The 60948-nt window shown below is 49.6% G+C and overlaps 3 protein-coding genes across 11 annotated transcripts in view; all 3 read left to right on the top strand.

Moving 5' to 3' along the window:
- Nucleotides 1-390: 390 nt before the first annotated feature.
- prss16 (serine protease 16) lies at nt 391-21345 on the top strand. Of its 2 annotated transcripts, XM_067975051.1 has the most exons (12): nt 391-544; nt 4540-4727; nt 5536-5635; nt 7269-7398; nt 8094-8217; nt 10342-10419; nt 10916-10963; nt 11675-11944; nt 12427-12568; nt 13442-13621; nt 19024-19169; nt 20573-21345. In XM_067975051.1, the coding sequence occupies exons 1-12, from the start codon at nt 475-477 to the stop codon at nt 20627-20629; spliced, it is 1533 nt and encodes a 510-aa protein (XP_067831152.1). In that variant the 5' UTR covers nt 391-474; the 3' UTR covers nt 20630-21345. The 2 variants fall into 2 exon arrangements, with proteins under 2 accessions (XP_067831152.1, XP_067831153.1); XM_067975052.1 differs by lacking the exon at nt 13442-13621.
- Nucleotides 21346-25678: 4333 nt separating this feature from the next.
- Nucleotides 25679-41389, top strand: dmac2 (distal membrane arm assembly component 2). Its single transcript, XM_067975053.1, has 6 exons — nt 25679-25770; nt 27511-27692; nt 31726-31806; nt 34409-34548; nt 36847-37009; nt 40839-41389. The coding sequence occupies exons 1-6, from the start codon at nt 25723-25725 to the stop codon at nt 41026-41028; spliced, it is 804 nt and encodes a 267-aa protein (XP_067831154.1). The 5' UTR covers nt 25679-25722; the 3' UTR covers nt 41029-41389.
- Nucleotides 41390-60101: 18712 nt separating this feature from the next.
- The window catches only part of LOC137306028 (N-acetyllactosaminide beta-1,3-N-acetylglucosaminyltransferase 2-like), a 28470-nt gene continuing 27623 nt past the window's right edge, over nt 60102-60948 (top strand). For all 8 annotated transcript variants that reach the window (XR_010958809.1, XR_010958811.1, XR_010958806.1 and 5 more), the window contains exon 1: nt 60102-60610. The gene's annotated coding sequence lies outside the window, so the exon portion shown is untranslated. The remainder of the gene's footprint in view (nt 60611-60948) is intronic.

Raw genomic sequence — 60948 nt, 5'->3', positions numbered from 1 at the left:
ATCCATGGCCCAAAACTGTTTAGACAAGAAGTAAAATTCTCCTTTTGATTAATTGACTTCAGCTGCTCAATTCTCCCCATTACAACTTGTTACAAAATGTAACCTTTTAAACATTGTTACACTCTGAACACCAGGGGGAGGGGCGTTTGTGATTGACAGGAGGATTTGGGGAGCGGGGGCGAGAGGGCCCTTTAAACCTCATCCTTCCCACTCCAGCTCCAAAAATATTCCGCTTCCATAATCTGCCTAGCAACAGCCTACCAATCAGAAAAAAGACGCTCTCCTGACGCCGCAATATTGACAGGTGAGGAAGGCCAATGGGAGGAACGTATGGGCGGGGCCCCGGTATTCCCGGGAATCATGTGACGTTGCGTCATGTGGACGAGCTGCCAATCAATCGGGGGCGGAGCTAATGGTAGGGAGTGGGTTCGAGTCTTTCTGGCCCGGCGGAGTGTGTGTTGCTGCCGGCTGAGGATGCTGCTGTCGCCGCCGCTGGCTGTGCTTCTTCTCGGGCTGCAGTCCGCCCTGTGCCTGGGACTCGGCGGTAAGAGGCTGCAGTCAGAGTGTCACCGTAACCATGAGCTACAGTGTCATCAAGTGGGGGCTGAGGATCAAGTAGGGGTGGAGAAGAGAGGGGAAGGGCGGGGGGGGGGGGGGAAGGGCGGGGGGGGGGGAAGGGCGGGGGGGGGGGGGGGAAGGGCGGGGGGGGGGAAGGGCGGGGGGGGGGGGAAGAGTGGGGGCGGGCGAGAGAGGGTGAGAGGGGGGGGGAGGGTGTAAGAGAGGGGGCGAGTGAGGGGGAGAAAGAGAGAGGGGGAGAAAGAGAGGGGGTGAGAGAGGGCGTAAAGGAGGGGGGTGAGAGAGAGGGGTGTAAGAGAGGGGTGTAAGAGAGGGGGAGAGAGAGGGGGAGAGAGAGGGGTGTAAGAGAGGGGTGTAAGAGAGGGGGGTGAGAGAGGGGTGTAAGAGAGGGGGTGAGAGGGGGGTGTAAGAGAGGGGGGTGAGAGAGGGGTGTAAGAGGGGGGTGAGAGAGGGGTGTAAGAGAGGGGGGTGAGAGAGGGGTGTAAGAGAGGGGGGTGAGAGAGGGGTGTAAGCGAGGGGGAGAGAGAGGTGTGTAAGAGAGGGGGAGAGAGAGGTGTGTAAGAGAGGTGTGTAAGGGAGGTGTGTAAGGGAGGGGTGTAAGAGAGGGGGAGAGAGGGAGGGGTGTGAGAGAGGGGTGTGAGAGAGGGGTGTAAGGGAGGGGTGTAAGGGAGGGGTGTAAGGGAGGGGTGTAAGGGAGGGGTGTAAGGGAGGGGTGTAAGGGAGGGGTGTAAGAGAGGGGGAGAGAGGGGTGTAAGGGAGGGGTGTAAGAGAGGGGTGTGAGAGAGAGAGAGGGGGGGGCGAGAGAGGAGGGGCGCGAGAGAGGGGGGGCGCGAGAGAGGAGGGGCGCGAGAGAGGAGGGGCGCGAGAGAGGAGGGGCGCGAGAGAGGAGGGGCGCGAGAGAGAGGGGGGGGGGCGCGAGAGAGAGAAATTGGGGGGGCGAGATGAGAGAGGGGGTTAGTGTGACAGACGAGTGGGAGAGAGATTCAGGTCTCGTGAATCAATCTAGTTCTTTGTTCTGTGTCTCTGTGATTAGGCTGGTGGAGTTTTCAGGACCTGGCCTTGTTTGCCATTGCTGTACTTCTGGGATGTTCAAAGTTTAAATGTGGTCCACTGGAGCAGGCAATCCAGCTCTCCATACTTTTAATCCTTGCTGGCTTCTGCTGTTTAAATTGCATGAGGCTATTGTCTCATTACATAAATCAGAACAGCGAAATCTGTTATCTTGAGCTGTCTGCAGATTAACTGGTAGATGGATTTAATGCTTAACTCGTGAGGTTCTGAGGTAGAGATGCAGCCTGAAACCCTGCTGTACCTGTCAAACCGGTTGGTGTTTCTGAAGTGCTCTGGTTAGAAGTGGCTGGAAAGTTGTGATCCCGAGACTTGAGTTAAATCCAGACTGGCACTCCAGTGCAGTTCTGAGGGAGTGCTGCACTGTCAGAGGTGCCATCTTTCGGATGAGATGTTAAACTGAGTGGGAGGTGCCAGGGGACTGGAGTGGGCTCTCGTGCCATCTGAGCGGCACAGGATGAAGTTTAACTCCCGGAGGCAAGTTGTGGGGGGGTGGGTGATATCGGGGCATGTGCTGCCAGTCAGCTGGAGTCGGTGACAGGACTCAACTTGATCTGGCTTAAGACGCTAACTCTGGCTTGTCCGCCTGCTTGGGCCTGTGTTGCAAAGCGTCTTTGAATCTGGGAGGACACTGCTTTCTCGCTCCCTCCCCTCTTCTCCCACCCACGGCCCTCCCTTCCCTCATCGCCCCCCCCCCCCCCCAATTCGCCTCCTTCCCCCGTCCCCCCCAATTCGCCTCCTTCCCCCGTCCCCCCCAATTCGCCTCCTTCCCCCGTCCCCCCCCAATTCGCCTCCTTCCCCCGTCCCCCCCAATTCGCCTCCTTCCCCCGTCCCCCCCAATTCGCCTCCTTCCCCCGTCCCCCCAATTCGCCTCCTTCCCCCGTCCCCCCAATTCGCCTCCTTGCCCCGTCCCCCCCAATTCGCCTCCTTGCCCCGTCCCCCCAATTCGCCTCCTTGCCCCGTCCCCCCAATTCGCCTCCTTGCCCCGTCCCCCCAATTCGCCTCCTTGCCCCGTCCCCCCAATTCGCCTCCTTGCCCCGTCCCCCCAATTCGCCTCCTTGCCCCGTCCCCCCCAATTCGCCTCCTTGCCCCGTCCCCCCAATTCGCCTCCTTGCCCCGTCCCCCCAATTCGCCTCCTTGCCCCGTCCCCCCAATTCGCCTTCTTGCCCCGTCCCCCCAATTCGCCTCCTTGCCCCGTCCCCCCAATTCGCCTCCTTGCCCCGTCCCCCCAATTCGCCTCCTTGCCCCGTCCCCCCAATTCGCCTCCTTGCCCCGTCCCCCCAATTCGCCTCCTTGCCCCGTCCCCCCAATTCGCCTCCTTGCCCCGTCCCCCCAATTCGCCTCCTTGCCCCGTCCCCCCAATTCGCCTCCTTGCCCCGTCCCCCACCAATTCGCCTCCTTGCCCCGTCCCCCACCAATTCGCCTCCTTGCCCCGTCCCCCACCAATTCGCCTCCTTGCCCCGTCCCCCACCAATTCGCCTCCTTGCCCCGTCCCCCACCAATTCGCCTCCTTGCCCCGTCCCCCACCAATTCGCCTCCTTCCCCCGTCCCCCCAATTCGCCTCCTACCCCCCCCCCCACCACCGAAGGTGGTCACAGTGGTTTGTGGAAGTAAGATATGCAGCATGAAGCAAGGTCCTTGAAGTCAATCTCCAACAGTACCTCATTTCATAGTATCATAGCAGGTACAACACAGGAGGAGACCATTCGGCCCATCATGCCTGAGCTGTCTCTTCGAAAGAGCTATCCGATTAATCCCACAGCCCTGTAAATTTTTTCCCTTCAAGTATTTATCTAATTCCCTCTTGAAAGTTATTATTGAATCTGCTTCCACCGCCCTTTCAGGCAGCGCATTCCAGATCGTCACAGTTCGCTGCGTAAAAAAATGTTCCCTCATGTCGCCTCTGGCTCTTTTGCCGAAGATTGGGAGAGTTTTAGAAACCAGCAAAGGATGACCAAAAAATTGATAAGGGAGAAAATAGAATGAGCGTAAACTAGCAAGAAATATAAAACAGATTGTAAGAGCTTCTACAACATTGTAAAAAGGAAGAGATTAGCGAAAGTAAACATGGGTCCCTTAGAGGCTGAGACAGGAGAAATTATAATGGGGAATAAGGAAATGGCAGAGACGTTAAACAAATCTTTTGTATCTGTCTTCACAGTAGAAGACACAAAAAAATACCAGAAGTAGTGAGAAAACAAGGAGCTTATGAGAGTGAGGAACTTAAAGTAATTAATATTAGTAAAGAAAAAGTTCTACAGAAATTAATAGTTCTAAAAGCCTCATCTCGCCTCTAGCTCTTTTGCTGATCACCTGTGCTGCAATTCTGCTGTTTGATATTGCTTGTACCGCAGCAGTCAGGATGTATCTGGTTTCACCACAGACAGCAGCGATGTGAACGCTGGAGCTGAAGGTACCTCGTGATTACCAGTACAGAGATTGCAGAAATGACTAACTGACGGCACAGTCAGCTGCTGGTTTGCTGAGTGAGCAACACTGGGACAGGACAAGGGAGGAGACACGAGCTCCCTCCACACTGACCCATCAAACACTCCCAGGGCAGGTACAGCACGGGTTAGATACAGAGTAAAGCTCCTTCTACACTGTCCCATCAAACACTCCCAGGGCAGGTACAGCACGGGTTAGATACAGAGTAAAGCTCCCTCTACACCGTCCCATCAAACGCTCCCAGAGCAGGTACACCCCGAGGTGAAAGGTCACCTTGCACCCTCAGTTCCTGCAGTGATTTTTTTTCCTTTACTATTTGCAGTGATATTCCTTACGTGAACCACAAAATTTGAACCAATTGCGGCGGAGCCCAGACTCCCAGCCAATCAGACGGCCCCTGTTTCTGGAACGTTAACTATTAACCCTTGCGTTGCTTCCCGCTTAAAGGACAGAACCTGTGGCTGCTGAAGGACAAGGTGCTGCGATCCCAAGAGCAGAGGGCCCAGAGGTACCTGCTGGAGAGCTGGAAGGCCTTCCCAGCCAGGAGCAAAGGTGGATGGACTGAGCCCAGGGAGGGATTCTTCCCACAGCCACTGGATCACTTCAACAGACGGAACAACGCCACTTACAAGCAGGTGAGTGCAGCCACGGCACCGAGGGGCTGCAATCAGGGAAAAACCCCCTCGGGCAGAATGTAAAATTCAAATTGCTGTAATGTACCTGTAATGAATCTGAAATGGACCAGAAATGAATCTGTAAGCAATAATCCGTGTTGAGTATGATGCAATGAGACACCCTAGAGTGTCATGAACTGTAATTATGTACAATGTGTTCATTGTACTGCACTTAACGTAACCTGCAAATTGTATAATCTGTATTGTGTACGTTTGGAAAGTGATATGACAACTGTATTGTATGTACTGCTGCAAATTTTATGAATAAAGTATATTTTTTGAAAAAAAAAAGTGAGTGCAGCCACGGCATGAGGCCTCTACGTCTCTCTCTGTCGTCTTCCTCCCCTCTCCCTGTGGGTAAATGCACAGTGTAGCTTCGATTATTGGGAGGGAAAGTTACTTAGAATTTAAAGCACAGAAACAGGCCATTCGGCCCAGCTGGTCTATGCTGGTGTATGTGCTCCCCCCAGCTTATTTCATCTTACCCTATCAGCATAACCTTCTATTCCTTTCTCCCTCATGTACCTATCTAGTTTCTTTTTAAATGCGTCTTATTGGATTTATTAGTGACTTTTATATTTATGACCCTTAGTTTTGGACACCCCCACAATCTTCTCTACATCTACCCCTTCATTATTTTAAAGACCTCTCAGGTCAATCCTCAGCCTTCTCTTTTCCAGAGAAAAGGGCCCGAGAGTTGGTCAGTTGAGCACCGGGGCAGTGTGGGGCATATCCTTTAACAAATATCTGTTGTGCGTTTACTCCGCAGAGGTTCTGGGTGAACACTGAACTGTGGGAGCGAGAGCAAGGCCCTGTGTTCCTATACATCGGTGGGGAAGGAGCCCTGACGCCCTACTCTGTATTGGCAGGTATTGTATTACTGCAGGAGCAGGCTGGGCTTGTGAAATGGGAACAAATCACGTCAGCGTTGGATTTTGTCTTATCTTCCTCCTCCTCCCCAAACTATTGACACTCCCAAGGAACCCAAATTGCTGGGGATCCTGGGCATCCAATTTGTGCACAGCAAGATCCCACAAACAGCAATGTGATAATGACCAGATAATCTGTTTTAGTGATGTTGGTTGAGGGATAAATATTGGCCAGGGCACCGGGGAGAACTTCCCTGCTCTTCGAAAGAGTGCCATGAGATATTTTGCATCCTCCTGACTGGGCAGACGGGGCCTCGGTTTAATGTCTCAACCGAAAGACGGCACACCTTCGACAGTGCAGCACTCCCTCAGCGCTGGCGCTGAAGTGTCAGCCTAGATTTTGTGCTTAGGTCTCTGGAGTGGGGACTTGAACCCACAGCCTTCTGACTCTGACGCAAGAGTGCTACCCACTGAACCACGGCTGACACCATGGTTTACGTAAGCACAACCGAACCAAATTGGCCAGTGCTATAGTTTCAGTTCAAAAGTTCAATTGCTTCCAATGATACTTTAATTGAAAGCACAGTGAGAGACTTGGGCGGATATATGTAACAGCTCAACATTATATACTTGTCCAGTTACTAAAATCTCATCTGCTTACAACTGAATCTTGGCAGAGTGAGAGATCAAAGCTGACTAGTCTTTTGTAAAATCTCCCTCTACGTGGCTCTGTCGACAGTTGCAACGCCTGGTACAGTATCAGTGAGGTGCAGGGTTTGATCCCCAGTCTGTGATGAGTTAGGAACAGGAATAGGCTATTCAGCCCTTTGAGCCTGTTCCGCCATTCTGTAAGATCACAATTGATCTGTGCCTCAACTCCATTTACCCACCTTTGCTCCACATCCCTTGATACCCCGTTAGCAGATCTCAGCTGAGTGTGACAATTGGCCTTCTTATCCTCTGGGATTTTAAAAAAAACCCAGCAGCGTCCCTGCTGACCATCCAGTGACCCACACTGGAATGTGTACCTGTGTGGTCGTCTCGTGAGGACAGGATTAGGCTTAGTTGTGATGCCCTCTGCAGCCAAATAGCCCGCTGACACTCGCTGTGGGGTGCGGTACTGGCGCACCCCAGTGTTAGCTCTTGGGGGGAGGATGCAGGGGCATTTGGCGGTGGCCCCTTTTTAATCACCCTAAGATGAAGTAAAGGGCGGTGGAAGTGTGTTGGGATGCAGTGCTCCCTCGCTGGATTATTTAAGGGACAGGCGTCTTCCCCTCCCGTGGAGACTTGCCATTCCCGCCATCCGCTTGCTGAAGGACCTTTGTTGGGGGGGGGGGGGCAGGGTTGTGTTTTGGGTCTTTCCCTCTTGGGGTCTCAAGCTCATTCTGCACCTGCACCCCCACCCCACCCCCTCCCCCAAGTGCCTGAATCGAGCATCATGCCCCCCCACTCCGGTCGCGGCTGTTTCTGCCGGTCCATCGCAGGATGGTTTAACTTTGGACGGGACGTGCCTGTGGGGGGATGGGGGATGTAGGGGGCATGGGTAGCAGAGGGTTGGTGTTCTCTCCCTCGCGTTGGTTGGTGTTTAACGTTATCCCGCTCTGATTTGCCTCTTGCTGTGCCGCTCCTGCAGGCGAGCACGTCGACCTGGCACGGAAATACCGGGCCCTGTTGGTCTCCCTCGAGCACCGCTATTATGGAGCCAGCATTAACCCCGATGGACTGACCGACCAGAAGATCCAGTTTCTGTCCAGTCAGCAAGCGTAAGTGAGGCAAACGAATAATTTGGACACCTGACTGAATCTGTCTGGCCTCCAGTCTGTCCCCCTCCCAATTGTTCCTGACTATCTTATCGCTTTGATGCTGCTCCTCTTCGCTTTCCCCTTCTTCCTTCCAAGCTCCAAATATTCTGTCCTTCCAGCTCCTCCTTGCTTCCTCACTGAAATCAAGGCTCATGTCTTCGACTCTAACTCACTTCCCCAAGGACTCGAAATGGCGGTATTCCTCATCTCTTTTGGTCTTCACTCCCTCCTACAGGCTATTAAAGATCAAACTTGCTGTTATCTAATTGCTTCCTGATTTTGTTCCTTACTCTTTCCAGCCCTACAACCCTCAGATCTCTGCGTTCCTCCAATTCTGGCCTTTTGTGTGTCCCCCACTTCCTTTGCTGCGCCATTGGCGGCCATGCCTTCAGCCGTCTAGACCTCAAGCTCTGGAATTCCCTCCCTAAACCTCTCCGCCCCTCCTCCTTTTAAGATGCTCTTTAAAACCTAGCTCTTTGATCAAGCTTTTGGTCACCTGTGGCTCGGTGTCAAATTTTATCTGATTACGCTCCTGTGAAGCGCCTTGGGACGTTTACATTAAATGCAGTTGTTTCCAAACTTGGTGGTGCCTTGCGTTTTTTGGGCTACTCCCGGTGTTCCAGTTCCTCCCTAATTCCGTGTGCTTCTCCGGACAGGCTAGCCGACCTGGCGACCTTCCACGCGTTCATCAGCCAGCAGTACAACCTCACCAGAAGCAACACCTGGATCTGCTTCGGGGGCTCCTACCCCGGCTCCCTCTCTGCATGGTTTCGGCTGAAGGTAAGGAAGGTCCAGCTTGTAGCCACGAGACGGCAGCGAACTCTCAACCGCCTGACCGAGCCAGTGCTTGGGCGCTCGCCGTTTCTTTATTTCTGGCCTCGTTCGGTATGTCTGCATCAGGGAAAAGTCGAGTGTATCCACACCACTGTGTCAGCCAGTGAGTTGGAGGCGGAGCGGGACTTACGGCAGGACTCTCAGCAGACAGTCTATTTAAACAGTGCACTACAGCAAACAGTCTACAGAGTCTATTTAAAAAGAGTCTCTACGAACTACAACAAACAGAACTCGTGACTGAAACTATAGCAACTTCTCCCGATAAAAGCAGGGTGATTTCTTCAGCAAAATGCAGTGAGTGGAGGATAGTTACATAAAAACGACTACGACTTGCATTTATATAGCGCCTTTAACATAGAAAAACATCCCAAGATGCCTCACAGGAGCTCTATCAAACAAAATTTGACACCGAGCCACATAAGGAGGTATTAAGACAGGTGACCAAAAGCTTGGTCAAAGGTAGGTTTTAAGGAGCATCTTAAAGAAGAGGCAGAGAGTTTCAGGGAGGGAATTCCAGAGCTTAGGGCCTAGCAGCTGAAGGCACGGCCACCAATGGTGGAGTGATTAAAATCGGGGATGCGCAAGAGGCAAGAATTGGAGGAGTGCAGAGATCTCGGAGGGTTGTAGGGCTGGAGGAGGTTACAGAGATAGGGAAGGGCGAGGCCATGGAGGGATTTGAAAACAAGGATGAAAATTTTAAAATCAAGGCGTTCCCGGACTGGGAGCCAATGTAGGTCAGCGAGCACAGGGGTGATGGGAGAATGGGACGTGGTGCAAGTTAGGATACGGACAGCAGAGTTTTGGATGAGCTCAAGTTTATGGAGGGTGGAAGATGGGAGGCCAGCCAGGAGAACATTGGAATAGTCCAGTCTGGAGGTACATTACACAAATTATGTGCACAGAATCAATCCCAGTCACTGACAGCAGTGTGGTCTCCAGGCGTGATTGACTAGGGAATTACCTAATTATCTCCATTCTGGCCGGTAATAGTGGTGTCACTATATGCAGCCGGGAAAGATTATGGTGACACCAAAGCACCTGAGTGTCGTGCAGGACCCTCTCTACGTCATCTCCGATTGCTCCCACCACCAGTGCAACCACCGGTTCTTCACCCCAGCTCATAACGGCAGCTGGAAACGTTTATCAGGTGAAAAAAGATCAGAAAGTTGGGTTTCAAGCAGACGATAAATGGGGACACGAATACCCGTAAATCAATGGTGGACACAAATGGCTGACAGAGAGAAAGAAAAAGAAAGACTTGCATTTATATAGTGTCTTTCACTACCTCAGGACGTCCCAAAGTGCTTCACAGCCAATTAAGTACTTTTTGAAGTCTAGTCATTGTTGTAATGTAGGCAACGTGGCAGCCAATTTTGCGCACAGCAAGCTCCCACAAACAGCAATGTGATAATGACCAGATGATCTGTTTTAGTGATGTTGGTTGAGGGATAAATATTGGCCCAGGACACCGGGGAGAACTCCCTTGCTCTTCAAATAATGCCGTGGGATCTTTTATGTCCACCTGAGGGGGCAGGCGGGACCTCGGTTTAACGTCTCATCTAAAAGATGGCACCTGCGACAGTGCAGCACTCCCTCAGCACTGGCACTGGGAGTGTCTGCATGTATTCTGTCTCTGGAGTAGGGCTTGAACCCACGACCTTCTGACTCAGGCTGACGCCTTGACTGAGTTGAGGGACTTGTACCATCTAGTCCCAAAGCACGCCATAGCCAATGAGATATTTTCGGAGTGAAGTACTGTAGGAAAATGTGACAGCCAATTTGCGCACAGCAAGGTCCCACAAACAGCCATGAGATAAATAACCCAGGTCGTCGGTTTTGGTGTTGGTCAAGGACTATCTAGCCTCGCACGGACAAAGTACTGGACTATATTAGCAGCAACAGGCGGGGGCCTGAGGGATGGAGTCTTGCGAGGGGAGGCTTGTGTGAGTTTAGATGGACAGTGACTTTGACGGTAAGTTTGAGACTGGGCCCAGTTCCGATACCTGTGTTGCGTGCTCGGAGGGTTTGTGTGGTCGCTCTGTGTCTCAGGCTTTTCTTCTTTTCCAATAGTTCCCTCACTTGGTTTATGCCGCTGTTGCCTCGTCTGCCCCTGTCCGAGCTCAACTGGATTTCACTGCCTACAACAAGGTAACACTGACCCGTAGCCGTTGCAGGCTCGGCACCACCTTCCAGAATCGGGGTGTGTGTGTGTCGGGGAGGGAACTGATGGGATCTCCAGCTCACTCTCCAATTCTGTCTCACTCCTAATAAGGGCAGGTATAGCACGGGTTAGATACAGAGTAAAGCTCCCTCTACACTGTCCCATCAAACACTCCCAGGGCAGGTACAGCACGGGTTAGATACAGAGTAAAGCTCCCTCTACACTGTCCCATCAAACACTCCCAGGGCAGGGACAGCACGGGTTAGATACAGAGTAAAGCTCCCTCTACACTGTCCCATCAAACACTCCCAGGGCAGGTACAGCATAGGCAAGAGGTTGGGGAAGGGGACTGTTCCTATGTGGGGGGGCGGGTGTTGCCCTGAACAGTCGGGGGGATGTTGTCCTGCTAGAGTTGGAGCCACCCCTCCTTTCCCTCCCGTATTTGGCGTGTTGATGTGTTTATATATTTTGTCTATTGTACAGGTCGTGTCGCAGAGCCTGTCGAACCCAATAGTCGGGGGATCCTTAAAGGTACGAATGAATCCAGACACATTCGTGTACTCGAAACCCCTCTCCTCGCTTTCTCTCTCCTCCCTCCTCATCTCGTTCTCGCTCCCCTCTCCTCTCTTGCCCTGCCCTCCCCTCCCCTCCCCTCTGCTCTCCCCTCTCTTGCCTGCTCTGTCTCTCCTGATGAGATCTGCTAACTCAGCACAGACTGGGAATTGAACCCAGGACCTGTTGCGAACGGCTCAGGACTGCAGCAGGGCCGTGTCAAAACCAGTCAGTGTGGCCACATATGGGGTGAAGACCCCACTCTCCCACACCCAAAATGTGAGGCCCCTCCTCTCTCTTTTTCCCCCCCGCCCACCCTACCAACTTCCCTAATCATCCTTGAAAACTCAAAAACCCAAGATTCATCCCTAAAGCTCTTGGAGTTGGAAGACTGTTCGAGGCTGCTGCCTGATTGGCCTTCCCTGGTCCTCCAGCAGCTTTAAAAGAGCTGCCGCCGTCACTGGCTTTGCTCCAAGTGGCTTCCGCGGCTCAATCAAAGCTCATAGGCAGTGTCTTGGACCCCGACCCATTGGGGGGAAGAGATGCACCAATGCAGTCTGAGGGAATGCTTTACTGGGTCAGTGCGCGGCTGCGAGAGGGGCCTCCCGTTCAGGCTGCAGTGGGAGGGAGAGCCGATTCTCACCGATTCTTGTGTTTTTCCCCCCCCCCCACCACCACCACCTCTGGCAGTGCCGGGCAGCTGTGGCGCACGTTTTCTCCCGGTTGGACCAGATTCTGAAAGGCGGCAACACCTCCGGGCTGGAGGCCGATTTTGGGTCCTGCCGGAAGCTGAACGGGAGCGACGACTACGGGGAATTCGTCAGCAACCTGGCCGACATCATCATGGGGACCGTGCAGTACAACCAGGAGACGCCGGACAACAGCATCGCCAACCTGTGCCAGGTCATGACCAATCACAGCCTGGGCTCCGCCTACCAGCGGCTGGTCTTGCTCAACAAGGTAACTCAGCGGGGCGGGGGGAGGGGCGCGGCACGGGATTGGGGGCGGGGGCGCGCAGGGCAGGCTGGTGTATGCAAGGACAGTTTTTGATTCTAGTTCTATTCTGGCCGGTATAATTTCATAGCCACCAGGACTGAGAACCCCAGCTGATTCTCCCCTCTCTCACCAGAAGAATGGGTACCGAGGCCAATTGTAGCACCTGCCCCCTTGTTCCTCCTCCCCACCCCCCCCCCCTACCCCCACTTCCATGCAGGGGCCCACACTGGGGATTAAACCTGGGAGAATCCTGGGTCTGTGGGGCCCACACTACGTGGTGCGTTTACCTGCAAAGCTCTCACGAGTGCTGCAGTTTTTAACTTTTACTCCTGGGGCTGTTGGTTGTTGATGGGCTCTCGGGGGTTGGGGAGGAGGGAGGAAGGGGAACGTTGGGGGGTCTAGATCTTCTGTGGCATCTTCTCGCCTGACGACGCTTCTGTTTCCAGAACTACATGGCCAGCATGGAGCTCAAGTGTGTGGACAACTCTCACCAGAACGTGCTGGAGAAGCTGAGGAGCACGGAGGTGAAACCATACGGGGTGGGAGAGCGGCAGTGGTATTACCAGACCTGCGCCGAGTTTGGTTACTGTGAGTGTTACTGGCCGCGTTCCTTCTGCCTGTGAGGGGCAGAGAGATCTCTGCAGTGTTGCGACTTAAAACTCTTCCCTCTTGCTGCTTTGGTGCATAGTAAAAAAAATCTCACGCAGCTACGATATGCTTAGCAACCTTTATTGTTAAAATCAGCAAGGCACAGCGGGAACTTAACTAGCAAATTCCCTCGGAGGGGGCTTCCGGGAATATCCCGGAATTCTGCTGCAGAATCCCTCGGGTATCGGAAGAAATGCAGGGAGCAAGACTGGGACCCCTTCCACCCGCAGGGAGGAGCCCGGAGGGCAGCTGAGTTTGAACCTCGCTCACCGAGAAAGATCTTGCATTTATATAGCGCCTTTCACGACCGTGACGACCCAAAGCGCTTTACACCAGTTAAGTACTTTTTTTGAAGTGCAGCAACCAATTTGCGCACAGCAAGCTCCCACAAACAGCAATGTGAAAATGACCAGATTATCTTTTTTAGCGGTGTTGGTTGAGTGATAAATATTGGCCAGGACACCGGGGAGAACTCCCCTGCTCTTCTTCAAATAATGCTATGGGATCTTTTACATCCACCTGAGAGGGCAGATGGGGGCTTCAGTTTAACGTCTCATCCGAAAGACGGCATCTTTGACAGTGCAGCACTCCCTCAGTACTGCACTGGAGTGTCAGCCTGGATTTTGTGCTCGAGCCTCTGGAGTGGGTCTTGAACCCACGACCTTCTGACCCAGAGGCGAGAGTGCTACCCGCTGAGCCACGGCTGACACCGAAGGCAGTGACTGCGGAGGGTGAAACACCGAGTCCTCCCCTCCCTTCCCCCAACACCGCGGGCCGTCCTGCAGAATGAACCTCCGCTCTTTGTTTTCCCAGACCAGACGTGCGAGGACGAGGGCTGCCCGCTATCCCGCTGGATGACGCTGCAATCCCAGGTGGGCGTCTGCGCCCAGATCTTCGGTATCCACCCGGGCAGCGTGCAGCAGGCCGTCTATTTCACCAACGAGTATTACGGAGCCGATCACCCCGAGTCCAGCCGCATCATCTTTGTCAACGGTAAGAAGCTGGGGGGGGGTGGGATGGGGGTTTAAAAGATGGCGGTTGTGAGGAGGAGGGTCAGGGGTTAAAAGATGGCGCTTGTACGGGAGGGGCTGGTAACCCTGATTTTGGGGGTGGGGGGAGAGGAGTAAAATTTTGGAAGTTCACGGCCGATCTGTCAGCAGCCGTTACAGGAAAAATAATCCAGGTTAAACAGTTCAATTGTCGACGCTTGATCAGAACTGACTACTAAAGGTGCCAGCGGTGGCTCGGGTGGGTAACACTCTCGTCTGAGTCAGAAGGTCGTGGGTTCAAGTCCCGCTCCAGAGACTTGAGCACAAAATCCAGGCTGACACTCCCAGTGCGGTACTGAGGGAGTGCTGCACTGTCGGAGGTGCGGCCTTTCGGATAAGATGTTAAACCGAGGTCCCATCTGCCCTCTTGGGTGGAGGTAAAAGATCCCATGGCGCTATTTCGAAGAACGTAAGAAATAGGAGCAGGAGTAGGCCGTACGGCGCCCCCCCACCCCCGAGCCTGCTCCGCCATTCAATAAAATCAAGAAGAGCAGGGGAGTTCTCTCTGGTGGATTGGCCAATATTTATGCCTCCACCAACATCACTAAAACAGATTATCTGGTCGTTGCTGTTTGTGGGACCTTCCTGTTTGTAAATTGGCTGTGGGCTTCCTACATTACAACAGTGCCTACACTTCAGAAAAGTATTTAATTGGCTGTAAAGCGTTTTGGGACATCCTGAGGTCGTGAAAGGTGCTATATAAATGCAAGTTTTTTTTTTAAACTGACTTCAGTCTGGGAGCTGTTGGGGGCAAGTGTGGAGTAAGGAAGCATGGTCGAAGGCTCGATTTGGGCCAGGCTCCAGGTTCTCTCTGCCTCGTTCCCCCTAAATGGTTCTCTGTATTCGCTAAGTAGGAGGGTGCTAATTGGCAGACAGGAGCGGTTGATGGGTTTGGTGAGAAGCCTCCTCCTCCCCTGAAGACGATGACTTTTGTGCTGAAGTCTGATTCTGCAGGGTCAGTTGCCTGCCTCTAGCTTTGCCCCAAGTGGCTGTTCCTCACTGGGTTGAGCCCAGGCACGCCCACGTTATTGGGCCCTGGCTGTTCTCCTTTATCTTTTCCGCCCCCGCCCACTCCCGCTTTTACCCAGGAATGCTGAGATCAGTAATAGAGTTCCCATAGCCGCTCTGGCCGAGATCAGCTCACTCAGCACACGCAAGGGATGGAATCTCCCGCTACACGTGGCTCAGTACCGTGTCGGGCAGTGCATTCACTGGCCGAGCTACCTGGGGCGGGGAGCAAGGAGCCTCATCAGCTCGTGCTGCTCGGCTGAAGTACAGGGTGAGGTCATAGAAACATAGAAAATAGGAGCAAGAGTAGGCCATTCGGCCCTTCGGGCCTGCTCCGCCATTCAAAATGATCATGGCTGATCGTCTAACTCAGTACCTTGTTCCCGCTTTTTCCCCATGTTCCTTTAACATTAAGAAATATATCTATCTCCTTGAATACATCTAATGACTTGGCCTCCACTGCCTTCTGTGGTAGAGAATTCCACAGGTTCACCACCCTCTGAGTGAAGAAATTTCTCCTCATCTCTGTTCTAAATGGCATACCCTGTGTCCTGTGACTGAGACCGCTGGTTCTGGACTCCCCAGCCATCGGGAACATCCTCTCTGCATCTAGTCTCTCTTGTCCTGTTAGAATTTTATGTTTCAATGAGATCACCTCTCATTCTTCTAAACTCTAGTAAACATAGGTCTAGATGACCCAATCTCTCCTCATACGTCAGTCCTGCCATCCCAGGAATCAGGCTGGTAAACCTTTGTTGCACTCCCTCCATGGCAAGGACATCCTTCCTCAGATAAGGAGACCAAAACTGCACACAATACACCAGATGTGGTCTCACCAAGGCCCTGTATAACTGCAGTAAGACATCCCTGCTCCTGTACTCAAATCCTCTTGCAATGAAGGCCAACATACCATTCGCCTTCCTGAATGCTCGCTTTCAGCGACTGGTGTACAAGGACACCCAGGTCTTGTTGTACCTCCCCTTTTCCCAACCTGTCACCATTCAGATAATAACCTGTCTTTCTGTTTTTACAACCAAAGTGGATAACCTCACATTTATCCACGTTATACTGCATCTGCCATGTTCTTGCCCACTCACCCAACTTCTCTAAATCACATTGGAGCCTCTTTGCATCCTCCTCACAGCTCACATTCCACCCCAGCTTTGTGTCATCTGCAAACTTGGAAATGTTACATTTAGTTCCCTCATCCAAATCATTGATATATATTGTGAATAGCTGGGGCCCAAGCACTGATCCCTGCGGTACCCCACTAGTCACTGCCTGCCACCTGGGAAAAAGACCCGTTTATTCCTACTCTGTTTCCTGTCTGTCAACCAATCCTCAACCCATGCCAGTATATTCCCCCCCAATCCCATGTGTTTTAATTTTGCACACTAACCTCTTGTCATAGTTATACAGCACGGATAGAGGCCCTTCGGCCCATCGTGTGTGGGACCTTTATCAAAAGCCTTCTGAAAATCCAAGTATACCATTGGTTCTCCCCTATCTATTCTACCAGTTATATCCTCAAAAAACTCCAGTAGATTCGTTAAGCATGATTTCCCTTTCATAAACCCATGCTAACTTTGTCCAATCCCGTTAATGCCTTCCAAGTGTTCTGTTATCACATCTTTTATAATAGACTCTAGCATTTTCCCCACTACTGATGTTCGGCTAACTGGTCTGTAAATCCCTGTGTTTTTCTCTCCCTTTTTTAAATAGTGGGGTACATTTGCCACCCTCCAATCTGTAGGAACTGTTCGAGTCTATAGAATTTTGGAAGATGATCACCAATGCATCCACTATTTCCAGGGCCACTTCCTTTAGTACTCTGGGATGTAGATTATCAAGCCCTGGGGATTTGTCAGCCTTTAACCCCATTAATTTCCCTAGCACTTTTTTTTACTAATACTGGTTTCCTTCAGTTCTTCCCTCTCATTAGACCCTTGGTTCCCTAACATTTCTGGGAGGTTATTTGTGTCCTCCTTTGTGAAAACAGAACCAAAGTATGTGTTTAATTGTTCTGCCATTTCTTCATTCCCCATTATAATTTCCCCCATTTCTGACTGTAAGGGACCTACATTTGTCTTCACTAATCTTTTTCTCTTGACATTTATAGAAGCTTTTACAGTCAGTTTTTATGTTCCCTGCTAGTTTACTCTCATACTCTATTTTTCCCCTCTTAATCAATCTCTTTGTCCTCCTTTGTTGAATTCTGAACTGCTCCCAATCCTCAGGCTTGCTGCTTTTTCTGGCAATTTTATATGTCTCCGCTTTGGATCTAATACTATCCCTAATTTCTTTTGTAATTCACGGTTGAGCCACCTTTCCTGTTTTATTTTTACTTCAGACAGGAATGAATAATTGTAATTCCTGCACACGTTCTTTAAATATTAGCCATTGTCTATCCACCGTCATCCCTTTTAGTAAAGTTCCCCAATCTATCATAGCCAACTCGCACCTCATACTTTCGTAATTTCCTTTATTTAGATTCAGGACCCTAGTTTCGGATTCAACTACTTCACTCTCAATCTTAATGAGGAATTCTATCATGTTATGGTCGCTTTTCCTAAGGGACCCCGCACAACAAGATTGTTAATTAATCCTTTCTCATTGCACAATATCCAGTCTAGGATCGCCTGTTCTCTAGTTGGTTCCTCAACGTATTGGTCTAGAAAAGCATCATGTACACACTCCAGGAATTCCTCCCCCACAGTATTATTGCTAATCTGGTTTGACCAATCTATATGTAGATTAAAGTCACCCATGATTATAGTTGTACCCTTCTTGCATGCGTCTCTAATTTCCTGTTTAATGCCCTCCCCTACATCTCCACTACTGTTTGGGGGCCGATAGACAATCCCCACCAACGTTTTCTGCCCCTTGGTGTTTCTTAGCTCCACCCATACAGATTCCACATTGTGATTTTCCGAGCCAATATCCTTCCTCACTATTGCATTGATTTCCTCCTTTACTAACAACGCTACCCCACCTCCTTTCTCTTTTTGCCTGTCCTTCCTAAATATTGAATACCCCTGGATGTTCAGTTCCCATCCTTGGTCACCCTGCAGCCATGTCTCCATAATCGCAACTATATCATAACCGTTAATATCTATCTGCGCTGTTAATTCATCTAGCTTATCGCGAATGCTCCGCGCATTAAGACACAATGCCTTTAGACTTGTCTTTTTAAGATTGCTCGTCATCTTAGTTTTATTTTGCACTATGGTCCTATTTGTTTTTTGCCCTTGTATCTCTCACCACCACCGCCCCCCCACCCCCCCCCCCCCCAAAACGCCTCGGTGTCTCTCATTTCCCCCCCCACCCCACTTCCTCGGTGTCTCTCATTCTTCCCCCCCCCCCCCCCCCACTTCCTCGGTGTCTCTCATTCTTCCCCCCCCACCCCTCCCCCCCCACTTCCTCGGTGTCTCTCATTCTTCCCCCCCCCCCCCCCCCCCACTTCCTCGGTGTCTCTCATTCTTCCCCCCCACCCCCCCCCCCCTCCACTTCCTCGGTGTCTCTCATTCTTCCCCCCCACCCCCCCCCCCCCCACTTCCTCGGTGTCTCTCATTCTTCCCCCCCACCCCCCCCCCCCACTTCCTCGGTGTCTCTCATTCTTCCCCCCCACCCCCCCCCCCCACTTCCTCGGTGTCTCTCATTCTTCCCCCCCCCCCCCCCCACTTCCTCGGTGTCTCTCATTCTTCCCCCCCCCCCCCCCCCCCCCACTTCCTCGGTGTCTCTCATTCTTCCCCCCCCCCCCCCCCACTTCCTCGGTGTCTCTCATTCTTCCCCCCCCCCCCCCACTTCCTCGGTGTCTCTCATTCTTCCCCCCCCCCCCCACTTCCTCGGTGTCTCTCATTCTTCCCCCCCCCATTTCCTCGGTGTCTCTCATTCTCCCCCCCCCCCCCCACTTCCTCGGTGTCTCTCATTCTTCCCCCCCCCCCCCCCACTTCCTCGGTGTCTCTCATTCTTCCCCCCCCCCCCCCCACTTCCTCGGTGTCTCTCATTCTTCCCCCCCCCCCCCCCACTTCCTCGGTGTCTCTCATTCTTCCCCCCCCCCCCCCACTTCCTCGGTGTCTCTCATTCTTCCCCCCCCCCCCCCCCACTTCCTCGGTGTCTCTCATTCTTCCCCCCCCCACTTCCTCGGTGTCTCTCATTCTTCCCCCCCCCACTTCCTCGGTGTCTCTCATTCTTCCCCCCCCCCCCCCCCCCCTGTTTATAGGATTTATTAAAGGGTTATAGAGTGCTTTATTTAAGGGTGGGGTGGGGGTGCTGGGTGTAGGTTCCAGTCTGCCAGTCGGTGGTGATTCTGATCTCCGCCTCATTCCCTGTCTGAAGGTAACATCGATCCCTGGCACGCACTGAGCGTGTTGAAGAACCAGTCGAGCTCCGAAGTGGCTGTGGTCATTAATGGCACCGCGCACTGCGCCAACATGAACCCCCCGGAGGACCGAGACCCGCCTTCTCTCCGACAAGCCAGACAGGTGAGACTCGACCCCTTTATCTCTCCAGGAAATCTCCCCCCCCCCCCCACCCCAACAACTTTACTGGCCTGCTCCAGGGGGGCATTTTGCAACGGGACACTCCCGACACCAGCTCGAGCAGATCACACCCGAGTAGAGCTGGGGATCCTCAGCAACGTTTGCCCCATGGTTTGTGTCTGATCTCTGCAGCTTCCTACCACGGCCGGTGAACGTGATTGGAAGCATGTGGGCTGGGGCAGTGGGCTGGGATCTGTCCTTTCAGCTCAAGGGTCACCCATTTGAAGCTGGCCCAAAGTTATGGGTTGAAAGGTTCCTCTTCCATCTGGCTGTAGGGATCTGAGTTTGGACAGGCTCACTTCAGCCTGGGGCCATTGGCACACTATCTCTATACTGCTGATAGGCTACAGGGTGGGCGAGGGTAGGGAGACTGCCACACCCATGAGGGAGCTTTACTCTATCTAACTGGTGCTGTACCTGCCCTGAGAGTGTTTGATGGGACGGTGTAGAGGGAGCTTTACTCTGTATCTAACTCATGCTGTATCTGCCCTGGGAGTGTTTGATGGGACAGTGTGGAGGGAGCTTTACTCTGTATCTAACCCGTGCTGTACCTGCCCTGAGAGTGTTTGATGGGACGGTGTAGAGGGAGCTTTACTCTGTATCTAACCCGTGCTGTACCTGCCCTGAGTGTGTTTGATGGGACAGTGTAGAGGGAGCTTTACTCTGTATCTAACTCATGCTGTATCTGCCCTGGGAGTGTTTGATGGGACAATGTAGAGGGAGCTTTACTCTGTATTTAACCCGTGCTGTTCCTGCCCTGGGAGTGTTTGATGGGACAGTGTAGAGGGAGCTTTACTCTGTATCTAACCCGTGCTGTTCCTGCCCTGGGAGTGTTTGATGGGACAGTGTAGAGGGAGCTTTACTCTGTATCTAACCCGTGCTGTACCTGCCCTGAGTGTGTTTGATGGGACAGTGTAGAGGGAGCTTTACTCTGTATCTAACTCATGCTGTATCTGCCCTGGGAGTGTTTGATGGGACAGTGTAGAGGGAGCTTTACTCTGTATCTAACCTGTGCTGTACCTGCCCTGGGAGCGTTTGATGGGATGGTGTAGAGGGAGATTTACTCTGTATCTAACCTTGCGGTCTTAAGCTGGGAGTGTTTGATGCTGACACTGGGTGCATGAAATGCAAAGTGTTGCATTCCCCAGCCCTAACTTCTCACCTCGCCAAAACATTGTCCCATTTTTGGGAAAAGAAAACATCTTTGGTAAAGGGAAGTGAGAGAAACTTAAACCCTTGGGTTGAGCTGCTTGAAGAATTGATTATTATCTTTTGGAAATGATGATTGAATGGAGTGGCGGTCCATCCATGAGCTTAGAATAACTCAATCCCTTCTCTTTTTACAGAAAATTGATGATCAGATTGGAATATGGTTGGCCAGCGCCCACCAGTATCCATGGTAACTGTGACCCAGAATTCCTGCCACAGGAAGAGATGGATGGTGCGCCTTATAGCCAATGACTGACGGGTCTGCTGATTAACTCCAATTTTGGCAAAAATTTTGTACATTGATCAGCCCATGTTGACTTGTTCCAGTCGCTGAGGGCAAGTTTGCTCAGGAATAACTCATCTCTCCCTCTCGCCCCTCTCCCTCTCATTCCTTTCCCTCTTTCCCCCCCTTCCCTGTCTGAGGAGGAGGTGAGAAGGGAGACTGCCAGATATCAGTAAAGCTGAGTCCATGACTTTACCCGGTCGAGAGGAAGCCCAGAGACCCCGCCTGGCCCCGGAGTGTAAAATCCCCCCCCCCTGCCCACAACACCATGATCTCTGGGACAAAACGCAAAATCTCCCCTCCCCTCCCCTGAAAGAAAACTTTCCAACAATTTAGGGGCGGTGGGTGAGCATCAAAATCGAGGGTGGTCTTTGGGAAAGATTAACTGACAAATAATTTTGGTGGGCACACCCCCTCACCCCCTGATGGTCAGCGAGATCCCAGGATGCAGCCAGAGAGGGCACTTTTTAAAAACATTAACACATTTTTGAGAGATTCTATTTTTACAAAAATCTACCTGCAATTTTGATGAATTCTGTAAACATGTTATATAGGAGTGACTAATCAATTTTTAAAAAATCTATGTATAATTGATTTTATTTTAATAAACTGCTTTATTGATAGGAATTACTCTTGTGCTTTGATTCCTATGGTTTGCTTTGAGATGGTCTCTCATTTCTGAATGTGTGTACGTTTGGCACTGGCTCAGTATGCTGATATGTGGGGGTCTTGCTAATGAGACCATGGGTTAATTCCCCATTAACCCTTTTTGCATTTCGGTCGAAAGTATGGAGTGGGGGGAGGGCTTTCAGCTTGGCGCTCGCTTCTGAATGAGTGGGTTCCTTATCCCAAATAACTTACCTCGGAAACTTCCTTTTTGGGTCATTAGAAATTTCAGGTACTGGGAGGAAAAATGGCGGATGAAATTTTTTTGAAACAGTATCTTGATTCATCAACAAACCATGACGGTGAAAGTTGACATAGGAGAATTGAATGGGAAATACAGATATAAGGAATTTACAGTGGGGGGGAAGGTGACCTTTCACAACCTCAGGACGTTCCAAAACGCTTCGCAGCCAATGAAGTACTTTATTGAAATGTAGTCACTGTTGTAGGAAACGCAGCAGCCAATTTGTGCACAGCAAAGTCCCACAAGCAGCAATGAGACAATGACTACATAATCAGTTTTAGTGATGTTGGTTGAGGAATAAATATTAGCCACTCCCCTGCTCCGCTTCATAAAAGTGCCATTGGATCTTTTATGTCCACATGAGAGAGCAGACAGGCCCTCAGTTTAACGTCTCATTCGAAAGATGGCACCTCTGGCAGTGTAGCACTCCCCCAGTACTATACTGGGAATGTCAGCTTGAATTATGTGCTCAAGTTCCTGGAGTGGGACTTGAACCCACAACCCTCTGATTCAAAGGTGAGGGTGCTACCCACCGAGTCACGGCTGCCGCCTTCAGGACATTATTGTTTTGGAACTACTTAAAGTACGGGCAAGAAACTTTATTGGTTCGTGTTTGCCTCAAAATTTAATTAGTAGATGTCTGATTCAGCCTGACAATGTGCCAGCCTGGAATTTTCCAGATTTCAAAGAGACTGGGTAGTAGCTGTACCCTCGACATCTAGTTTGGGCTGAGGCCATGGGGAGACATAAAGGACAAACACTCTCTCAGTGCTGCACTGGGAGTGTTAGCCTGGGATTTTGTGCTCAAGTCTCTGGGAGTGGGACTTGAACCCATGACCTTCTGACTTGAAGGCAAGCGAGAGCTGCCCACTGAGCCACGGCTGACGCCACCAAATTAGCCGTACCCGGCTAATGTAACTTACTTCAGATGGTGCAGTGATGCCAGGCCTCGGACAGCCTCAACTCTTCAAGCTAATCTCCAAACACGTGCGGTCGACTCAAACACCAGTCGTCAAAGTAGGGACAGATGCTCAGGCTCAAATACTTCAGCTTCGTCAAACACACTGAACAAACACAAGGAGATTAGGAAAGAAAGAAATTAGACTTGCATTTGAAGTATAGTCACTGTTGTAATGTAGGAAACGCAACAGCCAATTTGCGCACAGCAAGTTCCCACACGCACCAAAGTGATAATGACCAGGTAATTTGTTTGTGATGTTGGTTGAGGGATAAATATTGGCCAGGACACCGGGAAGAACTCCCCTGCTCTTCTTTGAAATAGTGCCATGGGATCTTTTACATCCACCTGAGAGGGCAGACGGGGCCTCGGTTTAACATCTCATCTGAAAGACGGCACCTCCCACAGTGATTTCCACCCAACAGTTGGAGATTGTAGTATTGATTGATTGTCAGCTTTCAATCCTGCTCTGTAATTGATCTGAGTGCTTCTGCTTTTCGGATGAGACGTTAAACTGATAAATCTCAGGTGGATGTAAATGATCCCATGGCACTATTTCGAAGAGCTGGGGAATTCTCCCCAGTGTCCTGGCCAATATTTATCCCTCAACCAACATCACAAACAGATTATCTGGTCGCTACCACGCTGCTGTGGGTAAATGCACTGCCTGATGCAGTACTGAGCCGAACGGACTAGTAAGGCCTTCGGTTCCAATCCCAGGTGTTTGCTGAGTTAGCTGACCTCAGCCGTGGGGAGTACAAGCAGTGACTTAGGAAGGTTCCTTCTCCTGATTATTATCCAGTGGCCCTGGATGAGGACGGGATCAGGCGTGGCTGTGATGCCCTCCATAGTCAAATATCTTGCTGAGTCAAGCCTCATTCATAAAGGATGGCCCCTTGGATGAAGGTCTAGAGGCCCTACTGCCTTATTATCTGGTCGTTATCACATTACTGTTTGTGGGATCTTGCTGTGCGCAAATTGGCCGCTGTGTTTCCTACATGCCAACAGTGACTACACTTCAAAAGTACCTACTTGGCTATAAAGTGCTTTGGGATGTCCTGAGGCCGTGAAAGGCGCTATAGAAATGCAAGTCCTTTCAACCTCCCATAACCTTAACCTCCCATCCCAGTGGGAAATAGCTTATTTCCCTCCCTTCCCCTAGCTCACCAAGCCAAACTGCCCCAATGGTTCCCCTCTGCCCTAATTCCGAACTTGCATCTTTCTCTAGTTTCTCTCCTATCTCCCCTCATGCCCTCTCCGAGCTCACCTTGACCATGAGACCCACCTGCTCCTTTGACCCTATTCCCACCAAACTGCTGACCATCCAACTTCCCTTCCTGCCCCCCATGTTAACTGATGTTAACGGTTCCCTCTCCTCAGGTACAATCCCCCTCCCCATCAAATCTGCCGTCATCACTCCCTCCTCAAAAAAAACCACCCTTGACCCCTCTGTCCTTGTAAACTATCACCCCATCTCCAACCTCCCTTTCCTCTCCAAAGTCCTTGAACGTGTTGTCGCCTCCCAAATCCGTGCCCATCTTTCTCTTAACTCCATGTTTGAATCCCTTCCAATCAGGCTTCCGTCCCTGCCATAGTACTGAAATGGCCCTCATCAAAGTCACAAATTACATCTATGTGGTGGCTGTAAACTATCCCTCCTCATCCTTCTCGCCCTGTTTGCAGCCTGAGACACGGTTGACCACACCATCCTTCTCCAATGCCTCTCCTCCATCATCTAGCTGGGTGGGACTGTGCTCGCCTGATTCCATTCTTATCTATCCAGTCGTAGCCAGAGAATCACCTGCAATGGCTTCTTTTCCTGCTCCCACAGTTACCTCTGGAGTCCCCCAAGGATCTATCCTTGGCCCCCTCCTATTCTCATCTACATGCTGCCCCTCGACGACAGCATCTGAAAACACATCAGATTCCACATGTATGCTGAGGACACCCAGCTCTACCTCACAGCCACCTCCCTCGACCCCTCCACTGTCTCTCATTTGGCACCTAACTTCTCCGAAATCCTGTAGCAAAAGTTCCTCCAACTAAATATTGGGAAGACCAAAGCTATTGTCTTTGGTTCCCGCCGTAAACTCCATTCCCTAGCCACCGACTCCATCCCTCTCCTTGGCCCTTGTCTGAGGCTGAATTACGCTGTTCACAACTTTGGCGTCCTATTTGACTCTGAGATGAGCTTCCGATCAAGTATCCGTTCCATCACCAAACTGCCTATTTCCACCTCCGTAACATCGCCTGACTCCGCCCCTGCCTCAGCTCATCTGCTGCTGAAACCCTCATCCATGCCTTTGTTACCTCCAGACTGGTCTATTCCAATGGTCTCCTGGCCGGCCTCCCATCTTGCACCCTCCATAAACTTGGGCTCATCCAAAACTCTGCTGCCCGTTCCCGAACTTGCACCAAGCCCCGTTCTCCCATCACTCCTGTGCTTGCTGACCTACATTGGCCCCCAGTCCGGGAAGTCTCGATTTTAAAATTCTCATTGTTGTTTTCAAATCCCTGCATGTCCTCGCCCCTCCCTATCTCTGTAACGTCCTACAACCCTCCGAGATCTCTGCGCTTCTCCAATTCTGGCCTCTTTCGCATCCCCGATTTTAATCGTTCCCCCATTGGAAGCCGTGCCTTCAGATGCCTGGGCCCTAAGTTCTGGAATTCATTCCCTAAACCTCTCCACCTCTCTCTCCTCCTTTATGATCCTTAAAACCTACCTGTCACCTGTCGTAATATCTCCTTACGTGGCTCGGTGTCAAATTTTGTTTGATAACGCTCCTATGAAGCACCTTGGGATGTTTTACTACGTTAAAGGCGCTATATAAATGCAAGTTGTTGTTGTTAACTGACCACCTGGTCTGGGAGAGTAATGTGGGTCAGTAACTGAATAAATGAAAGGTCTGCCTGTGACTTTTTCCCCACTTTTGCAAGGGTTTGAAGAGTAAACCAGGGGCCCAGCCTCCCGTGGGTTAAATTCACACCTCAACTACATCTTAACTGGGAGCTGGACTGTTCAGTCCTCCTGGTTTCCGTGGCGCTGCAGTGAATTAGACTCCTCCCAGCGCAGCTCACGGAGGGTCAAGGGGCCGCTCTTGCTTTCGGTGCACACTCCTTGGCGCGGCGGTGAGGGATGGCGGCGCTGCTGAGCCGTTGGGCCGCGCTGTCCTCACGGAAAACGGTAGGGAACCGGCACCGGAACCCGCGCTACACCCCGGGGCCCAGCCCACGGCCCTCCGCCCCCTCCCAGCGGGGCACAGCCGCTCCAGAGGTTAACCTGCAACCCCTCCCCCTCTCCTCACAGCCCCTCTCCTCAGCCCCTCCCCCTCTCCTCAGCCCCGCCCCTTCCCATAGCCCCTCCCCCTCTCCACAGCCCCTCCCCCTCTCCTCACAGCCCCGCCCCTCGCAACCTCTCCCCACTCCACAGCCCCTCCCCCTCTCCTCACAGCCCCGCCCCTCGCAACCTCTCCCCTCTCCACAGCCCCTCCCCCTCTCCTCACAGCCCCGCCCCTCGCAACCTCTCCCCTCTCCACAGCCCCTCCTCTCAGCCCCGCCCCCTCCTCAGTCACGCACCCCACTCCACAGCCCCTCCCCCTCTCAGCCCCTCTCCTCACAGCCCCGCCCCCTCTCCTGAGCCCCTCCTCCTCTCCACAGCCCCTCCCCTTCCCATAGCCCCTCCCCCTCCTCACAGCCCCGCCCCCTCTCCTCACAGCCCCTCCCCTTCTCTCAGACCCTCTCTCAGCCCCTCCCCTCTGCACACAGCCTCTCTTTACCATTCCCTCCCCCACCCATTATTACTGGTCAGCGATACAGTCCCTGCGATACTGGTCAGCGTAGGGGACACAGTCCCTGCGATACTGGTCAGCGTAGGGGACACAGTCCCTGCGATACTGGTCAGCGTAGGGGACACAGTCCCTGCGATACTGGTCAGCGTAGGGGACACAGTCCCTGCGATACTGGTCAGCGTAGGGGACACAGTCCCTGCGATACTGGTCAGCGTAGGGGACACAGTCCCTGCGATACTGGTCAGCGTAGGGGACACAGTCCCTGCGATACTGGTCAGCGTAGGGGACACAGTCCCTGCGATACTGGTCAGCGTAGGGGACACAGTCCGTGCGATACTGGTCAGCGTAGGGGACACAGTCCGTGCGATACTGGTCAGCGTAGGGGAGACAGTCCCTGCGATACTGGTCAGTGTAGGGGACACAGTCCGTGCGATACTGGTCAGTGTAGGGGACACAGTCCCTGCGATACTGGTCAGCGTAGGGGAGACAGTCCGTGCGATACTGGTCAGCGTAGGGGACACAGTCCGTGCGATACTGGTCAGCGTAGGGGACACAGTCCCTGCGATACTGGTCAGCGTAGGGGAGACAGTCCCTGCGATACTGGTCAGTGTAGGGGACACAGTCCCTGCGATACTGGTCAGCGTAGGGGACACAGTCCGTGCGATACTGGTCAGTGTAGGGGACACAGTCCGTGCGATACTGGTCAGTGTAGGGGACACAGTCCCTGCGATACTGGTCAGCGTAGGGGAGACAGTCCGTGCGATACTGGTCAGTGTAGGGGACACAGTCCGTGCGATACTGGTCAGCGTAGGGGACACAGTCCCTGCGATGCTGGTCAGCGTAGGGGAGACAGTCCTTGCGATACTGGTCAGCGTAGGGGAGACAGTCCCTGCGATACTGGTCAGCGATACAGTCCGTGCGATACTGGTCAGCGTAGGGGACACAGTCCCTGCGATACTGGTCAGTGTAGGGGACACAGTCCCTGCGATACTGGTCAGTGTAGGGGACACAGTCCCTGCGATACTGGTCAGTGTAGGGGACACAGTCCCTGCGATACTGGTCAGTGTAGGGGACACAGTCCCTGCGATACTGGTCAGTCCTGATGCTGCTGAGTGACCCGTTGTTTTTAATTGCAGGTGAGAGGATGCCAGCTGTTGGTGCCACTCAGCTGCCGGACGCACAGCGACTCCTCGAAGCCGGCACAGGTACACTGGGCAAAGCAAGGCCTGCTGAAACTTTACGAACACTTTTATGACATCGAAAACTTTTTTAACTGGAGCCTGGCATTTCGAAACTGGAAACTACGGAAGCAAAATGCGTAAGTGGAGATCACACTAACGCAAATCTGTTACAAGTTGGTCTTTCGGAACCAAGTATGTAGCCGGTTATAATCTAATACACAATCAGTGTACCACAACGGGATACAGTAGTGTAGTTATGTTACAAGATTAGTAATCCAGAGGCCTGGACCAATCCAGAGAATGGGAATTCAAATCCCACGGTGGCAAATTGGCTGTTTCCTACATTACAACAGTGACTGCACTTCAAAAGTACTCTGACTGTAAAGCGCTTTGGGACGTCCTGAGGTAGTGAAAGGTGCTATATAAATGCAAGTTCTTTTTTGAAGTAGTGCAATGATAAGATGCACATTCACAGTTGGAGTCTCCCCAGATCATGGGGGTGGAGCTCTGCTGCCCGTATCCTAACACGCACCAAGTCCCGTTCACCCATCACCCCTGTGCTCGCTGACCTACATTGGCTCCCAGTCTGGCTTCAGTTTTAAAATTCTCATCCTTGTGTTCAAATCCCTCCATGGCCTCACCCCTCCCTATCTCTGTAACCTCCTACAACCCTCCGAGATCTCTGCGCTCCTCCAATTCTGGCCTCTTGCGCCACCAATTTTAATTGCTCCACTGTTGGCGGCCATGCGTAGGCCCTAAGCTCTGGAATTCCCTCCCTAAACCTCTCCGCCTCTCTAACTCTCTTTCCTCCTTTAAGATGCTCCTTAAAACCTACCTCTTTGACCAAGCTTTTGGTCGCCTGCCCTAGTATTTCTCCATATGTGGCTCGGTGTCAAATTTTGTTTGATAGTCGTTCCTGTGGAACGCCTTGGGACGTTTTACTACGTTAAAGGCGCTATATAAATGCAAGTTGTTGTTGGAGGGGGTAAGGGAGAGTTTAGTTTCTTACCCAGAGAAAGACCAAGCCAGGGGGTCAGCGTTCGAATGACAACATGTCATTTGTTCATCGCTCGCTGGTTCTGTACTGAGTGCGTGTTCTAGTCCCCCTGAGCTCTACACCACCTCTGTACGGTGCTACTGGTTGCAGTGTCGGGTAGTTGGCACCAGGCGGTGCTGGTCACCGCAGAACGACATCCGCACCCACTTGATGTGAACCCAGTCGGAGAAACAAATGGAGAAACAGGAAGAGAGGAAGGTTAACAGGGCACCAAACGACAGCAGGGGGAATAGAAAATGCAAGAGAAAATCCACCTACAGTAGAATCTGTGAATCATGGACATCTGCTTTTCGCAGTTGTCTGTGTTTTCCAAAAGGTCATTGTACTGTCTGTAGTTTCAGCCTGGCTGTACGTAGATAGTCATCGATTGATAAATTTTACCCGGTAAATACTCGTATATTCCTGCAATCGAATCACTTATTAAATGGTATTTTTATTTTCATAAAATCAGCAATTAATAAGCGCAATTGATTACCCATTCGTACAAATAAAAGACATCGGCCCAGATTTTGCTGTCAAAATAACGGTGAGGCTAATGACACTCGCCATTATTTATGCGCAAATACTACAGCAAATTCAGGCCTGGTTAAATGCGGATATCCAAAAGTTGCTGTACGAGATGGGCCGCTCCGCAGTCAGCTTCGCCAAAATGGCATCTCGCTGTCTGCCTCACCATTGAAATGCTTTGAACGGTGTGAAGTTGCTTATTTGCGCGGTAGATAGGAACTAAACTCGCCGCAGAAAGTTAAGTCCCTTTTTAACGACGTGTTAAGTGTTAATTACTGCCAATCAATCTCTCTGGTTCTGAAAATTAACTATTACAAATGAGGAGTCTCATTCCTTCAGGTTTTAATTATTGGAGATTTTAATAATGTCAAATTTTAAATTAAAAATATATTTTTTTAGCTTTTCCTTTCTGTCTGTTTCCTCTCTCTCTTAATCCAATCTTTCTTTCCCTCTCTTTATTTCTCTTCCTGTACCTGATTTGACTTTGAATTCACCCACTGTAATTTACACTTTCTTCTCAGTTCTTGCGCTGTTGATTTCACAATCCTTCAATCCGATTGATTGACGAGATACCCAGTTGCTTGCCCTGTTCACTGGGGTCCCAGATGCCCGGTTTCCCTCGCTGCGACATCATCCGCTCGCACTTTCAGCAACTTGCTACCCATCATATCAAAATCTGGCCCATCCGTTCTTCATTCATTATTCATCTAGAGTCACTTAAAAAGATGGCCAGTGATTTGCAGTTTACCACTTGAGAAGGTTTTTGCTATGCCCGTGCTGATTAATGAGTTTGGTATTTTTTTGGTCCAGTGATAACTCGTTACACTTGGGGTTAGCTGCCATTTTCTCAAAGCTTTCCTGAATTTGACTTAGAACAGATGCCTGACATTTCACGGTCATTAGACACGGAGAAACTTAATTGCAATCAGCCCCTTGTACATAGGCACTGGTGACATTGCTTGTGAGAGACTTTACAGGGCCCATGCCCTGTGTTTTAAAGTGTAAAATACACTACGTAATTAGAGCTTGTTACATTGAAGACTTTCCGTAGTGTGTAATGTGCGAGTGTCCAGCGCTTCAGAGTGTATCTTTTATAATTACATGGAGTCTACGGCAGAGAAACAGGCCATTCGGCCCAACTGGTCTATGCTGGCGTTTATGATCCACACGAGCCTCCTCCCACCCTACTTCATCCACCCCTGTCAGCGTATCCTTCTATTCCTTTCTCCCTCGTGCTTATCTAGCTTCCCCTTGAAGGCATCCACTCATTCTTCACGAGTGAACCTAGGCAGCGAGTGGCGTCAGGCTATTTGACCATGGTGGGCATCAGAGGCGAGTCTGGCCATCTCCTCACTTGAACTTTCCAGCGGGGAAAAAAAACTGCCCTACGCTAGAAACAAATCACCAGTCCCCCAAAGCCTCAAATTTGATGATCTTATCCTTGCGTGGCCTCGCCCCCTCCCCATCTCTCAAACCCGACAACTCCCTGCATCAAATCTCGCCATTTTTTTGACTCCGGCTTCTCGTGCATCACCATATCGTGTAAAATATTTGGGACTGTCACGAAGTGTCCATGTTTTGCGGTTGTCGGTCGTTTGCAAGATTCCTTAGGAGCAGGTTTCACTGTACAAGGCAGCAAAATTGGTGTGAAATCAAGCAGGAAATGGAGAGCTTGCAGGGAAAGAGTAGTATGTAATCACAAGGAGAGAGTCACTGAGACTACCAGGGCCGGTGATTTTGATAAAAGGACCAGTAGATTTCACTGATCGTTGGTCCTTGGGCGACCCTAGAAATTAACTTTGAGGCCTGTGTTGTATGAGGGTCTAATTAAGGATATGAAGGGTTGGAACATCCTGTTATCCAGTGGTGTTTTTCCTGATATATCCGGATCCTGTTTTCTGGAACGCTGCTTATTGTCCACAAAAGGAACCCAGTTTGTGAAGGCTGTTATTCAGACTGAGAACTATTTTGCTGCCTGCATGAGACCGACACAAAAACCTGGCAGTGGCTCAGTGACTAAATGCACTGGCTGAAGTGGTCCTCAGCCATTGAAGGCGGGACAGTGGGTGGTCCCATCCCGGCCTGTGCCGAGGACACTGATCGCAGCCGGCACTTCGGTTGGGATACTACGGTTGGCGTCGGTGCCCCAGGGTGTCAGCCGTGGCTCAGTTGGCAGCACTCTCGCCTCTGAGTCAGAAGGTCGTGGGTTCAAGCCCCACTCCAGAGACTTGAGCGCGTAATCTGGGCCGACACTCGCAGTGCAGTACCGAGGGAGTGCTGCACTGTCGGAGGTGCCGTCTTTCGGATGAGACGTTAAACCGAGGCCCCGTCAGCCCTCTCAAGTGGACGTAAAAGATCCCATGACACTATTTTGAAGAAGAGCTGGGGAGTTCCGCCAATAGTTATCCCTCAACCAACTCTACCAAATACAGATTATCTGGTCATTGCTGTTTGTGGAAACTTGCTGTGCACAAATTGGCTACTGCATTTCCCTACATTACAAAGGTGACTACACTTCAAAAGTAATTCATGGGCTGTAAAACACTGTGTGAGGTTGTGAGGTTGTGAAAGGCGCTATATAAATGCCAATTCTCTTTTTGTTGCAGATACTATGGGTACACCCAGAGCATGTACGGTGCTTACGTTGCAGCAGCTTACTACATCCTGTGCCAGAGAGGAGCTGTACGGTATGTCACGGTATATTCCTCCCTGCATTGTGGAACAGAGTTCTGAACAGTCGCTGACTCGCTTAATGCAGAACGAAGTATCTCGCGTGAATTAGGTAGAATTTTCAGCACAGGAACAGGCCGTTCAGCCCATCTGTTCTATGCCAGTGTTTACGCTGCACACGAGCCTCCTCCCACCTCACTCTTATCAGCATATCCTTCTATCCCTTTCTCCCTCATGCATTTATCCAGCTTCCCCTTAAATGCAGCAATGCAATTTGCCTCAACCACTCCACGTGGTAGCGAGTTCCACATAGCTGCCCCTCGGAGAGACTTACTCAGGTCGTTCCTGGTTCCCAGAATGATGATAACCGCGTCCTGACCTTTGACCGCCTTCCGGACATCTTCCTTATCCAGGGCGTCACCGGCGATGACCTTGACCCCATTGCGTTCAGTTGGCAGTCTGGCCGGGTCGCGGACCTCTGGAGGAAAAGCAGAAATGCTTTTTTGGTGGCGGGGGTGGGGGTGGGGGGGTGGCAGTGTGGATGGAGGTGAATGCTCCTGTCGTTTAGTTGAGAGGCTGGCAGTCGGCCTGCTCCCTGCCCTGTGCCTGTGCCACCCCAACCGATCGATAGGTGCCCTGTTTGAGCAGGGCTGTTCAGCATGCGAGGCCGCAGACCACACACTCGCCTACTTGCACTTAACATCATTTCTTATTTGTTCTGTTTGAATTTCGTGGGCCTGGACGTTTGGAGAGAGCTCTTTCCTCTTTGGTGGCTGAATCCTAAATTGGAACACCGAGATCTGTTAATGTGTTAGTTAGTGTCATCAGCTTGAGATACAGGAACAGGAGGAGGCCATTCAGCCCCTCGAGCCTGTTCCACAATTCAGTTGGATCATGGCTGATCTGTATCCTAACTCTATTTACCCGTCTTGGTTCCCTTATACCCTTGCCTGACAAATTTTCAATTGACCCCCAGCCTCAACAGCTTTTTGGGGGAGAGAGTTCCAGATTTCCACTCCCCTTTGTGTGAAGAAGTGCTTCCTGACATCACCCCTGAACGGCCGAGCTCTAATTTTAAAGTTGTGCCCACTTGTTCTAAATTCCCCACCAGAGGAAATAGTTTCTCTCTCTATCTACCCTATCAAATCCTTTAATCATCTTAAACACCTGAATTAGATCACCCCCTTAATCCTGACATGCCCACTCTCTCCAGCCTCCCGAGCTCTCCCAGGGATGGTGACTAATCGGACTTAATCGCAGTTACTCACTGCATGAAGTTATCTAGTCCAACAAGGAACGAAGCATTTCTTGATTTATTTCCAGGAAATTAAGCAGGGCAAATAACCGTTGTGAGAGTAGTAGAAGAATTGGGAAATAGCGACCGCGACATAAATTCAGGGTAAAAACAGAAAAGGATGACGAAGAGTCAAAGATAAGGGTGCTGGACTGGAAAAGGACAAAACTCATTGAGATTTACCCCGAAATAATTGGGCAAATAAAAAGTTAGTAAAGAGGTCAGTGGATCAGCAGTGGGGAATCTTCAAATGTGTGAGAGAGAGAGAGAACTTTTTTTTTATTCGTTCATGGGATGTGGGCGTCGCTGGAGAGGCCGGCATTTATTGCCCATCCCTAATTGCCCTTGAGAAGGTGGTGGTGAGCCGCCTTCTTGAACCGCTGCAGTCCGTGTGGTGAAGGTTCTCCCACAGTGCTGTTAGGAACGGAGTTCCAGGATTTTGACCCAGCGACGATGAAGGAACGGCCGATATATTCCCAAGTCGGGATGGTGTGTGACTTGGAGGGGAACGTGCAGGTGGTGTTGTTCCCATGTACCTGCTGCTCTCGTCCTCCTAGGTGGTAGAGGTTGCGGGTTTGGGAGGTGCTGTCGAAGAAGCCTTGGCGAGTTGCTGCAGTGCATCCTGTGGAGGGAGTGAATGTTTAGGGTGGTGGATGGGGTGCCAATCAAGCGGGCTGCTTTGTCCTGGATGGTGTCGAGCTTCTTGAGTGTTGTTGGAGCTGCACTCATCCAGGCAAGTGGAGAGTATTCCATCAGACTCCTGACTTGTGCCTTGTAGATGCATTTATATAGCGCCTTTCACAATCTCGGGACATCCCAAAGCGCTTCACAGCCAAAGAAGTACTTTCTGAAGCGTGGTCACTGTTATATTGTAGGGAAACGAGGCAGCCAATTTGCGCACAGCAAGATCCCAAATGTGAGATTGGATAGAGTACAAAATAAATATATTCCTCGGATGCACCAAAGGATAGAGCTCCAGGGAACAATTAAAACTAAACTGCCACTTAAAAGGGAGGCATATTAGCAAACTAGGGCTGGCATTACTGAAGGATATACCGAGGAACAATCAAAATATAGTGCAGAGTTGAAAAGGGAGATTAGAAAAGCTGAAAGGGAATATGAAAAAAGTGGATCGATATTGGAAGCAAGGGAAGACTCGGGATTATTGGGAGTGCCCAGGGCAGTGTGTTGATTAGTTCTGGATTGCTCTGGCAAAAGAGCTGGCACAGATACAATCGGCCTCCTTGCACTCCGTAAATGCCTGTGGTTCACTGTGGGCTTTGCTCATCCCTAAGCAATGATTCCAACCCGTCTTTTGTTTGCAGGTTTGCAGGTCAGGAGGAATGGATCCAGGCAAATCGAAGGGGCAAGTTCAGCTGGGATTTCCTGACTTTCAAAGAGGTGCCGCTGGAAGCGATCGATGCCAGCCACTCCTCCATAACCTACGATGGACTGGAGAATTTAGGTATGCGTCGGGTAAAAATCAGCGACATGTGTTACTCAAAGGTTCATATCAAAGCTTCTCTCCTCCTCCTCCTGTCCTAAATAAGGCTCTACGCTGTCAGATGTGGCTGACTGGGTAGCACTCTCACCTCTGGGTCAGAGACTTGAGCCAATCACCCCGTCAGACACTCCCAGCGCGGATCTGAGGGAGTGCTGCACTGTCTGAGATGCCATCTTTTGGATGAGACGTTAATCCGAGACCCCGTCTGCCCTCTCAGGTGGACGTAAAAGATCCCACAGCCACTATTTCGAAGAAGACCAGGTAAGTTCTCCCTGGCGTCCTGGCTAACATTTATCCCTCGACCAACATCTATAAAAACAGATTATCTGGTCACTATCACATTGATGTTTGTGGGATCTTGCTGTGCACAAATTGGCTGCCGCGTTTCCTACATTACAACAGTGACTACACTTCAAAAGTACTTCATTGGCTGTAAGGCGCTTTAGGACGTCCTGAGGTTGTGAAAGGCGCTATATAAATGCAAGTCTTTCTTTCCTTTCCTTCCTTTTTTTCTTTCTTTCTCTCTGTCTTTCTCCTTCCTTGCAGAAATATGGCTCCACAGGCACTGGACGCCCTCCAGTACTTCATCCAAGTGGCCATGTTTTGTCTTATGAATGTCGATGGCTCTTCCACCTCGGAGGGCATCGCAGCCAAGTTGAACCCTGTCCTCACCCGACGCCCACACGTACTTGCCAATAAGGGGGGTCACTTAACAGCGATTAGAAGTGGGAGCATTCACTGATTTTTCTCCCTTTGCCCACTCTAGCTCGGGGATACTGGACCCAGTTGTAATGTCGCTGCTTTGGCTGAGAGCAGTTCAATCAGCTGGGGATGGAACCTGGGAGTTTTGTGATCTGCATGGCGCCATACCACAGCGGGACCGCGAATGGCTCGTTATTACACACGGCAAACACGCTGATGCTTTTTAGCAGATCCGGTGGTTTGTCTCATCCTTGTTTTCAAATCCCTCCCTGGCCTCGCCCCTCCCTATCTCTGTAACCCTCTCCAGCCCTACAACTCTCCGACATCTCTGTGCTCCTCCAATTGCGCAATTAATCACTCCGCCACTGGCGGCCATGCCTTCAGCTGCCTAGGCCCTAAGCCCTGGAATTCCCTCCCTAAACCGCTCCTTAAAACCTACCTCTTTGACCAAGCTTTTGGTCACCTGTCCTAATATCTCCTTTTATGGTTTGGTGTCATATTTTGTCTGGTTCCACTCCTCTGAAGCGCCTTGGGACGTTTTACTACGTTAAAGGCGCTATATAAATGCAAGTTGCTGTTGTACTCTCGGGCCCTGTCTGTCCCCTGTTCCCCTGCCCCCCTCCTGACTCGCCACAGTCCCTCAGACTTCATTTGTCTGATTACAAAGACCAGGAGACATATCAAACCAGTCAGAATGCCTTGTACTGCACTGGCTGATGTGTCAGTTTAGCTCAGTTCTTATCTCTCTTGTCCCTGTGTCAGACGGTCCTGCACTTCAGCCCCATTCCAGGCCTTGACCACATGAACTTAGGCCACCCTTCTGCACAGCACTAATGGGGAGGCACTGTCCCATCGGAAGAGACATTAAACCAAAGATCTATTTACCTGTTCAGGTGGATATAAAAGATCCTATTTGAAGAAGAGCAGGGGGAAGTTCTCCCGGGGTCTTGTCCAACATTCAGCCCCCGGGGACTGTGCCTGTAGCCTGAGGCTCCCTTCATCCCCGCTCACCTCCTCTTGTAACTGGTGTGTAGCTGCAGCCTCCGTATGAACCTGTGTCCCTCGAACTTTGATCTCTAAGGTGTCAGCCCTGGCTCAGTGGGTGGCACTCTCACCTCTGAGTCAGAAGGTTGTGGGTTCGAGTCCCACTTCAGGGACTTGAGCACAAAATCTAGGCTGACGCTCCTAGCGCAGTACTGAGGGAGTGCTGCACTGTCAGAGGTGCCATCTTTCGAATGAGATGTTAAAATGAGGCCCCCTCTGCCCTCTCGGGTGGACGTAAAAAACCCCATGGGACTATTCGAAGAAGGGGAGTTCTGCCTGGTGTCCTAACCAACATCACTAAAACAGATTATCTGGTCATTATCACATTGCTGTTTGTGGGATCTTGCTGTGCGCTAATTGGCTGTCTCGTTTCCTACATTACAACAGTGACTGCACTTCAAAAGTACTTCATTGGCTGTAAAGCACTTTGGGACGTCCTGAGGTCGTGAAAGACGCTATATAAATGCAAGTCCTTTCTTTCTTTCCTTTGCTAATCTCCTTGTGTTTGTTCAGTGTGTTTGACGGAGCTGAAGTATTTGAGCCTGAGCAACTGTCCCTACATTGACGACTGGTGTTTGAGTCGACTGCACGTGTTTGGAGATTCACTTGAAGAGTTGAGGCTGTCCGGCTGCCCGAGGGTCACGGAGCGAGGCCTGGCATCACTGCACCATCTGAAGTGAGTTACATTAACCAGCGATGGGCGCGGCTAATTTTGTGGTGTCAGCCGTGGCTTAGTGGGTAGCACTCTCGCCTCTGAGTCGGAAGGTGGTGGGTTCAAGCCCCACTCCCAGAGACTTGAGCACAAAATGGCAGGCTGAGACTCCCAGTGCAGTACTGAGGGAGTGCTGCACTGTTGGAGCTGCCGTCTTTTGGATGAGACGTTAAATCTGCCCTTTTAGGTTGACGTAAAAGGTCCCAAAGCACTATTTCGAAGAAGAGCAGGGGAGTTCTCTCCCCTGGACAATATTTATTCCTCAACCAACACCTAAAAATAAATGACCTGGTCATTATCTCATTGATGCACGTGGAATCTTTTTTGAACAAATTGGCAGCCATTACAACAATGACGATACTTCAAAAAGTACTTAATTGGCTGTAAAGCACTTTGGGAAGTCCTGATGTGTAAGGCACTATACAAATGTGTCTTTCTTTCCTTCTTTCCTTCTCTCTCTCTCTCTCTTTCTGTCTTTCTCTTTTGTATTTTGTAAGCCCAGTTTCATGCACAGCTATTTTAGGGAGGGCAACATTTAAAGGAGGGAAGGATTAAAGCAATTGTGGTCAAGGGAATTGAAAATGAAAAAAGAAGACTGAAAGTTTTTAAAAAAAAACTAATATCTGATATTTTTAAACCACTGGAAACATTTTTAAAAGGTGCATTTGCAAAGAATCTCATCAGTTCAACAAAGGTTTTAAGCTGAATAATTTACTTGAATTTTACTTCCAAATTCAGGCCTCTATTGGGACAGCCCTGTCTCATTCCGTTTTGCCTGGTGTCAAAGCACAAACGTCTCTCTGTTTCCCTAACCGAGCGTGGTTCCGAGTCTCCGATTCAACTTCCTGTTGCAGAGCGTGGCCAGATGTTTGAGTCCTGTGTCAGCTTACAGACTACAGGCACCTGCCTGAACTCCTTGCTCCCTGTGATGCCGCCTTGACCCGTCGACTTGTACCTAGCCTCGCTCTCCCCATGACGCCAGGATCGCTGTCCTGTCTCCATGGCGCCCGCTGCTCCGACCTCGGACCTCCGCTTGTGCCAGCTCTTACTCCCGACCGATTTTACCGGTTTGAGTTTCGTGGGCTCGGAGCGAACCGTGCTCAGAGCTGCGAGTGGCTAATTTAGGATTTATCCGCCAGTGGCCGCTCCGAGAGCTGCCCTTTCTAGGCCCATAAATGTCAAACCTGTACAAACAGCCGGGAAGAACCGAATGCATTTAGCAACAATCATTTGCATTGCAAAGTTGCAAAAACACCCCTGTTAGGTTTTAAGCATTTTGTGGGTAAGGAATGTTACTGCTGGAGAATGGAACACGTTCCACTTCAGGCACCATCAAACAGAGTAAAGCTCCCTCTACACTGTCCCATCAAACACTCCCAGGGCAGGTACAACACGGGTTAGATACAGAGTAAAGCTCCCTCTACACTGTCCCATCAAACACTCCCAGGGCAGGTACAGCACGAGTTAAATACAGAGTAAAGCTCCCTCTACACCGTCCCATCAAACACTCCCAGGGCAGGTACAGCACGGGTTAGATACAGAGTAAAACTCCCTCGACACTGTCCCATCAAACACTCCCAGGGCAGGTACAGCACGGGTTAGATACAGAGTAAAGCTCCCTCTACACTGTCCCATCAAACACTCCCAGGGCAGGTACAGCACGGGTTAGATACAGAGTAAAACTCCCTCGACACTGTCCCATCAAACACTCCCAGGGCAGGTACAACACGGGTTAGATACAGAGTAAAGCTCCCTCTACACTGTCCCATCAAACACTCCCAGGGCAGGTACAGCACGGGTTAGATACAGAGTAAAACTCCCTCGACACTGTCCCATCAAACACTCCCAGGGCAGGTACAACACGGGTTAGATACAGAGTAAAGCTCCCTCTACACTGTCCCATCAAACACTCCCAGGGCAGGTACAACACGGGTTAGATACAGAGTAAAGCTCCCTCTACACTGTCCCATCAAACACTCCCAGGGCAGGTGCAGCATGGGTTAAATACAGAGTAAAGCTCCCTCTGTTGCCCAGTAGTTTTCCTCTGTCCAACCTGTCCAGATCATCTTGTGTTCCCCGATTTCCTTCGCTCCACCATTGGCGGCCGTGACTTCAGCTGCATTGGCCCTAAATTCCCTCCCTAAACCTCTCCGCCTCTCTACCTCTCTCTCTCCTCCTTTAAGACGCTCCTTAAAATTTATTTCTTTGACTAAGCTTTTGGTTACCTGTCCTAATGTCTCCTTATGTGGCTCGGTGTCAAATTTTGTCTGATAACGCTCCTGTGAAGTATCTGGGATGATTTACTATGTTAAAGGCGCTATATAAATGCAAGTTGTTGTTCCTCCTGCAGTATTGATTGTTTGTGACACCTCACTGTGTTGGAGGCAGCGTACTGCAGGCGTTGCATTAACCAGTTGGACTCTGTGGGCCCCGCTGTTGGGTCAGGTGACTTCACGAGATCCAGTTGGAGCTTTCACTTTGGGTCACCATCCTAGAAGGGTGAAAGGGGCCAGTGTGAGGGAGCTGAGCTTCAGTAACCACCTTTATTCCCTAGTCTTCACCCCATCTCTCCTGAAGGGGTATGATTCCATGCATGGTGAGCACCCTCAAACAGCAATGAGACAATGATCAGATAATCTGATTTAGTGGTCTTGGTTGAAGGATAAATATTGGCCAGGACACTGGGGAGAACTCCCCATGCTCCTTCAAATAATGCCATGGGATCTTTTACATCTACCTGAGGGGGCAGACAGGACCTCAGTTTAACGTCTCATTCGAAGCAGCTCCAATAGTGCAGCTCTCCCTCAGCACTACACTGGGAGCATCAGCCTGGATTATGCACTCAAGTCTCTGGAAGAGAGGCTTGAACCCACGACCTTCTGACTCTGAGGTGAAAGTGCTGCCCACTGAGCCAAGCCTGACACCTAAAACGGCACAGGCTGCACTCCACTGATGACCAGGACACATCTGAACGTCTCTTGACTGATCTCTGCCTCTCTGCCTCGTTCTGTGCACATTGTATCCCTGGTTTCGCAACCTTGGCATCCTATTTAATCCTAAAATGAGCTTTCGACTACATATCCGTTCCATCACCAAGACCACCTACTTCCACCTCTGTAACATCGCCCATCTCCGCCCCTGCCTCAACTCATCTGCTGCTGAAACCCTCATCTATGCCTTTGTTACCTCTAGACATGACTATTCCAATGCTCTCTTGGTCAGCCTCCCATCTTCCACTTAACTTAAGCTCGTCCAAGACGCTGCTGTCTGTATCCTAACTCGCACCAAGTCCCGTTCACCCATCACTCCTGTGCTTGCTAACCTACATTGGCTCCCAGTCGGGAATGCCTTGAATTTAAAAGTCTCGTCCTTGTTTTCAAATTCCTCCGTGGCCTCGGCCCCTCCCTATCTCTGTAACCTCCTCCAGCCTTACACCTCTCCGAGATCTCTGCGCTCCTCTAGCTCTGGCCTCTTGCCCATCCCCGATTTCCGTCGCTCCACCATTGGCGGCCGTGCCTTCAGCCGCCTAGGCCCTAAGCTCTGGAATTCCCTCCCTAAACCTCTCCGTCTCTCTCTGTCTCTCTCCTCCTTTAAGACGCTCCTTAAAACCTATCTCTTTGACCAAGCTTTTGGTCACCTGTCCTAATGTCTCCTTATGTGGCTTGGTGTCAAATTTTGTTTGATAACGCTCCTGTGAAGTGCCTTGGGACGTTTTACTACGTTAAAGGCACTATATAAATGCAGGTTGGTGTTGATTTCAAATGAGCCACTGATCTTTGTTTCTTTTGCGCAGGAATTTGAAGCGGCTGGATCTGTCGGACCTTCCCTCTGTGGATAACCGAGGATTAGTGAGAATTCTGCTGGAAGAGAGTCTGCCACAGTGCGAGATTGTGGGGATAGAGTACGAGGACGGGTTGTTACAGCAGTCCCTGCCGGGCCAGGATCCTGAAAAAAGCACCTCCTATCAGAATCCAAACTTGTGATCGGCTGGGACGAACTTTGCCTGTCGACCTCTTTTAGGTCTCCTGCCTAGTGTCAGTGCAGCTCTTGAATCAGCCACTAGAAGGTGCACAGGAGCACAGAATGTGGCATCTTTCAGTTTCCCCTCATCCCGATACCTCTGCAGGATGAACATAGTGGAATGAATTAGCCTGGCAGGTACCTGTGAACCGATCTTTAACTGTGTCAGACCTCATCACAATGCTACCCTCACAGAACTTTGTCGGCTTAAAGAGGGCATTGCGTTCCCCTCGAATTATGTTTTTTGTCTCAGTTAGTGTTTCAAATCAGTTAGTGTTTCAAATATTTGAACAGAAAGTTTATTAAATTTAAGTTCAAACCATTTATTTTTGTGACACCGACGCCCGGTTTATCACTGGCATCTTTGTGATGAATGTCTGGGAGAGAGGGGTCTTTTCTTAATTATTCATTCTTGGCTTGTGGGAGTTGCTAACAAGGCCGGCATTTATTGCCCATCTCCTTGAGAAGGTGGTGGTGAGCCGCCTTCTTGAACCGCTGCAGTCCGTGCAGTGAAGGTTCTCCCACAGTGTTGTTAGGAAGGGAGTTCCAGGATTTTGATCCCAGCGACGATGAAGGAACGGCAGATATATTTCCAAGTCGGGATGGTGTGTGACTTGGAGGGGAATGTTCAGGTGATGTTGTTCCAATGCACCTGCTGCCCTCGTCCTTCTAGGTGGTGGAAGTGCTGTCGAAGAAGCCTTGGCGAGTTGCTGCAGTGCATCTTGTAGTGGGGTGGGGGTGGTGGTGGTGTAGGTGTCCTGCAACAGCACACAGAAACCCCCACCTCAAACCAGACTAGGAAAGAGATAACTCGACCAGAGTCCTTGCTCCCCTTGTTGAAAAGTCCGTGCAAGCACATCGGGTCTGGACACGATTGGGGCTTGGCTGTGATGCTCCTACAGTCGAATAGTCAGCCACCACTCAATGTTTTCTCCAGACGGCATTAAGTTCGCAGGGTGGGCTTGACGGGGGCGGGGGTGGTGGTGGGTGGCAGTGGTGGAAGTGGGAGGAGGAAATGCCCCATGCAGCCGATGCTTACAATAACTTAAAGGGGCAGGAAGTCTCATTTTGAAATATATACATCCCCAGGTGCCACTTCATTGTGCTGCAATTCAGCGATCGTCCTGCTGCCTTTATTTAACCTTTCTGGGGCTGTCTGCCCTCTCGGGTGGACGTAACCGATCCCACGGCACCATTCGAAGAAGAGCAGGGGACTCCCGGGCCAATATTTATCCATCAAGCAACAGTTAAAAGAACACGATCTGGTCATTACCGCATTGCTGTTTGTGGGAGCTTGCTGTGCGCAAATTGGCTGCCGCGTTTCCTTCATTACAACAGTGACTACACTTCAAAAAAGTTCGTCACTGCCTGTAATGCACTTTGGGAAATCCTGAGGTGTTAAAGGCACTAAATAAATGCAAGTCAATCTGTCTGTCTTCCTTCCTTTGTCTTGCCTTTATTACTTGTCTTGTCTTTTTTTTATTTTCTTGTCTTGTCTTTTCTTTCTCCCCACCCCCCCCTCACCCCTTGCCAGCGCTGAAGCAGTGGTAACGAGAGAAAAATCCTGACTTCACCCCCTGTAGGCTCACCTGTGAAGAATTCCCCTCTTCCCCCATGCCCCCTCCCCCCCGCCCCCAAAAGAAGTTTTCCACTTGCCTAATCAGCCGATCGTGGGACGTCCAAGATAATTGAGCTAAGGTCCCGTCCCCACCCCACAGCTGCAGCCACGTTTCTGAGGGGAAAAGAATAACTTGGAAATACAAGCCATGATGTGGAGATGCCGGTGATGGACTGGGGTGGACAAATGTAAGAAGTCTTACAACACCAGGTTATACTCCAACAGCTTTATTTAAAATCGCAAGCTTTCGGAGGCTTCCACCTTCGTCAGGTGAGACACCCGACGAAGGAGGAAGCCTCCGAAAGCTTGTGATTTTAAATAAAGCTGTTGGATTATAACCTTTGTAAACAATTTTACAACACCAAGTTATAGTCCAGCAATTTTATTTTAAATTCACAAGCTTTCGGAGGCTTCCTCCTTCCTCAGGTGAACGTTAACGTTCACCTGAGGAAGGAGGAAGCCTCCGAAAGCTTGTGAATTTAAAATAAAATTGTTGGACTATAACTTGGTGTTGTAAAATTGTTTACAATTGTCAACCCCAGTCCATCACCGGCATCTCCACATCAGGATTATAACCTGGTGTTGTAAGACTTCTTACATTTGGAAATACAACTCAAAGCTCTCAGCACTTCCCACAAACAGGATCTTTGCCAGCTGGGTTGGATGACGAACCCTTCCCTCTTCAGAATTTGTTGTGTAAATACGCCTGTGGAGTTTACGCTGTAATCACTGCCTTGCCGCTTCCCAAGGCAAATCCAAGTAGTGAGATGTTTGTGGTTTAGTTTGGATTGTTTCTGACACGGCTTCAAGAGCCAGCTAGACTCCTGGCAACGCTGACAGGCCTGTAACCAGCTGCCAACTCAGGCTTGACTGTGAGAATTGCTGCCAGTTTGGAACACGATGCCCTCACATTTCAGTATGTGCGGATGGCCGTGGGCAGAGGACGACTGCAGGAATTTGCAACAACACAGGCTCTCTGGTGACCCTGGAAAATTACAGAACTGAGCATTTTGGAAGCTCTTTAAGCGGCAGATGCTGGTCGCTCATTCTCGCTGTTGTTTTCGACTCTTTTTATTTTTCTCTCTCTTCCCCCTTTTCTTACGGCCCCCGGCTCCTGCTGGGGGTTTGCGGGTCCACGGGCACCGGTCGCCCTCAGTGCCATGCCCAGGCCGTGGGCTATTCGATTGTGATTGGCCTCGCGGCTGAGCCTGACCACGTGCACTTCCCTGCAGGAATCACTGGATAGCGATCGGGAGCAGGAACAGCCTGTTATTTTTTCCCCCTTAATTGTAAAGAGGAAAGAAAGACTTGCATTTATATAGCGCCTTTCATGACCTCAGGATGTCCCAAAGCGCTTTACCGCCAATGAAGTATTTTTGAAGTGTAGTCACTGTTGTAATGTAGGAAACACAGCAGCCAATTTGCTCACAGCAAGCTCCCACAAACAGCAATGAGATAATGACCAGATAATCTGTTTGAGGGATAAATATTGGCCACCACACCAGGTCTTTTACACCCACCTGAGAGGACAGACGGGTTCTCAATTTAATGTCTCATCCGAAAGACAGCACCTCCGACAGTGCAGCACTCCCTCAATACTGCAGCGGGAGTGTCAGCCTAGATTATGTACTTAAGCTCTGGAGTAAGGCTTGAACCCATGACATTCTGACTCAGACGAGAGTCTACTCACTGAGCCATGGCTGCTACCATAAAGTAGCAGCCCTACGGCAGCCAATTTGTGCACAGCAAGGTCCCACAAACAGCAATGTGATATAGTGCTATGGGATCTTTTACTTCCCTGTGAGAGGGCAGACGGGGCCTCGGTTTAACGTCTCATCCGAAAGACGGCACCTCCAACAGTGCAGCACTCCCACAGTACTGCACTAGGAGTATCAGCCTAGATTACGTGCTCTCGTCTGGAGTACCTTACGACCAGCACATGCACCTTCCCTCTTCCCATGGAGTATGTGAAAGTCTGGAAAGGCCAAAAGCAGCATCCCACAGTCTATGTAGAACTCACTCACGGAACACATTATGGCCCCTCGATCTGTGGAGCTTAAGAGCCCTGCAAAACGGGCTCCCCCGGAGATTGAGTGTGTCTCGGGGGAGATTTGAAACAGTTGCCGGAGAGGTGAAAGGCCGGTGTCCTGACTAATTGGATTCAGTCATTTCCTTTGCTGTTTTTCTGATTTGGAAATTAGCCCTCATCCGGTGTTTGTGGCACTTTTGCAAACTGTCCAATAGGCAGATTTCCATTCTGTGCGTTGTTTTTTTGTGATGGGAAGAATATGAAACCTCAGCTTGATTTTTATGGAGATGGGCTCTTGCTGCAACAACTTGCATTTATATAGCGCCTTTAACATAGTAAAAACGTCCGAAGGCACTTCGCAGGAGCATTCTCAGACAAAATTTGACACTGAGACACACAAAAGAAATCAGGTTTTAAGGAGCCTCTTAGAGAAGGAGCGAGAGGTGGAGCAGTTTAGGGAGGGAATTCCAGAGCTCAGTGGGTAGCATGCTGACCTCTGAGTTAGAAGGTCACGGGATCAAGTCCCACTTCAGAGACTTGAGTATAAAATCCAGGCTGACACTTCCACTGCAGTACTGAGGGGAGTGCTGCACTGTCGGAGGTGCCGTATTTCGCATGAGACGTTAAACCGAGGCCCCGTCTGCCCTCTCAGGTGGATGTGAAAGATCCCACGGCACTAATTCAAAGAAGAGCAGAGAAGTTCTCCCCGGTGTCCTGGCCAATGCTTACCCCTCAACCAACATCACTAAAAGCAGTTTATCTGGTCATTTATCTCAATGGTGTTTGTGGGATCTTGCTGTGCGTAAATTAGCTGCCGCATTTCCTACATTGCAACAGTGACTACACTTCAAAAGTACTTCCTTGGCTGTACAGTGCTTTGGGACGTCCTGAGATCACGAAAGTGGTCCCAGAACAGAATCCTGTATGTAAAAAAAAAAATCCGATGGTGTTATTTGAAGATCACGGGAGTTCTGTCCGGTGACCTGGCCAACATTTATCCCTCAACCAACGCTACTAAAAAAAAGATTATCTGGTCATTTATTTTGTAGCTGTTTGTGGTATCTTGCTGTGCTCACATTGGCTGATGCATTTGCATACATAGCAACAGTGACTGCGCGTCAAAAAATAGTAACCCTTTGGCTGCAAAGGACTTTGGGAGGTCCTGAGGATGTGAAAGGCGCTATATAAATGCAAGTTCTTTCTTTAAGATTAGGTCACAAAATTATGAGGAAGACTCCATGTGATCCTGGTGAAATCTGAACAAAACTATTTACAAACGCAGCAATCACATTTAAAATCAACGTGCTTGATTAATCAGAAGCGAGTTTCTGAAAAAATAAGGGCATAACAGACTGAATCTTAAAAATACAAGAGTGGAATTTACAATTGATGTTCTATTATCGACATTTAATATGTTTGTACAAATTTCTCCCTGCAATATTTTAGTGTCTGCTTGACTGTTTTTAGCTGGAGAATATCTTGACACTTTATTTTAAAAGAGGTTAAGTTTTAGATGGATTAACACCTGCAATAGATTATTGGAGAGAGGAATTTGGATTGGGTTTGCAGAAGTGTTTGTTTCAGGCCAGTGGAGATTGTAATTTCTTCCCTATAGAGATAACATTTGGGCCCAAGTTGCTTTGGAATATCAAATGGCTGCTTTCCCACACACTGGCCAGCCATGAATGACACGAAACTGTAATTATATCCTCATCGAAACAATGCCTGGCTCTGCTCAAAAGCCAAGGACTTGTTTACAAATCAGCATCACTCCGACACATGCACAATGCAGGCTGTGGCGTTAACACATAGCGACTGATCCAGTATCCAATAATAGCCTTTCCTTCAAGCAGAGGAGAAGCAGCTGCCAGTTTAAACCCCGAAAGAACAAAGCCAAACACAGCTGATGCTGGAACACTGAATACAAAAACAAAGAAAGCTGTGAATAGTCAGCAGGTCAGGCAGCGTCTGTGGAGGAACAGGATTTGGGCAGGGGACGTTTCAGGTTTAAGACTCTCAAAGAGTTCTGCCTGCATTTTTAACCACTGTTTGGGAAGATTGCTGCAGGTGATTTTTGTGAATACATTAAAAGGGCACAGGATTTTAGTGAAAGAAAAAGAAAGACACATTTATAAAGCGCCTTTCATGACCTCAGGACGACCCAAAGTGCTTTACAGCCAATTGAGTACTTTTGAAGTGTAGTCACTGTCGTAATGTAGGAAACGCGGCAGCCAATTCGCGCACAGCAAGATCCCGCAAACAGCTATGTGATAATGACCAGACCATCTGTTTTCAGTGATGTCGGCTGAAGGATAAATATTGACCAGGACACTGGGGAGAACTCCCTTGCTCTTCTTGGAAATAGTGCCGTGGGATCTTTTACATCCACCTGAGAGGGCAGACGGGCCAATGGTTTAATGTCTCATCCGAAGGACAGCACCTCCGACAGTGCAATGCTCCCTCAGTACTGCAATGCAGTGTTAGCCTAGGTTTTGTGCTCAAGTCTCTGGAGTGGGACTGTGAGCACATGACCTTTTGACCCACTGAGCCACAGTGGACTAACTCACTGCAGTACTTGATTTCAGCCAAAAGAGGCAGTACAGGCGCTGCGGTTGGCCTCAGCACCATTAGATTAAGGGAGGAGAATAAAATTGACCGAAATGCTTGCTCCTGATCGCTGTCCAGCGACCCCTGCTGAGAAGTGTGGTCATTGATTTGGGGGGGGGGGGGGGGGGGGGAACGGGACTGATCATGTGATGCCCCTGCGCTAGGCCAGCCTTCCATCGCTCAATGTCAAGGCTGGCCTATAAATAATGGGCTATAGTGCAATGTTTAGAGTGCGTTTTGTGCCTACTGCGTTAAAACCAGGTTCTCTTTTAAAGAGATAACCCGGTCTGGGAGATGCACATTTCATAAGGCCAGGCTTTCCATTCCCAGAGATAACCAGGCTAGCTTGAGACTTCTCGATGTTAATACTGGTTAGCTGCATTGCCATTTTGGGTTCAGATCCTGGTAGCTGCATGCTTTGTTGTGCGAATGGCCCTTTAAGATAATGGATTTGGGTTTGGCTTCTATTAGATGGACTCTGCTGATACTCTGTGGGAGGAAGCAGTGACCTGGGTTCTCCTCAGCGGTGGCACTGCTGATGGAAGTGTGTCATGATGGGACTTCGGCCTGCCTGTGTGACCTGTCGCTGACCCCATTGAATCCCAATGCTGGTGGACGCCCAGCGGAATTCCCAATTGGGGACTTGTTGGGGAAGGGGTGGGAAATAGCAGGGAAAGAAAGAACTTGCATTTACATAGCGCCTTTCACGACCTGAGAGGGCAGACTCGTTTAACAACTTATCCAAAACATCCAATCGGTGATTTTATAACCAGGATAAAACTTTATATTATCCCTTATCATGTTCCCTGGACATAAAAAAACACATCACAACCAATAAATTTACTTTTTTTATTCAAATACAGCAGCAAATGAAATAAATGAGCAGATGATCAGATATGAGAAAAGAGCTTGTTTTTCCAGGAATCTCTTTTCAGTTGTTAACTTGAGAAATTTTGATAATTGCTGCTCTGCACCAACTGTTCAGTACAATCATTCGACATCTCCCCCGCTGGCCGTGCACTAAAGGTGGACCCTGCAGAACCAAAAAAGTTTACCGCACAGAAGGAAACCTTTCAGCCCATTGTTTCTGTGCCTGCTCTTTGCTTGAACAATGAAAAACTACTCTACACCCATAGCCCTGTATCAATCCCAAACTAATCCCACTGCCCCACTCTCTCCCTATAGCCCTGTATCAATCGCAAACTAATCCCACTGCCCTACTCTCTCCCTATAGCCCTGTATCATTCCAAAACTAATCCCACTGCCCTACTCTCTCCCTATAGCCCTGTATCAATCCCACACTAATCCCACTGCCCTGCTCTCTCCCCATAGCCCTGTATCAATCCCACACTAATCCCACTGCCCTACTCTCTCCCTATAGCCCTGTATCAATCCAAAACTAATCCCACTGCCCCACTCTCTCCCTATAGCCCTGTATCATTCCAAAACTAATCCCACTGCCCCACTCTCTCCCTATAGCCCTGTATCATTCCAAAACTAATCCCACTGCCCCACTCTCTCCCTATAGCCCTGTATCAATCCAAAACTAATCCCACTGCCCTGCTCTCTCCCCATAGCCCTGTATCAATCCCACACTAATCCCACTGCCCCACTCTCTCCCTATAGCCCTGTATCATTCCAAAACTAATCCCACTGCCCCACTCTCTCCCTATAGCCCTGTATCAATCCAAAACTAATCCCACTGCCCTGCTCTCTCCCCATAGCCCTGTATCAATCCCACACTAATCCCACTGCCCCACTCTCTCCCTATAGCCCTGTATCAATCCCAATCCAATCCCACTGCCCTGCTTTCTCCCCATATCCCTGTATCAATCCCAATCCAATCCCACTGCCCCGCTCTCTCCCTATATCCCTGTATCAATCCCAATCCACTCCCACTGCCCCGCTCTCTCCCTATATCCCTGTATCAATCCCAATCCAATCCCACTGCCCCGCTCTCTCCCTATATCCCTGTATCAATCCCAATCCACTCCCACTGCCCCGCTCTCTCCCTATATCCCTGTATCAATCCCAATCCAATCCCACTGCCCCGCTCTCTCCCCATATCCCTGTATCAATCCCAATCCACTCCCACTGCCCCGCTCTCTCCCTATATCCCTGTATCAATCCTAAAATAATCCTACGGGTCCACTTTCAGTACATAACAAGTCAACCAATCAGAGGCCTGAATTCCCGACAAAGGCAGTCTCACTCCTCTTTGTTTTCCACTGCTTATGATTATGGAATGTTGTTTGTTTCACTTCCACCTGTGAGAAAATGACTGGTGCCTGAACTTCTGAATGCTTATCAGAGAATTATTTGTGAGTTATACAAAAGCCAAGATCGCCAGTGAGCTATGATGAGTAGCAAAACAACTTAAGGGCAGAAAGGGGTAAATCAGAGACAGATAAGATTCACTTCAAGCCTAGACGTATTTATTAACGACTTAGAAGACGGGATAGAGAGCCACATATCCAAGTTTGCCGATGACACAAAGATAGGCAACGTTGTTCGCAGTGTAGATGGAAGTATAAAATTACAGAGAGATATTAGTAGATTAAGTGAATGGGCAAAACTGTAGCTAATGGATTTCAATGTAATCAAGTGTGAGCTCATCCACTTTGGACCTAAAAAGGAAAGATCAGAGTACTTTCTAAATGGTGAAAAGCTCGAAACAGCGGAGGTCCAAAGAGACTTAGGGATCCATATACATAGATCATTGAAATGTCATGGACAGGTACAGAAAATAATCAAGAATGCTGGAGGACTAGAATACAGGAGGGTAGAAGTTATGCTACGGCTATACAAAGCCCTGGTTAGACCACACCTGGAGTACTGCGTTCAGTTCTGGGCACCGCACCTTAGGAAGGATAGAATGACCTTGGAGGGAGTGCAGCATAAATTTGCATGAATGATACCTGGGCTCCAAAGGTTAAATTACGAGGAGAGATTACACAAACTAGGGTTGTATTCCCTGGAATTTAGAAGATTAAGGGGTGATTTGATCGAAGTTTTCAAGATATTAAGGGGAACTGATAGGGGAGATAGAGAGAAACTATTTCCGCTGGTTGGGGAGTCTAGGACTAGGGGACATAGCCTAAAAATTAGAGCCAGGACTTTCAGGAGTGAAGTTAGGAAACACTTCTACACGCAAAGGGTGGTAGAAGTTTGGAACTCTCTTCCGCAAATGGCAGGTGATGCTAGCTCAGTTGTTAACTTTAAATCTGAGATTGATAGATTTTTATTAACCAAAGATATTAAGGGATATGGGGCTAAGGCGGGTATATGGAGTTAGCTCACAGATCAGCCATAATCTAATTGAATGGTGGAACAGGCTCGAGGGGCTAAATGGCCTCCTCCTGTTCCTATCTTCCTATGTTCCCAGGCGAGTGTGTTTCACACCTGACTCCTGCAGAGATCCACTTGTGCCAATTCCTTGCTGGCCATGAGCTGGTAGCGCACTGCGATATAAAAGAGGCAAGCTACACGTCCAGAGCCTCAGTCTACGTGGGTCCTGGGAACAGCCATCGAGGCCATAGAGAAGGTGGTCTCCTTCCTCCCATGGCCCTGCCATGCAGACTGAGACCACACAATTAAAGTAAAAGGGGGGAGAGCTCTCATCGAGGGGCCTGAGACCTCCCCCCCCCCCAACCGAGCTCTAACCAACTATTTCTGATTACCCGGTGGCTCTGAGTTAAGTACACTGTTCGCTATCTGTCATTATGCAAACAATCAAAATTTGAATTTAGACAAACATCCTTCCCAATGATTATGACAGCATTACACAATAAGTCTCTATGCCATACTCAGTTCCGCTCTCTAATCTCATCCGTCTTTATAACGTTTTCTACATTACAACAGTGACTACACTTCAAAGGTATTTCATTGGCTGTAAAGCATTTTGGAAGAACCTGAGGTCGTGAATGACGCTATATAAATGCAAAGTCTTTCTTTCATCCATTGGACCACACAGGAATCCTAAAGATAACTAACAGCGGGGGAGACAAGTCACTCTGGTCGAGAATGTGCAGTGTTCAAGAGTCCACGATTTCGCTAGAAAGATCAGAATTTTTATGAAGTCGCTACACACAGCAACGACTTTTATGGGCGGACCATACCTGCCCCCAGGCTGCTGGTGTCACCATCTACCCCCGTCCAATGCATTGCCTTTTTCTGAGTCAGCTGTGGCTCATTGGGCAGCACTCCTTGCCTTCTGAGCCAGGATGACTATGGGTTCAAGTCCCACTCCAGAGACTTGAGCACATAATCTAGTCTGACTGTTCAGTGTAGTACTGAGGGACAGCTGTGCTGTCTTTCAGATGAGACATTAAACCGAAACTCCATCTGCCCTCCCAGGTGGATGTAAAAAATCCCATGGCACTATTTCACAGAAGAAATTCTCCCCAGTGTCCTAACCAATATATATCCCTCAACCAACACCACTAAAAAACATTATCTGGTCATTATCACGTTGCTGTTTGTGGGAGCTTGCTGTGCGCAAATTGGCTGCCGCGTTTCCTACATTACAACAGTGACCACACTTCAAAAGTACTTAATTGGCTGTCAAGCATTTTGGGATGTCCTGAGGCTATGAAAGGTACTGAATAAGTGCAAGTGTCTCCTTCCACCTTTCTTTTCCTGCTCGTTCTCTGCCCATGTGCCTGGAGGAGATATTGTTGGTAGGATATTTGACTCAGAAGCCAAGCCAAGCCCAATCCCGCCTCTACGTTCCACTGGAGTCACTGGTTAGCACGGTGATGGGTCAGTGGTCTGCGACCTTGTCCCTCACATAATCTCCTCATACAGTAATTTAACCCTTTAAGGCCCGCTATCATCCTGGTGCACCCGCGCTGCACCCCCTCCAAGGCCAATATATCCTTCCTCAGGTACGGTGTCCAAAACTGAACTCAGTACTCCAGATGGGGTCTAACCAGAGCTCGTTAGAGTTGCAACATAACTTCCAGCCCTCTTAAGAAAAAGGCCAACATTCCATTAGCCCTTTTGATTTATATGCCAATTTATATGCCAATTTATCTTCTTTGCCCACATTAAACTCCATTTGCTACAGTTTTGCCCACTCGCTTAATCTGTCTATGTCCTGCTCCTATCTGCCCTACTTAGAAAAGACATACTTGCTCTCGAGGCAGTACAAAGAAGGTTCACTCGGTTAATCCCGGGGATGAGGGGGTGGACATATGAGGAGAGGTTGAGTAGATTGGGACTCTACTCATTGGAGTTCAGAAGAATGAGAGGCGATCTTATTGAAACATATAAGATTGTGGAGGGGCTTGATCGGGTGGATGCGGTAAGGATGTTCCCAAGGATGGGTGAGACTAGAACGAGGGGGCATAATCTTAGAATAAGGGGCTGCTCTTTCAAAACTGAGATGAGGAGAAACTTCTTCACTCAGAGGGTGGTAGGTCTGTGGAATTTGCTGCCCCAGGAAGCTGTGGAAGCTACATCATTAAATAAATTTAAAACAGAAATAGACAGTTTCCTAGAAGTAAAGGGAATTAGGGGTTACGGGGAGCGGGCAGGAAATTGGACATGAATTTAGATTTGAGGTTAGGATCAGATCAGCCATGATCTTATTGAATGGCGGAGCAGGCTCGAGGGGCCGATTGGCCTACTCCTGCTCCTATTTCTTATGTTCTTATGTTCTTACTACTAACATAGTGCCATCTCCAAACTTGAATATAAAACTCTCTATTCTTTCATCCAAGTCATTAATAAATATGGTGAATAGTTGAGGCCCACTTGAGATAAAGTCTCAAAAGAGGGCACCTCGGTGAATGGAGCACTCCCCCAGTACCGCGCTGAGGTGCCTGTCTACTCTTGGAGTCAGGCTTAAACCTGTAACTCTGACTGAGAGGCTAACCCAGCATCATTACTACATGCAGTGGCTGCAGCAAGCAGACATCTTCTGTAGCTGCAGAAACCCGGGCACTTCCTCGGATTGTACCTTTAAGGAAAATGCAGGAAACCTCAACGTCATCGGGAAGCAGATTCCCTCTGACGCACATGCTGAATTTTAATTTAAACACTGGCAGGAGACTTGTGCCTGCTGTGAATCTGCTAAATACATGGGCGGGGGTGAGGGGGCATGATGCCAGCGGCTGGCAAAACTCTTTGATTAAAGGTGGAATTTGATGGAGGCGGGGTTTGACTCCAGAGGGGACGAGAGTTTGCCTCTCTCCTCCCCGGGAGGGTGCGACACAGGGAAATCTCTCGTTTTCCCACCTCACCACATCACATTGTTCATGTGGGAAAGAAAAGGAAGGAAGGAAGAAAGAAAGACTTGCATTTACATAGCGCCATTCATGACCTCAGGACATCCCAAAGCTCTTTACAGCCAAACAAATAGCAATGAGATAATGACCAGATAATCTGTTTTTTAGGGATGTTGGTTGAGGGATATTGGCCAGGACACTGGGGAGAACGCCCCTGCTCTTCTTTGAATAGTGACCGTGGAATCTTTTGCTCCCACCCGAGAGGGCGGACAGGGCCTCGGTTTAACGTCTCATCTGAAAGACGGCACCTGAACAGTGAGTGGTATCAGGTCAGTCCACTGCAAGGACAACACAGCCGATCATCACCCTGTCATTAGTCAATGTATATACACAGGCACGTGTGCATGCGCACACAGATACACACATACACACGCACACAGACACATGTACCAGCTAGAGTCACTGGTCAGTGATTAGGAGCAAGCTCCTTGGCTGATCTTCCACTTCCCATCTAAGTGATGCAGATTTGAGTTAACCTGATGATCAGTCCGACCTCTCTGAGCATTTAACCTGCAACCTCCCTGGTCTGAACGGCTCAGCAGGACATCACACACTGTCCATATACCCATTCAGCCATCGGGGGAGCCGTGTGTTTGGGACAGTCTCAGTTTAGCTCCTTCTGAGCACGTGTGAACACAACAAACTGCCTTCAACTTGGCACAAACTGGCAACCTCACTCATGCCGGTGGTACAAGAAATGATGCTTTACTGAGGTTGGGAGTGTTTGATGGGACAGTGTAGAGGGTGCTTTACTCTGTATCTAACCCGTGCTGTACCTGCCCTGGGAGTGTTTGATGGGACAGTGTAGAGGGAGCTTTACTCTGTATCTAACCCGTGCTGTACCTGCCCTGGGAGTGTTTGATGGGACAGTGTAGAGGGAGCTTTACTCTGTATCTAACCCGTGCTGTACCTGCCCTGGGAGTGTTTGATGGGACAGTGTAGAGGGAGCTTTACTCTGTATCTAACCCGTGCTGTACCTGCCCTGGGAGTGTTTGATGGGACAACGTAGAGAGAACTTTACTCTGTATCTAACCCGTACTGTACCTGCCCTGGGAGTGTTTGATGGGACAGCGTAGAGGGAGCTTTACTCTGTATCTAACCCATACTGTACCTGCCCTGGGAGTGTTTGATGGGACAGTGTAGAGAGAGCTTTACTCTGTATCTAACCCGTACTGTACCTGCCCTGGGAGTGTTTGATGAGACAGTGCAGAGGGAGCTTTACTCTGTATCTAACCCGTGCTGTACCTGCCCTGGGAGTGTTTGATGGGACAGTGTAGAGGGAGCTTTACTCTGTATCTAACCCATACTGTACCTGCCCTGGGGAGTGCTGGACACAGACACCAGGTGGCCAGAATGAAATGTGTTCTATTTCCAGCTCTACCTTAAGTAGCACAAAAAGAAAATCAATAAAAATCTAAAGTTGAGAGTGAAATGTGGTCTTGTTTAACAGGGACAAACTGTAGCCCACAGACAGCGGCTGAAGGGGTAGTATCACTGAACACTTTACTGAATTTACCAGACAGCAGGGACACTATTATCTACACTGTCAGCCGACTGGTGATCACTAAGGTGGGGAGTAGAGGTTTGGTCCACACCCCTGAGGCCCCAAACCCACCCCCCGAAAGCCACTCTGTCTCCAGGTGGGATCAGGCCTCAGCTCTGATGTTTGTTTTGCTGCTGATGAAAACTCAATGCTACATGATTAATATTTAATATGGTAATTTATACGCATGAATAATTAATCATGTGGTAGGAAACATGTATAATTAACTAGTTGACCTCCTGTGGCAGTGCAAATGGGGAGTGGTCTTTAGGTCGACCAGGGTTAGTGGTTGGTTGGTGGGGGGGAGTCGTGATTGGACCCGACTGGGGGGAGGAAGAGGAGGAGGCAAATGAGAGAGAGGGAGAGATGTAAGTAGCTTGTAATCTTGTGAACCCAAGATATCTTACAGGTATTCAACTTGGTGAAGAGAGAGAAAGAAAGAAGTTGCATTTATATAACGACCTCAGGACGTCCCAAAGCACTTTACAGCCAATGAAGTACTTTTGAAGTGTAGTCACTGTTGTAATGTAGGAAACGCGGCAGCCAATTTGCGCACAGCAAGATCCCACACATAGCAATGTGATAAATGACCGGGTAATCTGTTTTCAGTGATGTTGGTTGAAGGATAAATACTGGCCAGGACACCGGGGAGAACTCCCCTGCTCTTCTTCAAAATAATGCCATGGGATCTTTTACGTCCACCTGGGAGGCAGACGGGGCCTCGGTTTAACATCCCATTCGAAGATCTCCTGGATTACCGTTCAGCATGCTCTCAAATTCAAAGGACAGTCCTTTATATCTGGGTCTATCCCTCTTTCTCTGTCTGATGCTCTCTGTTACTAAAATGGGAATGCATTTCAGAATCTCACAGTGCCCTGCGTTACAGACTGAGTTACTAAAGCCTGAGAGTTAATAGTCCACGTGAAGTCTTCTCTCTCCCCCTCCCTCTGTCTCTCCCCTCATTCCTACCTTAGTCTCTTTCTGAAGTCCACTTTCTTGCTCCCGATTCCATAACATCTCTAGTTTAAAATTCTCATCCCCATGTTCAGATCCCCTCCATGACCTCGCCCCTCCCTACCTCTGTAACCTCTTCCAGCCCTACAACCCTCTGAGACCTCTGAGTTCCTCCAACTCTGGCCTCTTGCGCATCCTCCACTTTTTCGCTCCACCATTGGCAACCGTGCCATCAGCCATTCCAGGCCCTAAGCTCTGGAACTCCCTCCCTAAACCCCTCCACCCCATTCTCCTCCTTTGAGGCCCTCCTTAAAACCCATCTCCTTGACTAGGTTGTTAGGCAGCCCTCACTCCTCCTTCTTTGCCCCACTATCCATTTTTGTCTGATTGCACATGTGGTGAGACATTTTTCTACACCAGAGGCACTGTATCAATGCAAGTTGTTGATGTTAATGTCTAAATGGACATTTCATTCTCAGTACACTGCCCACACCTCAAACCCATTTAGACATCTCCTGGTAAGGATGGTGAACTGGTGGTTGTGGCACTGAGCTAATAATTCAGCGTCATAAATTCAAATCCCACCTTGGCAATAAATCTTGTGGAACCGGCATCGGCAAATTGACCATGAGATCCGCAGGCTTGTTGTCAAAACCCAGCTGGTTCACTAATATCCTTCGGAGAAAGGATCCTGCCCATTTGGTCTCCACGTGATTCCAGTCCACACTGCAAGCTCAGAGCTCAGGGGCAAAAGTATGCTGCCTTGCCAGTGATACCCACAATTTTAGAATTTTAAAAAAGAGCTTGGGGCAGAGTTTCCGCGTTGGGCACAATCGGTAATTGGGCACCGGAAAATTGCCCGGGTTCGGTTACAGTTCACGTTTCCGTTAAAATGCGTTTGCGGAATCACAAACGTAAAATCTTCCATAAACCAGTGCAATCTGGCAACTTAACCGAGCATAATTGTTTATTATTTTTCTTTGCAATAAAAAATATTCATTGACGTATTTAAGAGTGGTAACCTAGTAGAATTTTATTAATACCGCAGAAAATGGGTTTATCACAAAAAAAATAACATTTTTAATGTGAGTAACCAGATTTTAAATCACTGAAAATGACGTAAAAAAACTACACTGAACCATTTGCTTGCTTTCATTGGTGTACACGAGTCAGTTTCTTAGTAAATTAAATATTTTTTAATATGTAAAAATGTTTAAAAAGTGCCTACTAGTGCCTGTGCGCCAATGAAAACGATTTGAAGACCCCGTATCAATCCCAAACTAACCCCACGGGCTCACTCTCTCCCTGTATCAATCCCAAACTAATCCCACTGCCCCCACTCTCCCTCCCCATTTGAAGACCCTCCTCGGACGGCCACAATTGGCGGAAATTCGGCATCCTCGTTATTTCGATCTGGAGGCGTGGCCAATTCTGCGGGCGGGGTCGGCCTCGGGCGCGATGATTTTTGAACCAACGCAAAAGGTCGCGGAAACCCCGATTTGCGGGACCTTGCAGTGCTCAAAATGGCTGCTGCGTTTCACTGCATTATGACCACACTATAAAAATACTTCATTGGCTGTAAAACGTTTTAGGACATCCTGAGGTCATGAAAGGCACTGTATAAATGCAAGTGTTTATTTCTAGAGAAGGATCAACGGATACAAGATTGGGGTGTGTAATCCTTCCTGAAGTTGTGTATTTCGTATATTTGATAAAACACAATATTTGCAAGGGTTTAGCTGTTCCTCTGTGTGGCCCATGAGCCAATATCACACACTTAGGCCTGGTTTAAGTGAGGTGCCTCAGGAGTGAGGACCAAGATAGAAAAGTCAGTCAAAGGTCCTGGGTTCAAGTCCCACTCCAGAGACCTGAGCACATAATCCAGGATGACACTCCCACCGAGGGAGTGCTGCACTGTCAGAGGTGCCGTCTTTTGGATGAGACGTTAAACGGAGACCCCATCTGCCCTCTCAGGTGGACGTAAAAAATCCCAAGGTACTATTTGAAGAATAGTGGGCGAGTTCTCCCCGGTGTCCTGGCCCACATTAATCCCTCCACCAAAACGAGATTAACTGGTTGTACATCTCAGTTGCTGTTTGTGGGATCTTGCCGTGTACAAATTGGCTTTTGCGTTTCCGGACATAACGACAGTGACCGCACTTCGCAAGTAGTTCGGTGGCTGTGAAGCATTTTGGGATGTCCTGAGCACACGAAAGGCTGAACACAAATCTTTTGTTCTGATGCATTGCTTCTGAGAACGTTGAACCTGTCAAACAGGTCTGACCAGCTGCTCCTCATGGTCACCCACATGCAGTAACTAAAGCCGCATTCTTTATCAAACTCCCACCCCCTGCCATTTTTCTACCTCCTTCCGGAAGGCACCGACTCTCGCTGGAGTCCGAGTTCCAGGGATGCCCGCTGCCGTATGCCACTCCACCAAGTTGGCATTCTTTGCGTGTGAATGAGCCCTGACCATCGGTGTCGGGATGCAATTTGATCACTGGGTATTGTAACTAAGCTCGACCCTGTTCCTCACCCCACCGTCTACCCACAGGGACCCTGGCCGATTCTTGCCCCTCTCTCGCTCACAGTGGTGGGGCTGATACGAACATACAAGAATAATGGGCAGGATAAGATTAGCTATCTTCCTACCATGAGTCCAAAAACTAGGGGTCATAAATATAAGGTAGTCACTAATAAATCCAATAAGAAATTCAGAAGAAACTTCTTTACCTAGAGTGTGGTTAGAATGTGGAACTTGCTACCTCAAGGAGTAGTCGAGGCAAATAGCATTTAAGGGGAAGCTGGATAAACAGATGAGGGAGAAAGGAATAGACAGTTATGCTGATAGGGTTAGATGAAGTAGGGAGGGAGGAGGCCCGTGTGGACCAGCATAGACCAGTTGGGCCGAATGGCCTATTTCTGTGCTGTAAATTTTATGTAATTCTATGTAATCTCCTGGGAGAGGCAAAGAAACAGAGAAAAAACCCAGGGCCAATAAGGGAAAAAATACTCTGGAAAATTCCTATCTGACCCTCTCAGGCTCATTACCACCCTAGACGGTGCCCTGAATCACTGAGCTATGGGTGTCCAGCGGGGGAAGCAGAGTTATTGTAGTGTATCACTGATTGTCGGCAACCAATCACAATGTGGGGGGAGGAGAAAAAATCCTTACCACCCCTGGGAAACTTATCAAAACAGGAAAATCCTCAAATATTTTACATTTAAAATTTGACGACTCTTTATGTTAAATTTGTCGTTAGTTTCCTACTGTGCTAACACACATACACAGATACAAATATCCACACATGGAAAGAAAGAGAGATAGAGAGACGGAGAGAAAGAACTTGCATTTATATAGCACCTCTCATGTCCTCAGGATGTCGCAAAGTGCTTTACAGCCAATTAAGCAGCTGTGAAGTGTAGTCACAGTTGTAATGTAGGAAACGTGACATTGGGGAGAACTCCCCAGCTCTTCTTCGAATAGTGGCCATGGGATCTTTTATATCCACCTGAGAGGGCAGATGGAGCCACAGTTTAACATTTCATCTGAAAGACGGCACCTCCAACAGTGCAGCACTCCCCTAGTACTGCACGGAAGTGCCAGCCTGGATTAGGTGCTCAGGTCTCTGGTGTACACAGTCACACAAACATACTCAGATACAATGACACACGCAGGCACAGGCAGACACACAGGCACAGATACAAAAATTGTCTTTTCCACACTGCCTGAGGAAGGGGAAAGCCCCCGAAAGCTTGTGGGATTAAAAATAAAATCGTTGGACTATAACTTGGTGTTGTAAAATTGTTTACAATTGTTAACCCCAGTCCATCACCGGCATCTCCACATCACAGATACAAGAGGCACAGACACAAACAGATACAAGAATTAACACAGACGTAGATACAAAGCATAGGCACAGATACAAGAGACACACAGGCACTATCACAGACACAGTCTGAATTACAGACATTGACAGATAGCGACTCACACAGGCACCACCTTTGAAGATTATTTGAGTTGTACTTTTTTAAAATAGGAAAGCTTGTGGCAAGGAAACAGTTAAGAGAACGGCTGCGAGAAGAGGGGGAGGAACAGCCCTGATACCTGAAGTCAGACTGTTTAAACCATCCCCTTATTAGCATTTCAAAGAGACGCGGAACCTTTCACTGGAAAACGAGAGGAAACTCGCATTTGTCACGGGCCACAAGGAAGCAAAGTTGCGGGGTTTACAGCCGGGTGAACAGGATCGCGTCTAACAAAAAACATTTTGCCTCTCAGTCTAAACCCGGACTGGATCTGTGACTTCTCTGGTTTCTAACCCAGCCCTGACTGTTGTTGCCTGTGGGGAAGTTCTTGGTTCAATCTGAGAACAGGATATAGAACCCATCCTGTTATTTACCAGAGACTTGTAGTGGCTGATTAAATAGGAGCAGAGCCTAACACTAAACTGTTGTCAGAACACGCTTCGCCTCGACCTTCTGCAGCCCCTCATGTGCCCAGGTAAGGCGGCTCTCTACATGTTTGGGGTGTGGTGACTAGTCTTAAAGGGGGTCCAGGGTGTTCTGATCACCCCATGTGAGCTCTCCCATGTCCTGGTGGGATTCCCTCCAGTATTAATCCTCCCTTCCCTCTTGTTTGCGTGCAGACGGATAAGGTGTGGACAGTAATATTCCTGGTGTGTTCCATCGCTTACACTCGAAATCTCCCGAAGATTCAACAGAACAGCTGTTGCACTTTCTCGCCCTTCTCTTCCCCACCTCGTTCCTTTCACTCTCTTTCATCCTTTCGCTCTGGCTCGCTCCCCGTGTACTTTCTCTTTGTTCTGCATCCTGCTGCTC

Source organism: Heptranchias perlo, chromosome 41 (genome assembly GCF_035084215.1).
Source record: "Heptranchias perlo isolate sHepPer1 chromosome 41, sHepPer1.hap1, whole genome shotgun sequence".
Classification (NCBI taxonomy): domain Eukaryota; kingdom Metazoa; phylum Chordata; class Chondrichthyes; order Hexanchiformes; family Hexanchidae; genus Heptranchias; species Heptranchias perlo.
The sequence above is the reverse complement of the archived record's forward strand: the minus strand, read 5'-3'. Positions and strand labels throughout refer to the sequence as shown.

What these genes read in the sequence shown, in the direction of transcription:
- dmac2 (XM_067975053.1), top strand. Translation starts at nt 25,723, where the DNA reads ATGGCGGCGCTGCTGAGCCGTTGGGCCGCGCTGTCCTCACGGAAAACG. An exon ending in CGCTGTCCTCACGGAAAACG is followed by an intron (nt 25,771 to 27,510) that starts GTAGGGAACCGG and finishes TTTTAATTGCAG; the next exon opens with GTGAGAGGATGCCAGCTGTT. An exon ending in CGATGGACTGGAGAATTTAG is followed by an intron (nt 34,549 to 36,846) that starts GTATGCGTCGGG and finishes GTGTTTGTTCAG; the next exon opens with TGTGTTTGACGGAGCTGAAG.
- prss16 (XM_067975051.1), top strand. Translation starts at nt 475, where the DNA reads ATGCTGCTGTCGCCGCCGCTGGCTGTGCTTCTTCTCGGGCTGCAGTCC. An exon ending in CTGCGCCGAGTTTGGTTACT is followed by an intron (nt 12,569 to 13,441) that starts GTGAGTGTTACT and finishes TTGTTTTCCCAG; the next exon opens with ACCAGACGTGCGAGGACGAG. An exon ending in CCGCATCATCTTTGTCAACG is followed by an intron (nt 13,622 to 19,023) that starts GTAAGAAGCTGG and finishes CCCTGTCTGAAG; the next exon opens with GTAACATCGATCCCTGGCAC.